The sequence below is a fragment of the Squalius cephalus genome (genome assembly GCF_949319135.1).
Source record: "Squalius cephalus genome assembly, chromosome: 18".
Taxonomy (NCBI): domain Eukaryota; kingdom Metazoa; phylum Chordata; class Actinopteri; order Cypriniformes; family Leuciscidae; genus Squalius; species Squalius cephalus.
The window spans coordinates 28,739,185-28,811,273 of NC_137139.1; the positions used below are offsets into that span (position 1 = coordinate 28,739,185).

General features: G+C 36.5%; 3 protein-coding genes across 4 annotated transcripts in view; 2 read left to right on the forward strand and 1 right to left on the reverse strand.

Annotated features, from left to right (window-relative positions):
- Positions 1–2,090: 2,090 nt before the first annotated feature.
- cd40 (CD40 molecule, TNF receptor superfamily member 5) lies at positions 2,091–6,655 on the reverse strand. The gene is made up of 9 exons (XM_079848426.1): positions 6,472–6,655; positions 5,664–5,748; positions 4,899–5,021; positions 4,480–4,632; positions 4,111–4,201; positions 3,549–3,601; positions 3,169–3,267; positions 2,558–2,577; positions 2,091–2,441 (listed from the first exon to the last, which is right to left on the reverse strand). The coding sequence occupies exons 1-9, from the start codon at positions 6,499–6,501 to the stop codon at positions 2,205–2,207; spliced, it is 891 nt and encodes a 296-aa protein (XP_079704552.1). The 5' UTR covers positions 6,502–6,655; the 3' UTR covers positions 2,091–2,204.
- A 4,425-nt stretch (positions 6,656–11,080) lies between these two features.
- Positions 11,081–49,111, forward strand: LOC307145356 (uncharacterized protein). 2 transcript variants are annotated; one of them, XM_079848427.1, is made up of 18 exons: positions 11,081–11,159; positions 12,012–12,058; positions 12,628–12,750; positions 13,826–13,900; positions 13,970–14,143; positions 14,311–14,468; positions 16,171–16,431; positions 16,546–17,098; positions 19,022–19,184; positions 29,132–29,243; positions 31,361–31,451; positions 33,537–33,623; positions 38,550–38,702; positions 42,810–42,939; positions 43,044–43,076; positions 43,394–43,491; positions 44,369–44,452; positions 47,648–49,111. In XM_079848427.1, the coding sequence occupies exons 2-18, from the start codon at positions 12,026–12,028 to the stop codon at positions 47,750–47,752; spliced, it is 2,433 nt and encodes an 810-aa protein (XP_079704553.1). In that variant the 5' UTR covers positions 11,081–11,159; positions 12,012–12,025; the 3' UTR covers positions 47,753–49,111. The 2 variants fall into 2 exon arrangements, with proteins under 2 accessions (XP_079704553.1, XP_079704554.1); XM_079848428.1 differs by lacking the exons at positions 11,081–11,159; positions 12,012–12,058; positions 12,628–12,750 and having other exon boundaries at positions 13,834–13,900; positions 13,981–14,143.
- Positions 49,112–56,793: 7,682 nt separating this feature from the next.
- cbln4 (cerebellin 4 precursor) overlaps positions 56,794–72,089 on the forward strand; it is a 17,366-nt gene continuing 2,070 nt past the window's right edge. The window contains exons 1-2 of the mRNA XM_079849934.1: positions 56,794–57,576; positions 71,615–71,731. Of these exons, the coding sequence (XP_079706060.1) occupies positions 57,283–57,576; positions 71,615–71,731 (411 nt within the window). The 5' untranslated portion in view covers positions 56,794–57,282. The remainder of the gene's footprint in view (positions 57,577–71,614; positions 71,732–72,089) is intronic.

Below are 72,089 nucleotides of genomic sequence, written 5' to 3' on the forward strand. Positions count from 1 at the left end.
CATCACTCTCTAAAACCTTTAAAAGAACGTGTATACAATCGAACTTTATATATATGATAATTGCAGTCGTTCGAGAGGAATTCTCAGATTTTCGAGGCAGATCAAGACGCGTTCAAAGCGTTTCACTTCAAGGCTGGATTTAGGCTTCATGTTATCAGTGAGGACACTACTATTAAGGGATTTGCATATCTAGCTCTGATCTGTTAAAACAATTCAAGGCATCGCGGATTAAGGACATGAATTGTTCCGTCTTAAAGGGTGATAATTAAGATTATTCTCCTGTTTAGTCACGACTTGACAGACGAAAAGTGCCAGAGGCTCTATCTGGCTTTACACCCTCATTTGGTGCTCAAAGGTAGGATCAAACCTGAACAAAGTTACTTATGAGAAAATAAATAGTATTCTGACACAAAAAGTCAAAGTGCAAAAAGTTAAAAAGTGAATTATATTATGAAAATATAATGGTGCGATAAAGGATTAAAAATAAGTCAAGCTAATAGCGATTACAATTTCCTGTGCATATTTCACCCACCTAGTTATGAACTGGCATCAGAAAATGAAAAAATAATAGAATCTCAAATAAATAACCTGATCCATCCAAAAGAAGAAAGTTGCATCCTTTTTCTTTAATAAATCTCTTGACACAAACACACCATCATGATTAGGCCGTAGGAGAATATTCTGTTTTTGCGGCCTCCCCTCTGCAGAGGGAATGATAAAAGGAAAACTCTTCCTTGCCAATCACTATGGCTTCCATGTAAATTCAAAGGCCTGTGGTCTGTTAATCCAAGGATAATGAGAAAACCCCTGGGTACAAAAAAGAGCACCTCCCAGCCACCCCCCAAGCACATATTCACAGCTAACACACACTGGGCACAACAATCTCCTCCATGCCCCCTTTTCAGTGGCCCAAATGATGTGTAATCCCAGTCTAAACATGACAGGCAAAAGGCTGTGATATTGAGATAAGGATTGAGGTGTTGAACAATGGTGTGAGATACAATGCCTAAATCGGCCATCAACGTGTCACACAAGGGCCTCCTGATCCCAGCATATGGTCTTATGCTTTGGATGCTACACACTGATTTATAGTTCAACAAGCTATGTTTGTTTAGATGTATACAAGCTTTATAAGAGTGTGTCAAGTCAGAAATATTTACATCAATACAATCCATTACAATTGTATATTTTCCAAAAAAAAAAGTTAAGTGAGTTGGATTGCTCTGTGATTTTACTGTGAGCTATTTTATCCCAAAACTCCACAGACATGGAAATGGCAACCTCTTGTGGACAGTCAGAGTATCCCACAATGCATCTCTTGTACAGTCATGACTCATGAGTGATTTAAAACTCAGTTTCACACTATAACATCTGTCAGTAGTTTTTCTGTGGACATTTCACACCTCATAAGTGGCGAGTAAATATCTCGCAGTGATAGACGGGTTATTTATGCAGAATCAGGAATGCTTTAATATGTACAAAGAGTTTATTTTACACAAACCTGAAATAAAATACAATAAAAGAACAATTCACAAACAAAAATATTTACATAAAACAATACAAAGCATCACAGAAATCCCAACATTTAACAGTCTGTCTAACAGCAAACAAATAAACACAAAGCCAAATATTAAAACATATTTTTGAGCATAATAATAATAATTATACTCACTTTTTTTTGTACAACGCTATGTTCCATCCCAGCTAACACTTCTAAGAAGTGGTAACTTCCAAACATTCTGTGAATGCTCAAAACTTCCATTTATAAAAGTTGTAGTTTATACAAGCATTCTGGAAAAAGCATCCATAGGAACTCTCATAGTGCCTCACCACTTTTCTTCCTCGCTCTTTCGAAGAAGTAGTGTGTGTGTATGCTAGCTAGCTCAACAAAAAGCCACCTACAACCACCACTACAATCCATCACTATTTTCATTTTTGTCTGCATCTAAATTTGCCTTCTATTTTGGACTTGCAATTATTATGTTAGTGGATTATATTTCATAACTACCACAGGACACGGCAAACAGCAGCACTGAATAGTACCTACAGTATGTGTTTGAAAACACAAAGCTCATGCTAAGGAGCTACTGTTTCAGTCATGAAAAAACACTTGTATGATTGTATAAGACACATGCTGGTTTGGGGACGTTTAGTAATGCTCTATACGTTGATGGTTGTAACATGATGGGAGCATAGCTTTTGCTCTATGAATATGAATATGAATTTGATTCAGTAGTTGAAATGATATGTTCCTTGCCGTGTTCTTGATCGACAACATTTCCATTTTCTGTCATGTTACTTGGCGTGGGGCTCACGGGTATGCTGCTGTCAATGTCCTCCTCAGGCTGTCGTAATGGTTGGTCTGCTCTCTCAACATCTGCTGCCTCTTGATGCACCGGTTTTATGTTTAAGAGCGTAAGATTTGGTTTAAATTTGTGTAACTAAAAACAAAAGAACCATTATAATTAATCTCCACACATGAATATAACATTTTTCGAATTTAAGGCTGTGCATGACTTTGAATGTCGCATATGATTAAGTAAACCCAGATATTTACCTCTTTAAATCCATGATTTCCTAGAAGAAAAGTAAAAACAGCAATTATTGGTAATTGTTTTTGTTTTATGAAAGATATAATGAGCACTTGATCACTTAGGAATTGTACTGAATTGTATGAAAGCCTATAGAGTGAAACAGTCTGGTTCCGGTAGTAAAAACTCCTTTTCTCTGCAGGAAAATTGATTTTTAAATGACAAATTATAAACCTTTAAAGGCAGCCTTACTGTGAGCTACGAGGTTGTTAATCGATAGTATTTTCTTCTGTTGAAGCTGTTAGCTGTTAGAAAATTCCACCAATCAGAAAGTAGAAGTAAAATGAAGACAGCAAATGACAGAGTCGGTCTAAAATATTTGCATATATGTGCATATTATGCAAAAATATTAAATGATATTGTTTATATATATGCTTGTTGGCTTGGTTCATGGCTTAGAACTCTTTAATGAAGACTTCTTATGAAATCCCTATGAGAGAAATGAATGGAAAAAATACTTCCGGAACCAACGCCGCTGAAAAAGTGGGCGGCTCTGTTGCACTCTATTGTGACAAACAGTATACTTTGTGTTATTGCAGATACATTTAGTAGATAATTTGTAGGTTGCAGTACTTACTTTTTGACTTGTAAAACAACACACCTAAAGCTAAGATGACTCCCAACACAATTACTGCAACTAGCACACCAATGAGAGCTCTGTGAACGGGTGCACCCACTGAAATGTGAAAAACAAAACATACAACAAACTGAGAAGACTTCCTCATGCCTAATATTAAGGTACCTGTAATCAAACCAATACTACTGACAGCATTGTAAAACATTTTAGTGTGCATTGCAAACGGTGCAAAGTCTTGTTTCAAATAAGCATGAGTGATCAAAAGTGATCACACAAATTTAGCCGTACAGGAACTGGACTCCACCCCACACAACTGTCAGGTTTCACTACTGTGTTTGTAGAATGAAGGCGATTAAAAAACAAGATTGCGTTTTACTCACGGCAGGTGCGGTCTGAAGTTGAACTGCCAGGAGTGTTTGTGCCATGGTCACATCTAGACACAGGAAAAAAGAGAAATTTAAAACTATTTATAAACTTTTTATGATTGTCAATAAAACTCTTGACTTAAATTCTGATATAAACCTATAAATATGATGGCCAAATGAAAATATATAATAAACAAGAAACAAAAATCAAACATTTGGGAGTCGTACATGTACATTTTAAAATGTAATTTTTTTCTGTGATCAAAGCTGAATTTTCAGCATCATTACTCCAGTCTTCGGTGTCACATGATCCTTCAGAAATCATTCTAATATGCTGATTTAATGCTCAAGAAACATTTCTGATTATTTTCAATGTTAAAAACAGTTGTGCTGCTTCATATTTATGTGAAAGGCTTGATATATTTTCCCCAGGATTCTTTGATGAATAGAAAGTGCAAAAGAGTAGCATTTATTTGAAATAAAAATCTTATGGAACATTATAAATGTTATCCTTGCTGAATGAATGTATTCATTTCTTTTTAAAATAGGGACCTAAAATCAGAAAGGTGTTTCATACTTTGTCCATTCCTTGCAAGTGTCGGCTGAATCGTGAGTGGAGAACGTTCCATTTTTACAGGCTTCACACACAGTATCACTGACACCGGAACCTGTGTAAATACAAGGAGATGAGGGGCAAAGATTAGACATTGCCAGAGGTTTGAACCTACAACCTTTCATTTAACCACCAGGCTTCAACAGATTCCTCCAATGTGTCTTTAAGGCAAATCAGATGATTACAGAATAATTATAAAATCTCTAAATCACATCTGAAGTGATAGTCTAGGAGGGATGTGGCATATTTTTATTCTGGAGGTGCAATTCAGGACAGAATCAACATAAACCAGCAAGTATGTATACTATATACATGACGCCTGACAGCACAAACCTTTTTTGGCGACTCTCTGTCCTGGCTTGCAAACACTGTGTTCAATACAAGCGCTGCAGTCATCATCTTGTGTACAGTAGTATCCATCTTCACAAACGCATTTGTTTAGATAGGTTATGATCTGTTTATCCTCTTGTGGCTTTAAATGTAAATCTGATTTAAACAGAAAAGCAAGAGAGATTACATTTACATTTATTCATTTAGCAATTAATTTTTCCACAAGTTTATCATGAATATTAATAATTAAGTTTTAAAACTATTTATTATTGATATTAATAGATAAAAAATGAAATGTGTAACTGTTAAAAAAAATCATAAATTTGTCTTAATAAATAAATAATTAAAAATCTTGAGGCCAAGACAAAACATTGTATTTATTAACATTACCCATTACCCATTCAGCAGTAATAAACACTTACTGGGGTCACAGCTGGGCTGGCGTTCGCATTTGGTATTGGATGTGTAGCCGCTCTGATACTCTCCGATTTGGCAGTCCTGACAGCGTGGGTCCTCACAGTTGTCGTCCACCATCATCCTCTTACCTGTGACACATTCACAGTAACTACCCACTCGGATTAAACTAAGAGATTCGTATATTAAAAGAGGACTAAGACTATGTGAAATATGGTAGTATTGATGGGTTTATTTCAAGACAACATGTGAAACAATATTAAGACAAAGCAAGGACTGGGCAATTAAAAAAAAGACGAGCTAACTTGAAAAAATAAGTTAACCAAACTGATTTGCTCCAGTTAATGTCAACTTATATACTTCTAGATGCTTACATTGCTAAATGCTAAACATGCTTTAGTTGCATTGACAATCATTTTTAAGTTTAAAGGACTACCTGTTACTCGTTACATTAACAGAACTTTTTAAGTTAACTTTAAGTGGAGCGAATTAGTTGAGTTAACTTAAGTTGAATGTGATAGGTTGCCTTATTTTTTCAAGTTAGCTCAACTTTTTTTAAAGTTGCCTTGACAAGAATTTTCAAGTTCAAAGACTACCAGTTACTCATTAGATGAACAAAAGTTTTTAAGTTGGCTTTAACTGGAGCGAACTAGTTGAATCTGATAGGTTGCCATTTTTCAAGTTAGCTCTAGCTCTTTTACTGTATGGTGATACTTCCTCGAGTCTAGACATATTTATTAACTGGAGTGCCACGCTGAATTATGTCCACATACCTGGTCCACACTTTTTGCAGCATTTATCATTCTTCTTATAATGTGTTTCCTCCTCACAGCATAGCACAAACTGCAACAGTGTGACCTGTCAAAGATAAAAACATAAGAGGAACATTATGAAGAATACTGTATGGCATGCCAGCGCCCATGAGGAGATGAGAGGGCCCACTTCCTGAAGAAAAAAACAGCTTTTTCAAGTAGACTATTATGTTAAGGGTCGTTTTCATTCTTTTTTTTCTGTTAACATCTTAATTAGCAAATATAAGTAAACAATCTTTTTAATAATCAGTTATCATACAACACGTTATTAATAACCAAGCCTATGCATGTTTTCGAGCTAGTTAAGTCAGTTAAGGACATGGGAACTCTCAGACCCCAACACAAACCACCGGGGCATCTTAAAACTGAAACGACGTTACAGGAAAGTCCCTGCGATCCCCACCAAGAATGACCGTTTTTGAACAGGGCAAACTGCAACCTTATACTTCCATCAAATAACTATTTAACAACATACAATGCACATGTTTGTTTTCATATGTCACTTGGATACAGAGACGCTTTAAATGCTTCTTTATGCTATTATGCGCATTCAAATAGAAAGTGAAAGTAACCTGAAACATACTAGTCATTCCTTCAGCAACCACGCCAATCTAAGAATTCTAAATGCTATACGTGAAAAATAATAACAGTACTGTTACAATGAGCATCAACAATGTAAATAACAACCGACACTAACATTCACGCGAAGGTATATTTCACGCGTAGTTATCAAGCACGCTCAAAGCGCTCAGCACATTAGCCTACTTACCAGCAAATAAATAATGAAAACTGTCCTCATGATGGCAATATAGAAACGGATCCTTTTCACCAGTTGTTAAAGCTTCACGAACACATAAGACACTAAACACTCTGCTGCAGCTCTTCAAATAATGAATCATCACAGGGCGACAGGGGGTTTCTTTCCCGCAGACAGACACGCCCACGAGACATGTGACCATTTCCCATTTCCCCATGCTATTCCAAGAAGTGAGAGTTGGCCTACAAACTCTAAAGACGTTTTAGAGCCATTGAAAGACAAAAATTCTTGAAAAAATTGATGACGCTTATTTTATTAGGAAAATGATTTCGAGTTTAAGAGGGAAAGTTGAAAGAATAAATTTCAATAATTAACAAAAAAAAAAAAAAATCAAAAAAAAAAAAAAAAAAAAAGACATTATGGGAATGGTTTATCTTTCAGAAGTCTAACTTGTAACTCAACCAGAGAACTTCCCTGCTTGACTCTCACTTCCTCCACAGACAAACACTATTATTATTGAGTCACGTCACCAGTGACAAAGCTTGCGTGGAAGTGACATTTATCCATCCATCCACCTACTTTAATTTCAATTATCTACAGATGCAAAATATAAAATCATTTAAAATATGGATTACGTTATGTGACTAGCTACAGAAAAATTCTGACCACTAAGTGTAACGTGAGCAGGGACGAGGCAGGGCATCCAAATCCTAGCACAAGTTTATTAACAAAAAACAGATAATCCAAGAACAAGAGTAATCCACAGAGAGCAGGCAGGAGAGCAATGACTGACAAACAATTAAAGCACAGAGGTTAAATAGATTAACAAGGACAGGTGCTGGTGATTTGATGTCATGGTAACTAATGAAGTAAATAGGGTGACAAGGTACAAGGCAAAACAGCAATCAAACACAGGAAGTGAACAGAAGTAATGGAAACCAAGAATACACTTTAAAAAGTCTCTACAAAACACAAGACAGCACAGGGATCGTGACAAGGCGTAGCTGAGGACCACCACAAGGGCAGATCAGACAGGTCTGAAGATCTTCATGGCGGTTCAGGCGGAACTGGAGCAAAGAAAAGGTTAGGTTTGGCCTCTGGGGTCATGTGTCAAAACAGAAAGAAAGTTCAGTAATGGCCTCCGTGGCCATAACAGGGCAGGCAGGACATTCAGGAGAAATGTCTTTGAACTCGGCCTCCTTGGCCGAGACTTGGGACCATAGAATGGACTCTCTGGTCGAGACGGGGAGTTCATAGGTGACCTTCATGGTCGTGACAGGGCAAACAGGAAGTTCTTGAACGACCTTCGTAGTCGTGTCAAGGCTAACAGGAAACTCAGGGACGACGTGTCAGGACAGGTAGGGGGTTCGAAGGCAACCAATGTGGTCGTATCAGGGCAAACAGACTCCTGGGCAGACACCACCACCTCGGGCAAAACTAGATCTGGTTCCACCACCTCGGGAGAAACTGAAGCATACGCGGCCGAGACACAAAATGGCCGCCGTCATAACGGGGAATGCCATCAACAGTTGGAAAACTTCTGAAACCCCCAGACTTGATACCACCATGGAGATGCTATAGCTGCTCATACCAATATCAGCGCTGTGCCCGCCAAACTGGAAGCCAATCTCACATGCCTAGGAACCACCTTGGTATCTTCAGGTGCAAAGTTTATGACAACTGGAAACATGGCGTGGCGGCCATGACGGCTGGAGACTCTGGAGTAGCGTGTACAGCATGAATGTCTCGTTCCTCCTCCACGACACCCACCGTAAAAGTCCAGGTAGGTTCATGCAACGGCATGGCCGAGCTAAGTGGCTCAGATAGCCCCCCTCAAAAAAAGATCATGAGGGATATTTCCTTCATTTTGGCAAAATGAGCCAGCTCAGAGTCCTGTACGTAGTCCTCAATTTTTCAATTTCCATGGCGGAGACGCATAATCCTCCCTGCTGGGTCCATTTGTAGTCGAGTCTTCTGTAATGTATGGTGAACTCAAAAAAAAAAGGAGAGCTAGATCTAAATGCAGTGATTTTAATAAAAAAATAACCCCAACACAGAACCAAATGAGTGCACCAAACATACATCCATGTAGGACAAGACTCGTCAAGAAACACTAGGGTTTAAGTACAGAAGGGGTAATTGGCAAACAAGACACACCTGGGAAAAATCTAAGAACTAATCAACAAGAAAAACTACAAAGGACTACAAAACATGGTTCAAAACACAGGCTGGGATCATATACTTATATTTATACTTATATTAAGATTTAAATGTTACATTTTATTTTTGTGTATACAGTATACTGTAAGTAATATTCAAATAATATACAAAGTATGATTATAGTGCAGTGTTGTTATTCTTAACTATAAAAATATTAAAATAATTTTTCATTATTTTAAATGAATCTGGAATAACATGAAATTTAAATATGAGAATATTAGACTTTAACTTAAAAAAACAACAGAACATTGAAAGTGTTGGCAAATAACTAAAACTGAAATAAAAATTAATTAAATCTAAACAGAAATATAAAAAAACTAATAAAAATGATAAAAGCGCATAACAAAATTACTAAAACTTAAACTAAAATATACGAAAAATTAAAATATAAAAAGCTACTTTACAAATATTAATAAATACTAAAATAATATCAAATAATAAGTATGAATATATAATAATAGCCCATAAGCCAAGAAAGCAAGTGATATTTAAACAGTTAATAAGACAAAAATGTTGAGATAATGCCAGCATGCTTTGAAAGAGCACATTCGACACAGTTTGCCACTGTGAGAAAAGAGGAGATTTAGTCTGTAGCGTGAGTTTAACAGCCAGAGGTGAATCCCGCCCCTGCTAGAGGACTCTCCCTTAGAAAAAAAAAAAGAAAAAAGCCCAGGTTTGGATTCAAGAGACAGCACGAGGAAATCCCCGTGTAACAAGGAAGTTGTTTTGGAATATACACATGAGTAGTTTTAGGGACATACCATGGAAGAGAAGAAATACTCTCTGATCATCAATGATTCAACAAGGCGGATCCCAGCACAATGATGTCTGACTTCAGACACGCTTGGAAGATTTTCATGCTTATTGTATCACTTCCTCACCAGGTATACATTCTGAGAATGATTTGAGGCATGGCATACTGTAATTAAACGTTCTAGTGAAAAACCCTTGAGTCCCATGAGGAACAGTTCAGAGAATATGTGCGTCACATGTTACATGTTATCAGAGGAAGACACTGCACAGTCTAGCGGGCTTGCTGTATAAAACGCATCTACAAATTACAGTTACTATAGACAATAAAAGTAGGGTATCAGACAATAACGGGAGCACACAGTCTGTATGTTAAACAATTGACAAATATGCAAAAGGTAGAAACACTAGTACAAAATACATTTGCATGTAAACTTGACTACAGTGGTAAATGAAATAGGATGTAAACACTTCCTTTTCTCAGTCAGTCTGTCAGTTTTTGACACACAAGTTATTTTAAGCCGTAGTTAGTAGTCAGCTACAGATGAAATTATGTTTTGGGAGGATTGATACTGTACATAATAACACAAGTTTAAACTTTGTTTAAAACTCAATGTGGTTATTAAATGCTTGAAAGTGTATTCAAAGAGTTCTAACAGAACTGATTAAAATGCTAATTTCCATCCAAGTCATGGTGTCCATTTCATTGTTTACCAAAATACAGAAGTTATCAGTTATCTGTATTGACAATGCTCAAAGTATAGGCTACAGCAAGATCCTATCTATTTGAATGTGGAAAGATTGAAATCACAGAAGTTATTGTTATGCTTAAATAACTTATTTCAAATAACAACCTAACAACAATTGCTATCATAAATGGTATCATAAACTGCTGCTTTTGCTCACATCCCTCAAATCACATGACTAGTAAGTCTGGTGACTTATGTTTTTACATTAGGCTACTTTAACTCATCAAAATAATTTTATCAATTTCAACTTTTTTTTTTTTTAAAATACGTTATATGATATTCCAGACAGCGACATAGCGTCGGCCCAGATCCGGGCCACATCTGGCAAAGCGTAGCCTACAAGATGTGGGCCGGATCTGTAGCCCCGCCCCTTTTCAGCGCTGCGCTCGTTAGCTATTTTGTCTTCACTATTTTCTTGCGTATTTATGATTGAACGGCACATTTTAAAATCTTCCCGGTCGACTGACATTTGTCAAGACACCTGCTTTAAAGATTACGATCCTCATGATAACTTACGTTAACTTTTCATTAAGTAAATCCACTTCAAAAGCTAATTACTCCTGGACAGCAGTGCCATAGAAATATACAGAGCGACCGCAAAAACGGAAGTTAAATATTCTAAAGATGGATGCGCCCAGAAAAAAACACTGTAAAAAAACAAAACAAAAAACAAAAAAAAATTTAATCCACCTATCTACTTAAAAACTTAAGTTCTGGCTGCCTTACATTTTTTTTTTATTATAATTACCTTGGTTGTAGACCGATCGGTTTATTACATCAAAGTACCACGAGAGCGACTGAAAAGCATACAGAGCTGTCTGCGCTCTAATCGTTCTCGCGGTATGTTGTTGATGTCATTCACCGATCGGTCTGTCTCTGTGCAGCGATGGTTCAAGTCGAAGAAGCCTTATATGTTGCTGTTCTGGATTCAGTTCAACCTCAGACAGTTCAATATAAGTTGAAATGACTTGTACAACCAAGGTAATTATAATAAAAAAAATGTAAGGCAGCCACTGAACTTAAGTTTTTAAGTAGGCTAGATAGGTGGATTTACTTTTTTTTTTTTTTTTTTTTACAGTGTTCTTTTCTGGTCCTGCCGATGTGCAATGAGCATGCGCAATTCTGTAGTAAAAAACAAAACTCTCGGCCGTCTACTGCCAAGCGGTAGGACTTACCTAATCGGTTACCTGATGATTATGGATTTAAAGCTGTAGTATAATATTTTGTCTGAATCTACATGTTTAACTTGGTGAATTGTCATCATCACAGTAGCATTTAAGCTAAAATACTATTTTACAACTGCAATAATTGCTTTAAAGTTTGTTGTGGGTAAGTAACAAGCCACTTTCATGACTATTATATAACTAGTTTGTACTTTATTTAAAGTTTAGTTGTCTTTTACAGCGTAGTGATTTTGTGTTGGATGTACGCCATCTAACGGTTGAACAATTGCGTTACAACTTGCAAACAAACGTGGACATTTTTTTTTTACTCATCAAATTTGACAGTAGAAGTACAACTAACCACATTTACAACAGCAGAGACAAAGACATGATGCACAAGCCATAGATTTAGATTTTTAAATGACAGACGATTTTCAAAGGCAGACGCATTTTGGTGAGTCCCACAGAAAGATGAGAAGTCAGATAAAGGGTATGACTTCACCTTTTTCTTTTTTTATCCTCAGGTAAGCCGCTTTTCAGGAAGTTGCCTAGTAATAAATACACATTCCATACAAGCATACCAAGTTCCCTCTTACACAAACACATACCTTTACAGTCCTCAGTCTAAGTTTGACTGATGGTTGATCTGACATGTTTTGGTCTCTTGAAGCCCAATGAAGAAACATGAATCATAGAAAGACAGTGCATTTTCCTCAGGTAAGAGACATTTCTTAAAGCTATTATTCAAATATTCAGTGTAAAAGTATGTTTAACTGCAACTGTACTGTGTTGAAAAACAATGGGTAATCATTAAACTGTTTAATTTGTTTATATTTAATGAACAAAAATGATATCAAACCTCAAAAACACATGGCTGTAAATGAATGTTGTGTTGTGAATTCATAAAAAAAAAGCTGTGTTCTCCATTTCATTTACAGATTAATGTAATGCATTTGATGTCCCACATTGATTGCGTTAACCAAAATAAGAATCATATATAGTGCCTCTATATAGTGTAATAAAAAGTTACAATTTTACAAGAAGACCAAACATGTGTCATAGGGAATCAGGTGTCCGCAAATCAAGTGCACTAGCATGAAATACAAGATTACAATGACGGTAAATCGTGTGCCAAAAATAAAAATCATCAAAACTTCCTCATTTCAACAGTCTTTTGTCAGCTAGTTCATTGTTGCCAAACAATGTTCCATGGAGACAGCATGTGCTTGTCTTAAGAATAATCACTTAACTTAAACTCTTGACTTAAACTCTCATTGTTTCTGCAGCTCAGTAACGAAATGCAGCTGAATCTCATGGACATGGTGAAATCGGGGAAAATGAGTATCGACGAAGCTGTAAATCAGGCTAGAAGTGGCTCAGTACGGAAGCAAAGTGACTTAGACCTGGAGGTGATCTACAGTGATCTACAGTGGGCCAGAAAATTCACAATGCAATAGAATGACAATGCAAACAGTCTTATTGCCAAAATAGAACTTATCAACATTTGAAATATTCAGTCGTGCTCAAAAGTTTGCGTACACCTTGCAGAATCTGCAAAATAAGAGGGATCATACAAAATGCATGCTATTTTTTTATTTAGTACTGTTCTGAATAAGATATTTGACATAAAATATGTTTACATATAGTCGACAAGACAAAAAATAGCTGAATTCTGAATTTATAAAAATGACCGCATTCAAAAGTTGACATACCCTTGATTCATAATACTGTGCGTCATTACCTGGATGATCCACAACATTTTCCGAATCCTTCAGTTTTCCAGCTTCTTTTGCGTATTTGAACCCTTTCCAGCAGTGACTGGATGATTTTAAGATCCATCTTTTCACACTGAGGACAATTGAGGGACTCAAACACAACTATTAAAAGAGGTTCATACAGTCACTGCTGGAAAGTGTTCAAATATGCAAAAGATGCTGGAAAACTGAAGGATTCGGAAAATGTTGTGGATCATCCAGGTAATGACACAGTATTAAGAATCAAGGGTGTGTAAACTTTTGAACGGGGTCATTTTTATAAATTCAGCTATTTTTTTTGTCTTGTGGACTATATGTAAACATCTTTTATGTCAAATATCTTATTCAGACAAATAAAAAATAACATGCATTTTGTATGATCCCTCTTATTTTGTTAAAATAATTAACATTTTGCAGATTCCTTAAAGGGTTGAGTAACCTTTTGAGCATGACTGTTTCTTTTATTTTGCTTTATTTAAAATATATATAAAATAACTTAGCAAAATGGGCGTGTAATTCAGTCAGACTGATTTCGTTGAGCATTTGTCATAAGAAAGTGGCTGGTTAGTTTAGGCACAGTCCTTGTTAAGGAAATGATTTGTTGTTTAACCAGTCGTCGTGTCCCTAATATTAAGAGCAGATCTCTATGGTTATTTTAATCATCTCTATTGTAAAGTGACCTTTTAGGAAGTATTCTTGAATTCTTTGTTTACATATGTTTCTGTTGAAGGAAGAACAGCCATCACAGTATAACTTCAGTGTTCGCAAGTTCAACCGCTACATATGGCAGAAACGAGTGCTGCAGGTGTGTATCAAGTAGATACATATTACGTTTTAATGCACGATATAACAAATGCACGCTTCTATGCATCAGATTGATTTCAGCACAAGCCTAATGTGCAGCATCGAGAAAGGCATCGTGAAACGCCAGCTCCTCTTTTCTGATGTGAAAAACTGCCATGAAGCGACAGGTACCAGGTTCTCCATTTCGTTTAGAGGTCGGACTGACTATGAGCTGGAAGCTGCATCTTTAGAGGACAAGCAGAAGGTGAGAACATCACGTGCAACGTGGATTGAATTCATAGTCTTTGGCAGATCATTAAACACACATCAAATCTGCTGTCTTTTTAAAACCATTATTATTGATATGAGTCTGCACGGCCATGATAAAGCATCTTTATTGATGTATTTAAAACCATGTAATCTCACCTTCAGATCATGCTGCTGATAAATCAGATCATCTACAGTAACATATACAGCCCTCCTGTGAATGGGTCTGTTGAAAGGAAAAGCTCACACTTACCTCCGGACAACGTCAAAGAGGGACAGCTTTTACTCCAGAGAGGAGGACTGGCATCATTCAAATGGAAAAAGTATAATTTCTGTGACATTTATGTTTTGTCTGTTTCTTGCAAAACAGCCCGTAGCAGTTGTTATACCAGTTAGACTGGAACAAACGTCACAAGCCTCTTCTCACTAGAATGATCAGCTTAGGTCATGTTTGTTAACATTTTAGTGGTGCTCAGTCAGGCAGCCGTCCTGCAGGCTCATACTTTTTGAACAAACCCCTAACCATAGATACTAAATTATAGTATATATGTCACTTTTTAAAGTTATATTTTTTTTTTTTGCCTATAAAACCAGCTAAATAAAACCCCATAGGCTTCCACTGGATCATAAATAGCATCCAGAATATCAGCAACACCTTTGCAACCACCTAGCAATAAACTAAAACTGTAAACCTTAGCAACTGCAAATTTCTGCCAAGTATCCAGCATTGTTGCATCATGTTTTGCACAGCAAATACCACAGCAGTTTTTCTATGCAAATATATTACAAGTTCGTATAGAAAATATGTTGGCATCAGAAATATAGATTTATACAATGTCTTTCTGGGGAATTACAGTTTTTTCATTTTTTTGCCACCCCTTGCTACTATCTTAAAGGCTTATTAAATATATTTGTGATCTACACTGAACAAAATTATAAACGCAACACTTTTGTTTTTGCCCCCATTTTTCATGAGCTGAACTCAAAGATCTAAGAATTTTTCTATGTACACAAAAGGCCAATTTCTCTCAAATATTGTTCACAAATCTGTCTAAATCTGTGTTAGTGAGTACTTCTCCTTTGCCAAGATAATCCATTCTTCTCACAGGTGTGGCATATCAAGATGCTGATTAGACAGCATGATTATTGCACAGGTGTGCCTTAGGCTGGCCACAATAAAAGGCCACTCTAAAATGTGCAGTTTTACTGTATTGGGGGGGGTCCGGGGGGGACCACCCCGAAAGAAAATGGAAAATGAAAAATGGGGGCAAAAACAAAAGTCTTGCGTTTATAATTTTGTTCAGTGTAGTTAATTAATAATTAAAGACCGTATTTATGTTTTGTCAGTGTGCCTCATAAAATGCTGTTATTTTGAACTTTCTATTCCTAAAAAAGAAAAAAGAAAAATAAACATGGAAAAATAAATAATAAGAAATGTTTCTTAAGCAAATCATATTAAAATGATTTCTGAAGGATCATGTGACACTGAAGACTGGAGCAATGATGCTGAAAATTCAGCTTTGATCACAGGAATACATTCAATTTTTAAGTGTATCAAAATAGAAAACATTTATTTTAAATTCTAATAATTTCACATTATTACTGCTTTTACTTTTTTTCTTTTTGAATAAATAAATGCAGCCTTGGTTAGCAGAGGAGGCTTATTTCAAAATCATTAAAAAAATGCTAGAGACCCCAAACTTTTTTTAAAAATATTTTTTTTAAACTCTATTTAAGCGTAAGAAACAACATTTTTGGGACAGTTCATGTCAGATTTTGTAGCTAATTTGAAATATGTTATTTAATTGTGAGTACGGGAAGCAGTTTTTGAGATTTCAGGATTCCCCCGTTCAAATAGATAGGAGTTGGTCTTGGATGCCCGAAATAACTGGACAAAGGCGTTGCAAATATGGCCGCCATGAAGAACAGACTTTCCTTGAAAGGGACTTTGAATGGGGGGCTATATACATATATATTTATTTATTTAAAGATTACTAACAGTCATGCTATGTTCTGCACTCTTAGATATGAAGCTCATCTTCAGACTGGTCAGCTGACCTTGTGGACTGTTCCTCAGCAATCTGCCAGCAGTAATCCAGACGAGTTCGTTTCCTCCAGCGGGACCGTCTGGACGCTCTCAGACATTTACGACAGTGTGGATGACATCAGGTGTGCAGGGGTTGATGGGACAGCTGTTATCATCCATCTCTCAGACGGTAATGTCAGGGTGGAGACCTCCTGCACCACCGACACCTTCACTCTGATCAACGACAAGAATGACTTCCTGTGAGTCAAGTGCTCTTTCTTAATCCTTGATCTTTACCTCAATAGATAATAGTCAAGAGGAAATTAATGTGTGACCAAAAGTTAACTCAACAACACTCTTTTTATCTTTGTCAGGTTCCGAATACCAAAAAGCGAATATATGACCTCAGAGGCAATACAATATGAGCGAGACGCCTGGGTGAAAGCGATCAAACAATTATGTGTGGACTGGAAACGAAAGTCACTACATGAACACTTCTATGAAGCTCCTGAAAGAGCTCTCATTGACAGTACAAAGTCAGAAAGTAAGACACAGAACGACCTCATGCAGTTCACACCTCCACCAGTGCCACCTACTCCGAGACCACGGTTACCCAAAACATTCCCAGCTGAGCTTATAGATAATCCAACAACACTAGAGCCAGAAATCGGCTCCATGAAAGGATCAGAACCGAAGCCAGCCCGGACAGCAGAGTTCAGATCTGTGCTCAAGCCAACCTCACCAGTGGCCACATGCTCATCACCGTCTCTGACTTTGCCGTTTGTATTGCCCCCACCTTTGCCTGTGCCGTCAGCAGTTCCAGGTCCTATACCGCCCGCTCCTTTGCCCCCTCCGCTGCCCATGAAATCCAAGCAGCTTTCAGAGAGGACAAAAGCTTTTCACTGGGACCTGGTGGCTCAGGATAAGGTATCTGCTCTTGTGTTCGGTTTTATCTGTGGCCCTGATTACACCTGGTGTTAAGATGCGGATCACAAGTAGACGAGGTAGACACATTCCCGTTTACACCTGGTGTTTTAATCCGTCTCTTTTGTCCACTTTCAACCACTTCTGTCCTGATTTCTTCGAAGTGTGTTAGAAATCAGGAATGGTGAGAGAACATTGTGCTTGGTACATTTTTAGTCTTCAAACCGAACTTGGGTCTCTAGCCGACAAAGTTTAAACCCCATCTGGCTAGCGCACTTCACATAATGTTTGCACATTAGGTCAGCAGGCGGAGAGTAGACAGTCTTTTGTGGCTGTTTGAACACATGAGCGTTTACACTACGAAAGCAATTCAATCGAATGCGTTTTCATCTACCTCTGGAAGTGGTTGAAAGTGGACAAGCTCAAAACGGTTTAGACCCCATTTACACCTGTATTTAGCATCGTCCACTTGTGATCCGATCAACCAAAACGCTTCTTAATACCAGGTGTAAGCAGGGCCTATAGGAGGGGGTCCAGATGTTTGGTTGGACCAGTGTTATTTTAGTGTAATTTAGATACTTATATTCATTTTTATTTTAGTTTTAGTTATTTTTAAGAAAAGTTAAACTAAAAAAAGAGAAATGTTGCCTTGGCAACTATCTGAAATAAAATGCATCCGTTTAATTTTTAAAATAATTTATTTCACTCAATGCCTATTTTATTGCAAGTATCGAAAATACGTATTTTATGGTGTTAGCTTAAGTTTTAGGTAACTATAATAACCCTGGGTCAGACAAACTACTGTTTAAGCCGTTAAGTACGTTTTTTTTAATGTTTTTGACTCTTCTGCTCACTAAGGCTGCATTTATTTGATAAAAATACAGTAAAACAGTAATATTGTGAAATATTATTGCACTATAAAATAACTGTTTTCTACATTTTAAAATGTAATTTATTCATATGATGCAAAGCTGAATTTTCAGCATCATTACTCCAGTCTTCAGTGTCACATGATCCTTCAGAAATCATTCTAAAAGGCTGATTTGCTGCTCAAGAAACATTATTATCAATGTTGAAAACAGTTGTGCTGCCTCATATTCTTGTGGAAAACATGATAATTCTTTTCAGGATTCTTTGATAAATAGAAAGAAATTTGTAACATTATAAATGTCTTTACTTTTACTTACGATCAATTTATCGTGTCCTTGCTGAATTAAAGTATCAATTTCTTTAACAAAAAATCATACTGAGCACAACTTTTGAACAGTAGAGTACGTATACTGTACATGTACTGCACAGTTCTGTATGCAAGCATACGCCAATGACCTACTACATTTGGTAAATGTGCAGTATACAAACAATGATTCCCAGAATGCAATGCACTTGACTTGACCTTCCATTTGTAGCGTTAACAAATTAAACTTTCTCAGTCAGACTTGATTATTATTTTATTGGCCCATTAATAGTATTTGAATGCAAAAATTGGATTCAAAATGCAGAATGACCTTTTTTATTCAGCGGTACGTCTGAACATGACAGCAATTAACATTTTAAACATGTAATCTTATTTTTCACATACTATTTTTAAAAAGTATGCTAGTGTTCCGTTCCGAACAACCATAGTTTTACATACAGGAGACACTTGTTTTTCGTGAGACTTTGGTGAAAGAAAACCCCATACAGGGGCTAATTTTTGTTAAATGTGCGTGTGATGATGTTGTTTGCTTGTAAATTCAGACTAAAGGAGTCATTCAACATTCATATTCCAAACGCAGCATTGCTGTTTCAGCATTGAAATAGTTGTTATGCTAAATCTGTTTCTTAATATGTAATCATTTGCTAAAGATCACTTGCATTCAAAGCAATGCCTTGATATGAAATAATATCATATGAAGTAATGGTATTGACTGTTCCCTGCCTTTGCAGATCGAGAAGTCAATATGGTCTTGCAGGAACCCCAGGAAGACTGAAATTGACACCTCACGCTTGCTTGAGCTGTTTGGAGTGAGAGAGTTAGGCGGCCCAGGCCGATCAGAGTCCACCACTACTATGGAAATCATGTTGAATTCAAGGATCGCTCACAATTTCAGTAAGTATTGCAGGATCTCTCAGGCTATCAGCCAACATCTTTAAATTAAAAGTACCTTTTCATTTTCATAATAGAAATTAGCAGCCAGGATATTCTTGCAGGTTTGGAACGGCATGAGGGCGAGTAAATGATGACAGGTTTTCATTTGTAGGTGAACTTCCCTTAAAGTAAGAGGATCATGGCCTTATGTTGTTGCTTGAGGAGAAATGCCAGGCCGTGTCTCGTTATAAATGGTGTATTTGTTGTAGAACTTGTGGAATCAGTCATGGTGAGGGTTATTGATCTCTGTGGGAGGATTAGAGCAGCAACAGAGAGGACCATTAAAAACCTCTCCTGGATTGGCTTTGAATAACAATAGATCTGACAAAACAATTTGCACATAGTTTAGTTCTCACGTACTTAAGTCCTCAATAGATTTTGTAGTTTGACAAAACACTATGAATTGAAAAACAAGCTGTTTAGCAGACTGCTACGCTGATTACTTTAGAAAAGAGAATTGTGTCTTGATCTTTCTTATGCTTATTTGTTTATTAGAGGTGTTTGCAAAGGACTTATTGAGGAGTGGTGTGCCATATTACCTTTCTAAGCCATTTTTTTGGCTTGGACTTCTGGAAGATTATAATTCGACTTACATTCATTAATGTATTTTTAGGTTTGTCATGTACTGTTCAACACATTGTGCCCAAAAGGCTGAGATCACATTGAAATTCTGACTATCAAATGCTAATTTCTGCTGCATATATTGTAGAACACTATCATTCAAAAGTTTGAGGTTGGTAATTTTTATTAATGTTTTTTTTTTTTTAATGAATTTAATGATGCTGAATTTTCAGCATCATTACTCCAGTCTTCAGTGTCACATGATCCTTCAGAAATCATTCTAATATGATGATTTGATGCTCACAGAGTCGCATGATTATTCATATCCGAATCATAAATTGGGTTGTGAAAAAGTATGAACAATACAATACAAAACAGTGAGGTTTGCCATTGCAAACACCTTGAATAAACACATGAGCATAAGAAATATCAAAAATCAATTCTCTTTTCTAAAATAATCACATAGCAGTCTGCTAAAAAGCTTGCTTTTCAATTCATTGTCTTTTGTCAAACTATAAAATCTCTTCTAATTTAAACCTGGAATCAAACTTTAGCACTAGCATTTAAAAAAAAGTTAAACAAATAAACGTTATGATGTAAAATGAAGAAGAAATATGTACGATTTTACTAAACTATTAAGAATGGTTTATATTAATTGAAATTAAGCTGAAAAGTAAAAAAAATATATAAAAAAACATGTAAAAACAACATTTACAAATGAAAAAGTACTACAATAACTAATACTTAAATAATAATACATTTAAATATAAATATAAAATAGTGTTGTCAACTTTTATGTTAGATGTGATAAATCATGATTAATCGATTTGACAGCACTTATAAAAAAACAAAATTAATAAAAATGACAAAAGCACAAAATGACTAAAACTTGAACTAAAATAAAAACTGAAAATATATAAAAAAGCCAATTCAAAATATTAATAAATACTATAATAAAGTATAAATAATACTAAATTAACAATGGTGTGGTTGATTGAAATTCAGAGCTTCACGTAAATTGTTATGCTGACACTATAATTTGTAATGGAATAAATATTTGTAATTAGAAAAATGGAAAATGTTCGGTAGTGCATTTTCTCAGACATTTGGACCCTACTTTATGAAGCATTAAGCTTTCTACGAAAAGAAAATTAAGCATAGACAGAAAAAATGTTCAGGAACAATTTACATATTGACCACAAAAAAAGATCTCAACCTGATAAATCTGGTCTGTTGACCATCTAAACAGCTCTAAAAGTTACAACTAGGTGGCAGTGTTGCATCAAACTGACAGACAAAAAAAAAAGTATAAATAAAAAAGTTACTGCAATGTTCCAGTGTCCTCCAACTGATACTCAAGCATGGAATATGTTGATTCATCACACTGCGTTTCAAGTGTTCTGTTGAAAAGACCTCTTTGTGATACACGTTTCCCAGAAGCAAAGATCTATCTTGAACAATAAGGATGCTGATGTTCTCTTAAGCACGTCAGAGGTAGCACAAAACATCTGTTATTTTTGACCACCCTGTTTATTTGGATCTATTTTTTTTATTTGCCTGATTCTTGCTAGTGTATGAGACTTGAATAGCTTCAGAATCTTTGTAATGCTTTTTTTACTTAAGTGTTCACTGACTCAAAAAAGCATTAAAGATAAAAAAATGATTTGCAAATGAAAGTAGGTCCTTGTGATCTCTGCTATTAATATTCAATACATCCCTAGAAAATGTTATAAAAAATGTTGAGGCCACATTTTGTGCTTGACTTTTGGATTCTAATAGACAAGCACCATTTTATGTCTCTTTGAATGGCCTAAAGTGCACTTAAAACTAAAAATGCGAGTTTAAAAGTGCTTTTGTGCAAAGTTCTGCACCAAAAACAAGACATTTCCACAACTTTTACATTTTATTTTCACCTTAGCTCTTCACAAATAGGTAAAGCATGGCCTCGTCTACTCAGGAAGAAATGAGATTGGATTTCAGAAGCGAGTAAATCAGATCGAAAACAATAACACCAGCAGCAACCAAACGGCTGTGAGTTTCTCACACAGGTGCCTCAATTAGGGGAGCGCTATGAAAAATGCATGGCACCCTTACTAGCCTACGTGTCAGCTATCTCTTCCCTTCCAAGTGTCCTCTTCCTCTTCCCCTGTCTCCGACAAGTTGCGGCGGTAGGCAATCAGGGCCCAGAGGAACCCCCAGGCAATTTATCTCTCAGCCAGTCTAACACGAAGGGGCAAAGGGCTACGGAGCTCGGCAAAATGATAATGCCTTCTCAGATGAATATTGCATGTTGATCAGTAATAACTCAGCCTGAAAACTCCCCCGACTGCATGAAAAAGGAAAGAGATTCGCGAGGTGATTGAGTTTGTAGGAGTTCTTGGATGATGGCATCTGTGGTAGCGTGGAAGGAAATGCTCCATCACGTTCGTCCGATAGTTTTTCACGTCTGTGACCAAATCAGTATTATGACATTTATTGTTTATGTATATTTAAGTATCTCAGAGTTTTGCTGAAGCATTACAGAAAATACAGACGGTTATAAATGCGAAGCCTCTTAGTCAATTACCGTGTAGCTTTATTCCACAGAGACACATTGTAAGCAGATGTAAGCTTAAAGTTGCTCTGCACATGGATGGCTATGCGGTGAAAATACAGATGGAGGAATTATGGGATTGTGCATTTCACTCGTGTCTGGGTATTATCATGAATCTGCTTTATATCCGTAAGTAGTAGTTTCGGCTAAACTTTACCACCCCCTCGTGCCAATAAATAAACAAAACGACATAGCTCAGTGAGATTTATTTCAATAAAGTGTCCAGAATGGCTATGTTATACATATTATTTAAAGTCCCCCTGTAGTCAATAACTTTATCCCTTAAAACTCATCTTTGATCACCAAAATGTCATATTTAAATGTTTTTTTCTTTGAAAAAAAAAATTCTTCATACCTTAAAATAGCTTGAATGTTACTCTATACCCTTGCTTCATTTAGTGTACGCAGTTCAATGAGTATGCAAATGAGCCCCGCCTCCACTCACTCCAGCTCAGAGATCCACTCGTTGACGATCACACGTTGACCTGATTGGTTACAAGGTAGTTTGTGATGTCAGAAACACTAAGCGATTTCAAACCGCATTTTTGAGACTGTCTTTGGTTCACTGCAGTTTTAAGGAGAAAATACTGCAATGGTGTTGACTTATGAATTTACACATGGTTTGTCTTAAAGCGTATTAAAAACACCACATAGACATATAAACAACATTAAAAGCTTGATTTTCGCCACAGGGGGACTTTAAAAAAAAAATGTGTGAGTTGCCTACAGAAGCAGTATTTTAAGAACATTGTACACTACCGTTCCAAAGTTTGGGGTCGGTAAGATATTTTATTGTTTTTAAAGTCTTATGCTCATTAAGGCTGCATTTATTTATTTGATCAAATTTACAGTAAAACAGTAATATTGTGGAAAAATTGCTACATTATAAAATCTAATACGCTGATTTGGTGCTCAAGATATGTTATGGTATGCAGTTGTGCTGCTTAATATTTTTTACGGAAATCGTGATTAATGTTTTTCAGGATTATTTGAAAAGAACAGCATTTATTTGAAATACAAAGTTCTGTCATGAAACTCTAGATAGTGCAGGCTGATTGGTCCTTAACTCTATTTGTTAGCGATCACATCGTTGCCAATGAGCTTGCCTCTCATCATTCAAATACTTGGCATCGTTTGCTTGGCATCGCTTTCAGAAACCCTCCACCTTCCCCAGCTCCACCTGTATTGATCTGCTCCACCTGTATTAACATTGCCAATCTCTCAGAGGGTTGTCAAGACAGAATGCAGTTAATGCATCCTGAATAAGTAGTACGGCACTTTTTTCCACCACTTTTGTACGGCAGTGTAGGCATATATGTATCAATGCATGTGTAGGCATAATGCATTCAATAATAGATCTGTTATAACAGTTTGTGGAATTTTATGCTTATTTGGGCTAGTGCCCCGCTTTGCACCAGACAGTTTGATCATTAGCAACATGCTGATGTTAAACTGTATTGGAATAAATAGTTAACCGAGACTTATTTGTATGGTTGCTGCTTTGTTACAATGCTGCCTTAGAAGAAAGCTGCATATTTAGGTAGGTGACAGTAAGGCAGCTCATTAGGTTTTGGAACAGACTCATTATGTCCTGTAATATGACTGCTTATTTGGCTCTTGATATAATTTATAGCACGCGTAGGTCCTAATAATGTGAACTCAAAGACTAATCTGATGCCAGACACTTTTGAGGACTCTTTTGAGACTTTTAACACAACCTTAGAGTCATCATTAGTAGCAGCGATTTTATCCAGAGGACAGTTTTATTGCTTCGAGGTTGCTCTTTCATGTCTCTGGAGATTTAAGATGAGATCTCTGACTTATAATTGCAGACTTTGGTATCTTTGGTAGCACAGTTTGAGATCTCTTAAACTCAAGAGGTGACACACATGAAATACTAGATTACTAGGAGAAAAAGGTTACTGTCATTGATGTCTTAAAGGGATGGTTCAGAGTAACTTCAACCTAGTGACCTTTGCACCACTAGCCAAACACCCCCCAGAAGCTTTTTTTCCCTTGGTCGAACATTATTAAAGTTAGAGCTCATTTAGAGATATCAGCCGAATGGCTTAGTGCAGGCGCTAATGGATCCAAGGTTGTATCTCGTAAATTACCCCACTAATAAAGCCTGGAATGGTACCAAAATTCTACAGTAGTACAAATAGGTTCTGCATTTATTTGAAATACAAAGTTCTGTCATGAAACTCTAGATAGCGCAGGCTGATTGGTCCTTAACTCTATTTGTTAGCGATCACATCGTTGCCAATGAGCTTGCTGCTCATCATTCAAATACTTGCCATTGTTTGCTGTTTGCAATCTGCAGTGTGCTTTCAGAAACCCTCCACCTTCCCCAGCTCCACCTGTATTAACATTGCCAATCTCTCAGAGGGCTGTCATGACAGAATGCAGTTAATGCATCCTGAATAAGAAGTAATAAATAATAAAAAATATTAAAATATTACGGCCTTTTCCCAAATCACGGAAGTGACCTCGACGTCCGGGTTAGCAGTAGCATAAGCCATCTGGCAAGTGTTATTTAAATAAACTCCTGATGTACTTACAAACTTTCCAATGCCTCGTTTTATGAGAACCTATTTGTACTAGGCCTACTATAAGTTTGGTACCATTCTGGGCATTATTAGTGGGGTAATTTACGAGATACAACCTTGGATCCATTAGTGCCTGCACTAAGCCATTTGGCTGATATCTCTAAATAAGCTCTAACTTTAATAATGTTCGACCAAGGGAAAAAAAGCTTCTGGGGGGCGTTTGGCTCGAGGTCATGGTGCAAAGGACCCTAGGTTGAAATTACTCCGAACCATCCCTTTAAATGCTATCTGACAGTAAACTTTTTCTCCCCACAGATATAGTTTTGTATATACAGTGGGGTCCAAAAGTCTGAGACTACATAGAATTTCACTTAAACAAGAAAATAGTCAGAAAGTTTTCTCAGGAAGATTCTCAGTAAAGAAAATATATGGCATAAAATAAATAAGAAATATTTCAGATTCTACAGATTTCTAAATCACTACTTAAATCAGCAATTTTGTGACTTTGAGCATGTAAACTTTGTACAAAAGGTCAGATTTTCATTATTCCATTGAAGCACATGATGCTCTTTGAAACATCTCAGATTTTCTGGATGATGAGTGTTGCTGCCATTAAAGCTGAAGTACCAAATATTAAGACATTCAGCAATCATGTACAGTTTTCATTCGACCTTTTCACACATTGTTGTACTAAAATATGCTATATTATATACTATATGCCCACTATATGGACAAAAGGGACACACCTCTTAATTATTGTATTTAGGTGTTTCAAGCAGACTCATTGCCAAAGGTGTAAAATCATGCATCTAGCAATGCTGACTGCATTTACAAACATTTGTGAAAAAATGGGTCATTCTGAGGTCAGTGAATTCAAGCGTTGTACTGTAATAGGATGCCACCTTCGCAATAAGTCAATTCGTGAAATTTCATCCCTGCTAGATATTCTACGGTCAACTGTAAGTGTTAGTACTGGAAAGTGGAAGAGTTTAGGAATAGCAGCAACTCAGCCACAAAGCGGTAGACCATGTAAAGTCACATAGCGGGGTCACCGAGTGCTGAGGCACATGGTGCGTTAAAGTCACCAATGCTCTGCTGGTTCCATAGCTGAAGAGTTCCACTGGCATTAATATCATTTCACTGGCAACTATTCAAAATGAGATACCAGAGATACCATTCAACCAGAGATACTAAATGTCTTTTCTGTTTCTCAGCCTCTGGCTTTGGCCTTAGGCCCAGTGCTACTTCAAATGAGCAATAGTGGACAGTAAATATATTTATTGACCACACTGGGTACCATATTAATGGTATGGGGGCTGTTTTTCAGACTTAGTGAAGTTTTACTTTTAGTGAAGGGAAATCTTAATGCATCAGCATATCAAGACATTTTGGAAAATGCCATGCTTCCAACTTTGTGGGCACATTTTAGGGAAGGCCATTTTCTATTCCAGCATGACTGTGCACAAAGTAAGGTTCATTAAGACATGGTTGGATGTGTTTGGTGTGGAAGAACTTGACTGGCCCTCACAGAGCCCTGACCTCATCCCCATCCCCATGAACTGGAACGGATATTGCGAGCCAGACCTTCCTGTCCAACATCAATGCTTGACCTCACAAATGCTAGATGAATGGGAAACTCCAAAATCTTGTGGAAATCCTTTCCAGAAGAGAGTGGAAGTTGTTATAGCTGCAAAGGGGGGACCAATGTGATGTCATTACAGTCCCCGTTGGTGTAATGGTCATGTGTCCCAATGCTTTTGTCCAGATAGTGTTTATTTTTTTGTGTTTTAAACTAGAAAGCTGCTAAAGAGAAGCATTTTCACTAATGGTCTCAGACTCTTGGACCCACTATACAGTCATGTGAAAAACAAAGTACACCCTTTTGAATTCTATGGTTTTACATGTCAGGACTCCTGATACATCAAACCATAAATTCAAAAGGGTGTACTTTCTTTTTCACACGACTGTATATATGTTCTCATATGTTCTCTTTCAATCTTTATTAGAGCTACAGTATAGCTAATGGCTTTAAAGTGAACATCACTCCTTGAGTCCAGTCCTTGAACAATGTTGGAACCACACAGTCTTCATAAATAAAACAAAAAGTCCTGCCTGTTTCTGAATTGAAGGGCTGTAACATATTATTCCATTTGAATGTATCTGAACTTTTTTGTTCCAACTGTACCACCCGTAAAGAAAATAAATTGCTAATCGAAAACCCATGATTAGAGCCGCAATTACAGCTTGAAGACTTTTCAAAGGGGTTTGGCTGTTCAGCTGGTGGTGAGCTACTGGAATCATGAGTGAGGAACGTAGTCTGAAGTCCTTGTTAGCCTCTACAGCTCTGGCTGTTTTCAGTTTAATCACTGAAATAAGGAAATAAGATGAACAGCATATAATTGGAACATAAAAGTACAAAATTATATGTTAATGCAAGTGAAGATGTTATTCTCACTCATTTAATATTTTTTTTTTCAGTGTAGTATTGGTGTTTTTTTTAAACAGTTGTTTCCAAAAAATAAATCATTGCCTTTGAAATGTTCTAAAGAAAAATATTAAAATATTATATTTATATTCATTAAGTAAAATATTAAGATGACAGCATATCTGAGATAAACACAAAGATAAATCAAGTCAGAACTTTTTCATTGTTTTATGTAAAAATGGCAACCTTTGCAATGCCACTGAAAACCCAAAGTGACACATTTCAGAGAGAAACAACTTGGAATAACTAACTGCTTATTATTATTATAATTGGGTATGTGGCAGTGTTCAGAATAAACAAATCATCAAGCTCATGTGAAGTGGTAGTCACTTTTTTTTCTTTTTACAAAGAAATTTACTGCGAATTCTGATATTAAAACACAATTTTCTCAGTCCAATTAATTCCACGTGGATACTACATTCTAGACTCACCCTTAAGTTTTTTGCCGTATCAAATCAATCAAAGTGGTTGTGAACGCTAAATAGGCTACTTAATGTTAATCTGTTTTGTGTTTGTGAGGCTGTTGGTTTTTATGAATGTGACATGGCCTCCCATGTTTAAAAGAATGGATGAAATCAGATTTTCTTGCTTGGCTCATTGTTGCCGAGATGAAATCATGTTAACCATGAAATAACCTTCCTTTCACACAGATATAATGGTTTCTCTGTAGTAAAACTTGGTGCTAACAGGAAAAAGAGGCTTTACACCGTGTCCTAACCAGACACGATGCAGTAAGATTCCAGTGACAAATAATTTGTCTGTCTGTCCATACTAGACGCGACGCGACTGCGAGATGCGTCAAAATCAATCAAACCCCACAGCCAATCAGAACAGTGTGTGGGCGGAGTCTCGCGGCAAGTGCACTGTTATAACAAAGAAAAAGGATAGGCTAAGTAGGCTACATAATCAAATTCACAAATATTACACCATTTAAACATTATTAAAAATAAATAGGCTACTGAGTCACTAAAACTATCTTTGTCAAAGAATACACTTGTTTGTTCACAGTTTGAACGTTCTTGTTTCCATTTGTTTAATTTCAAGGTCAGATGTTGCATTGTTGCTTTCACGGATACAAAGCTGGGAGCACTAAATGATATTCAAAGTCACATTACACGCTTTTAACATTAAATAAAGCACATGTGCAGTACCTGAGATTAACATTGCCACACTTTGTGTTTGTTGTTCCAGCGCGACGTCGCAGAAAAATAGAAACCGTTTCGAAAATAGAATCGTCGCGTGTCGCCGTCGCGGCTGGTTAGGACAAAAACTCTATGGAAAAGATACCTTTATCGCGCGTTGGCGCGGCGCGGCGCGGCGCGTCTAGTTAGGACACGGTGTTAACATTGTAATTGCACCCTTGAACCTGCCACTCAATCAAAGTGTGAATATGTGGCTGTAATGAGCGTCATCCCAGCTGCCACGGCTCCCATTATTCATACCTTTTTTTCTGTTTGCAGTTTCAGCACAGCTAGGTTTATTAGGTAAAATGAAAATCCCATCAATTCAGGTTTTGTACAATGCAAATCAGCATGCATCTGGCCCTCCCTGGATCATGTATAGAGAGGTAATTAAGCACACAACCCTTTTGTTTCCTAAAAATCCGCTTGGAGTTTTTCATCACAGGTGGGGAGCTGCTGTCAGGAGAGGTTGTTTCAAGAGTTGCTCAAGACTGAATGTGTGTGTACCTGTGTAAATGCATTGTGTATTGTCCCCACAGATATTTTCCTCAAAAGTTTCCCTGTGCATCCAAAAGAGCTGAAGGACAAATTGTTGATTATAAATGAAGAGGAAGGGGGTCTCTCAGACGAGCATATTGCCTCTCTCAGGAGGTAAGAGATACATGGAGACAAAGCAGCCTGCCAAACTCCACACCTGACACAATAGTTCATTTCTTAAATGTGTATTGATTAATTGTTGGTCTATGAACACATGCAGACTGATGACTTTGGCTGTGGTGTTGTTTTGCTGCTTTTTCAGCATCTTTTTAAGAGTGCCATGTTTTTAAGATGCTGTATCACGTTAAGTCAAGTTTAAAAAGTGTGTACAGGAGGTTTATGAATTCCATTTTGATCCAAACTAGGTTATGCTGGTCTCTTTAATTGAAAAATTTGACACACAAGGCTTTATGGAACTTCTTCAATATGTCTGATAGCAAAACACAGAATTTTCAACATCATTACTCCAGTCCTCAGTGTCACATGATCCTTCAGAACTCATTCTAATATGCTGAACTGGTGCTCAAGAAACGTTTCTTTTTATTATCAATGCTGAGAGTTTTGCTGTTTAATATTATTTTGTAAAGCATGATAATTTTTTCTGTTTTTTTAGTTGAATTATAAAGAACCATTTATTTGAAATATAATTTTTAATTATTAATGTCATTATTAATGTCTTTACTGCCAACTTTTGAACAGTAGTGTTAGTGTAGCAGCGTGAGATGCTAAATTATACCATTTTACATAAATTGTAAACACATTTTATACTGATTTGATAGTTTGTATGCACTTTTATGACCAGAATAGTTAAAAAAATCTGTTTATGAAATATACTGTATATTTTTAAGACCGTTAAAGGTATAGTTCACCCAAAAAACGAACATTCTGTCATCATTTACTCAGTGTCAAATTGTTCCAAACCTGTATGAATTGACTTCCATAGTATTACTATGGAATCAACAGGCCCCATCAACCGTTTGGTTACTGACATTCTTCAAAATATCTTCTTTTCTGCTCAGCAGAAGAAAGAAATTCATACAGGTTTGGAACAACTTGACGATGAGTAAATGATGACAGAATTTAAATTTTTGGGTGAACTATACCTTTAAGAGTAAGAACCCTAAAAGAAATGGTGATAAAAATATACACATCCTACTATACATGCATGCATATTTAACCTCAAATGTTAATGCTTGAAAAAAGATTCTTGTCCATGTTATTAGTTAATGACCCTTTTATAAAATATAAATGAAAATATAGCGGTTGAGATCAGCAGACCACCGTTAAATGTAAAAGAACAGAGTGAGGTCTGTGTTTTGTAAGATACTCCAGTGGTAGATGTAATGAAGACCACAGAGACCACGAGAAGTCACGGGCAGTTCATGTTGAGGAAGACACCATAGCATTTCTTTAATGCTAATATAAAAGAACATATGCCAGGCTCTCTTAACAGAACAGCCTGCTTATAAAACTTTTATCTGATGTATTTGAGGAAAAGGAAACTATTGAGTTGCCCTGAGGGAAGCTGGAGAAATGCTTTCTCCTCTGCATTTGACTGCAAGAAACATCCTTAAATGACTGCTGGAGGCCGACCTGCATGCGGGAGGCATAATCTAATGTACCTGCTGAGATTTATATTTATTTAGCCAAATACGATGGAAATCTTAAGTGCGGCCACATGGGCTTCTGAATACAATCTTATTCGAGATGGTCCCAGCAGAAACTGCAATATTAATGGTAGGTGGCTTTAGTTTGCTTGTTTCTCCATCGGAACATCCTTGGGCTCATGAAATAGTCAGTGTGAAACGTACTAAAACGACCTGAACACAGGTCCATTTTGGAGGTGAGCTGGGTTCAAACAGGATGCAAGTCAGGAACAGCCAAACATCAACTACCTGAGCACTTTATACAAGCTGACTGCAACTTGGCTTTTAATCAACCTCTGTTCCTCGGGCCACTGCAAATCAGAGTAGCATGCGTTCTTTTCAGAGGACTAGATGGAGAGATGCAAAGAGAAAAGGAGGCAATCTTGGAGGAGAAAATAGGCTCGCTAGGCAGTCAACCTGTAAAAAAGGAACAAGGGTTGTGTGACATCCTTTTAGAATCGTGCACGCTTAAAATGGTCATCTATGAAGTATTTATGAAGCAGAGAGGTTGGACTGATGTAAAACTAAATTAGGGCAGACGTTTCAGTGCTTTGCCATGTTTTCATTTGTTGCGTTCTTCATCAGATACGTGCCCACCGCAGATGACATTGAGATGTATAAATCGCATAAAGGAGACTTGACTGAACTGCATGTGGTGGACCAGTACATGATGGAGGTAAAGACATCACGTTCTGGTTAATCGCTGAAATAATGGATGTAATATGCAATATCTATGTATGTGTGTGTATATTTCAAATCAACATAAATTGAAGAAATGTATACTATTATATACTACCATCTTTGTAAATATATGGGTCCCTATTTTAACAATCTAAGCGTATGGTCTAAAGCACACTTAGGTCGTGTCCAAATCCACTTTTGCTAGCTTAACGACGGGAAAAATGGTCGACTGCCCAAGTGAGTCTAATCTCCCATTCCCTTTAAAAGCCAGTTGTGCTCATACCATGGCGGATTTGCTATTTACACGCCAACAATGCGCTTGAACACACATAGCTTTCAGGCCAGCACGCCTATGGGCGCACAAATGAGCGCAAATGCATTTGCTATTTAAACAATGTGGCGCAGGATGTGAAAATGATAACTGCGTTGGACTGAAACTTGCAAAAAACACTTGCAATCGCGCCTCCGGATGTATGATAGGGCCCATGATATGTAAGTACTTTATAAATACTAAGACTTTTGTCATCACAATTTTTTTTGCATTACTGTTTGAGAAAATTTGCTTCATATCACAGTTCGAAATTAATAATGGTGCAAAACAAGTTTCAATTGCATGTCTGATATGTTCTTAATAGGCTTCATGAGATTCATCCAGACATTGTTGTTGACATTAATGAGTATTACTCTGCATTTTCTAAAAGCGTCCAATTATATGTAGATTCTTATGTATTGGTTCCAAATCTCTCATGTATTTTAGTCCGCATTATACATTACCTACAGATTCTGGGCCATGTGCACAGGGCCATGTTTTCATGTGTCTAAGTGCATCGAATTCTTCTGATCCTCATTATGTGAAAAATCCATGAGGGGATTTAATTTGACAGCTGTTGGTTTGAATTCTTAACCTTCATTTTCACACTGCAAATGAACCACACATCTTGAAAAAGGGATTTTTAAAGAGAAACAGCAGTTGCTGTCTTCTGTTTCAGATTAATCTTTAGTAATTTTAACAACCATGGACATGCCATTTGTGATGCATCAATCACAGTGCTAGTCCGTTCCAAAGGTTTGAGACTGGAATTTATAGAGGTGATTTTTAGTGTTTTCACGATTTTCGGCAAACATCGTTCCTGCTTAATGATATCTTACTCGAACACCTTCCAGCAGTGGTGGTCACTTTGCATCAGATATGCGAGATACATAATACATAAAACATGTCAAATATAAATGTCTTTACCTTGAAATATATATATGTGTGTATAACCTGAGTGCAATACATGATGTGTTGTATTTCAGCTGATATCTGGGAACTTGTTGAATGTGTATGACTGAATCTCAGGCAACATGTCAAAAACATGTCATATTTGAATCAAAATTATGTTCTGTTTAATAAAAACCAGGATCATTGTTTTGTTTTTTTTTTGTTTTTTTTGCATTGTGACATTATTTTCATGAAAATTAAGCTAATTTCCTGCCAAATTCCCAAGAGCATTTAATGCACAACAATCTTTCTCATTACCTTAACGTGAGAAAATATATATGTTTTTAAAATAGAAAAGTACTTAAACATCCATAGGTATGTGTCGTACCACATATAACTAATTACTGATTTTAATAAAAATAGAACTGATACAGTATTTTTGCATGCAATACTGAATTACAATAATGAGAATCACCATTAAAAATAATGTGAATGAAAAAATAAACAGTAATAGAAAATTTCACTTAATTATCATGCATCAAAGTGCAAAAAAAAAAGATCTCTACATATACTAATATATTTTAATATTTAGTTTATTAATTAATAAATGCTATAAAAATGTCTTGTTCAATGATTCCTATGCATGCATCAACTAATCTTAACATGTAGAATCCTATAGTAAAGTGTTTAAAGGAGTCCTAAAATATACTATTTGGTTTTTGTTCGCTTTTGATTTTGGTGTGAAATATGACCTGGGTTTTTTCATTTTCAATTTGTGAGATTCACCCCAATGAACCAAGCAGAGCATGTGTGAAGGTGTCGCTGCATATCTTTGTGACATTGTCCAGGCTGTCTTCTGATATATCACCTCTTCCTCAGATGTGTAACATCCCGGACCTGAGCGCCCGCCTGGACCTGCTGCTCACGCTGCGAGAGCTGCCCATCTGTATGGAGGACCTCACGCCGGTCAGACTCGCATTACAAACACCTCATATGCACCTGTCAGTCATGTTTGTGTCAGCCTGTCTCAGCTTCCTCTTGCCTTTTGCCTCTCTTTTTCTCTGAACTCTACTGAATTACTTACCGGTAGGGCTCATTCAGAATACGCTGCCAATATAGAATGCATTTTCTTTTTCAGATGATACAAGAAAAGAGAGGCACTTTTGGATGCATTCACTATTACCTTTAAGATATGATAAACAGCATGTGGTGTGTGCATATATTCATTTGCATGTTTGTGGTTGTGCCGGCATTTGTTTTGCAGTTAGCACTGTACTGCACTGATGATTATGAGTGACAGATGAAGAAAATGAAAAGTTTGTTTGTGGAAAAACAATCTCATGTGAACTCGAGTCTCACAGTTCGTCTGGAGGACATCAGTGTTAAAGCTGCGCAATAGTGGCTCCTGAGGCACACAGCTGAACGAAGGGGGATATTAAAAAAAAAGCAAAGAGAAAGAATAAAAAGCTCATTTACTAATGCAAAAGATAATCTTGGCAGACAGCAGGTGCTTGGAAAAAAATAAATGAAATGGACTTAAGGTGAAAAAAAGAATCATGCATTAATACACAGGGGTTCTGTTCCCAACGAATCAGCACTTAGAGTGGGCTGAAGGAGTTTCTAATGGCATATTTCCTTCAAGTCATTTATTAGTTAGAGAGAGGTAGTGCCGGGGAGAAGGAGATGTAGCCCAAAGAGCACTCTGAAGGCTTTTTCTACCTGTGAGTAAAAAAAAAAGTTGAAATCCCTCTTGTACTTTCAATGCATCTCAAAAGTTGGTTTTTATTTGAGTCCCTTATACCCACCTGGCTCCTCTATTCTGCGCCAATACATTTCACTCTCACGTTAAGTGCTCCGAAATCCCTCTAATGAACAAATGTAGTGTTTTAAAGGTATGCGAGATGTGACATTCATCTTCAGAAGCTTTTTCTGTGTGAACAGATGATTATGTATTGGAGAGGGGCTGGAAGTTTAAGCCCAGTAACTTTGGAGAGGTCAGGATCATGGACGTGTCGGGGATTTTTCCAGAGGTTATGCGTGTTATATGGCATCGAAATAGGCTTGACTCAGCATTTGGGTGTCAGTAAGGGCTTACGTTTTTTTTCGCCTCAGGGAATTGACAGCTATTTTAGCTGATGTTGCTGTTCTGTCTACCTTGCTCTGCTCGGTGGTGTCACTGACTTTCGTCAAAGATGCCGGAAGCAGTAGACATTTGAATCGGTCACACTTTGACGAATATGTGTCGATACTGAGAATTTGAAATGTGAAAATGTGAAAAATGAAATAACATTAACAAATATGAATAAATACTGTGACAAATACATTTGCTCATTGTTAGTTATTTTTTATTTAATGCATTAGCCAACATTAACTAATGGGACCTTATTGTGAAGTGTTACCCATATTTCAAGGTTCAATTCTCTAACCAATGCCTTAAGTGTCATGAACGAACAATGAACAAACTTCTTTTTACAGCATTTATTAATCTAGGTTCATTTTAATCTATAAATATACTATTATTCATTGTTAATGTGTGGTTATCCTTAGCAAGTTAATGTTAATGTATTTATAATTTAGAAATTGAAATGTTAAAAATGTAGAAATTTACATTCTAATGTCATGCTGACACTTTTAGATCTGACAATGCTTCTTTTCCTAATCGTCCACTATTTGCTGTTTTTCTGGTAACCTTTATTAGATTCATGTTAACAAGCATTAAATTGCTAAGTATTTCTAAAAGATTTTAGAAATGCTGCATTAATTACAACAGAAATCTAAAATTCCTAAATAGCTATTTGGTTAGCGCTTAACATTATATATGATCTTGTCAGCTTTAAAAGGTGAGTTATTATCGTTAGTTTTTTTTTTTAATAATTGCTCCGATTTATTGCTTTCATGTTCACTTTAAAGGAACATAAGATTAAATAAATGGATAATTCACCCAAATTTGAAAATTCTTTCATCTTTTACTCACTCTCATATCGTTTCAAACCGATATGACTTTCTTCTGTGGAACATTCATTTTTTGTCTATACAGTGGAAGTCAATGGGGTCCAATGTTGTCAGTGTTTGTTTTGACCCCAACTTTCTTCAAAACATCTTCTTTTGTGTTGTGAAAGTCATACAGGTTTCGAACGACATGAGTCATCATGTTTGGGTGATCTATCCCTTTAAGATCCATGCTATATTTGTGTCTGAAAATGTTATAGTGTAACTTTGGACCCTACGAAAAGGTCTTCCATTGTTAAGAGTTCCCAAAACATAACCTGCTATTAAATCCATGGGATTGTCTGACATGGTTGACTTTTTAAACCTGTAACATTAAGGCGGATTTAGCCACCATCTGACAGGCTGGGTGCTAGGGTGGAAAATTGGTCTGGCTTAGAGTGGGGAATACTGAAGAGCTCTCTAGATGTGCTGTGCTTTGTCTAAAAGCTGTCTGAGGAATGCTAACTCCTTGTGGCATTGTGAGCTTTTAGTAAACAGAGAGCGTGCAATGCTCAAAGAGCTCATGAGGTTAGAGAAACACAGGAGTTTGAGAGAACTAGAGTATAAAAGTGCAAGAAGATCACTCATTTTGAGTGTTGGAAAGAAGCTTAGCTGGAGTTTCCACCCACTGGGACTTGATTAGCATTTGGTTATATTAGTGTTTAAGGGTGTGAATCACCAGGTAGAAATGAAGGAGAGGGCTCGAAGGTAATGGATTGGGGCTGAGGTTACGATGGAAGCAGATGAGCATATGGTCTAATGGTTTGTCTCGTATATCGTAGACGTCAAATCAAGTTGTGTGTCTGAAAGAATTTTTCCTTCAGATGCTGTCTCTGCTGTTTCCCTTTGCTCAGGGGTTCAGTACACCAGCTTGTTAGACGGGTTGAAAAATAACAAACTAATACCACAAACAGTGATGGAAATTAAAGCTAGCAGCTCACAATGCGTTCGCAAACTACTTTCAGTCAAACCTGTTTATCTTGGCTAAATCGCAAGGGCTTTTGCCCCAAGAGAACCATAAACTTGTTACTTCTGGTATTAATAGGAATGTTAATGTTGTTAAGCCTAAATTAATATGGTATATATTAATAAGTTAATTGGAAGTAATCCAGTGTGGTTCTGGGAATATTACTGATTCAGTCTGTATCCTGATCCACTGTGAGTTTAGTTTTCCCAAATGCAATTTATTTCTAAGTGCATTGGTGTGAACATTTATGCATTTTGGTATCTGTACATCCAGGACTTGACATTAACACCCGCCTACCAGCCAAATGCGGGTGTATTTCAGCAGTGGCATGTAACGCAGTCACTCCTACTAGCCACTTTGGCGGCTTGAATTTTATATATAATATAGACATTTTCCAGTTGTAGTCTTTTAAAAGGGCACCTGAAATAATAAACTAAGTGCAATGTAGTGTTGTCAAAAATATAGATTTTTCGATACATATCAATACTGAAATATCTGAAACGCTACCAATACTCATTTTCCGCAGATTAGACACACTACACCAGCTGCGCTTTCTCTCTCTCATCTCTCCGACAGCGAGTTACACACAAACCCGCCTCTCCTCACTCACTCGATTCATTTCTCCGGATGAATATTGTTGGTGTTACAAGGCTTGGATTTCAGCATGGAATTGCTTGTTTTGATCATACTCATTCCTACAAATTTTGAGCTCACACCCAAAATGCGTGCATATAAAACTGCCTCTCAGTACTAAATAGAGTTCTTTTTCGCTGCTTATTGCACTTAAACAGTCAAAGACACACAAAATAATGTCAAAATGCCGGTCTTACCGTGTATTCACGTAAACACAGTCAGTTATGTTTTAAGTGAACGTAAACAGCTGAGAAAGTAAACGCATGTGTAACAGTATAATGGATCTGTGCGTCATATCTAAAAGTGACAGCAGCCTAATATTCCTGCTGCCAAATTATGAGATAATATAAAAAATATATACATTGCAGTTTTTCGCCTTGGTATATCGATGTCAAAATTGGAAAAGCGCTAGCCACAGTGGCTGGTGAGCAAAAAAGTTAGTGTCAAGCCCTGTGTACATCACTGTGAAAACCTGTGACCATTTTCCAGCATGAAACGTCATTTGCAGGCCATTTTTATTGTATCAAATCTCTTTTTTTTTTTACAGATATTGTTTATTGATTTTATATTCTGACCTGTGAATCACTTCATTCATTCATTCATTCATTCATTCATTCATTCATTCATTCATTCATTCATTCATTCATGCTTTCTTTTCTTCTCTAAAATGTTTTATATTATTATTATTCATTATTTTATCATTATTGTTATTATTATTTTCACCTTTTTTATGGCATTACCCAGCATTTCTTTACTGCATTAACTAGCTTTTAGAAAGGAAACATTACTTACAACAGTAGCCTAAAACAATGATGAAATAGCTGTTTTTTTTTTAACAGGAACTTGCAAAATAAACAGGGTCAATTTTGATTTCATGTTGACTTTAAATAGATTATCCACTGGCACCATTTTCTGTAATATTAACCTTAGTCATACACCATTCTGTTCCAGAGTTTTGATTTAGCACATATACTTGTCAAGCACTCTTTATAATAGCCCTGATTTAAGTGTCTTGTTGACGAATGATAGTCGTTGATTGTACCTTATACTTGTTACTTCAGTAAGAACCCCTTAACCTAACGGCTATCAATCCTCAGGTTTAACTTTCTTTCCTGCTTCAAATAATATATTACAGCACTTCCTGTGTAGGCTCTGATATACACTCGACAAGAACGGTTTGTGTCAACAAGACCGCTGAGAAATCCGGCTGTGCTTAAGTGTCTGTGGCTGTTAAGTGAGAGGCAGGGAAAAGTTTGCAGTTGGATTAGTTGGAGATGACATGTTCTGGCCTCTCTGTCTTGCAGCTGATTATCCAGAAGATCCGCATGTGCCAGCAGCTGTGGGCTTGTGAGCCATTTGTCAGTGTGCTGGAGTACCTTCTGGCTGTGGGCAATTACCTCAACCAGAACGCAGGCAAGGACAGGGCCAAGGGATTTCGCCTCTCATCCTTAACTAAGGTAGGACCCGCACCGCCAGCAAATGACCTTTGGGCGATAGCGAGGAGAGCCAGGGCAAATAAAACATCTTATTGGCATTCAGGTTTTATTTCTCTCTCTTTTTCTTTCTTTCTTTTTTTACCAGTTTTCATTTCTCTTCCAATTGTTTTGTCTGTTCAGCCTTGGTAACAGCATTAAGTGTAACTAATAATATGAGTTAGGGTTTTCCTGTTTTCAGCAAGTAGCAGTCTCTGTTTTTGGTCACACGGTGTTGTGCGCACAGCTTTGCACACAAATGAACCGAAAAAATTTCCTGAAATACACACTCCTCACATATTCTACCATTCAAAACCGGTGGTGTTTTTTGAAAAGAATGAACACTTTTATTTAGCAAAGCTGAAGTGACATTAAAGACTGTTATAATGTTACGAAATATTTCTATTTCAAATAAATGCTGTTATTTTGAACTTTCTATTCAGTCAAAGAATCCTTAAAAAATGCAATGTGGTGTCCACAACATTGATAATAATAATACATGTTTCTTGAGCAGCAAATCAGCATATTAAAACGATTTCTGAAGGATCACGTGACACTGAAGACTGGAGTAATGATGCTGAAAATTCAGCTTTGATCACAGGAATACATTATTTATTTTTTTAAATAATGTTATAAAATAATGTTTTTTTTTTTTTTGTAGTTCCAAAAGCTTCAAAAGCACAAATCATCACTTAACAACCGCATTGATTATGGTCAGTCTGTCTTAAAACATTCATGTTAAAAATCAGTTTTAAGTTCTACCAGAAAGACTCAAAAACAAGCTGTTTAAGAAATACAAAATTAATGAATGAAGTAATTACTGTTAATTATGGATACCTAATTTATGTACCTGAACAAGTCATCCTGACAGAACTAATGCAAAGCTAGTATTTCCAGAACCCTGTTGTCGCACTCTGTTATGATGCATTGCATGTCAAATGTATTGCGACGTGTATCATATTTTGACATAATTCCCAATACCCTATGGGTTTGTCATGTTTTTATGACTCCATCCACTACACAAATCAGACATGCAGTACCTATGAGTTTCTCTTTGTTGTTCATTTCTACAACCTCTTGCCGCAGCGGCCCAATTCATTAGCCACGCGGCATGGCTTTTTTTCCGAGCTCGCTGAGTCATTAGCGACACATGGTGGTAATTTGTATCGATTTTTTCGGCCAGGATGCTGAAAACCCAGTTCCTCAGTGGCAAGATTTAAGGGCACTTCCACAATAAGCTGAATGACTTCCTCCTTTGCTAATGAGGAATCTGAGTGCACCGTCTCTGTGCTTCCTCCATGGAAACACGACATAGAAGGACGAGAACAGCATTCTTACTCGATGATGCAGTAGAACTTTACAGGGCAGTTACAATTTTCAAAAATATCATTTAATATATCATATTTTTGTTACCAGTGTGTGAAATTTGAAGATATCACAACACTTAAGACCAATATGTATTTTAAACGTATATTTGACAGGCTTAAATGTAAATTTGATTCTGATATAAATGTAGAATTTTACAGTCAGATATTTTTGTATAATCACAGCTAAATTTTAGAAATAACTGTTATTTTATGTTTCTTTTAAATCCCATTTCTCCTTTTCCCATCACATAAAATAACTTGAAATCAACACTCAAGGTTTGGGGTTTGATAGATTTTTAATGTTTTTGAAAGTCTTTTATGCTCACCAATGCTGCATTAATCTGACCAAAAATGCAGCAAAAACAGTAATATTGTAAAAAATTATTACAATATAAAATGTTTTCACATATTTTATAATGGAATTTATTCCTGTGATGCAAAATTGAATTTTTAGCATCATTACTCCGGTCTTCAGTGTCACATGATCCTTCAGAAATCATTCTAATATGCTGATTTGCTGCTCAAGAAACATTTATGATTATTATCGATGTTGAAAACCGTTGTGCAGCTTCATATTTTTGTGGAAACCATGATCATTTTTCCTTCCTTCCTTGATTTTCATCAATATCAATGCATCCTTGCTGAATAAAAGTCAAGAATCTCACTGACCCAAAACTTTTGGACTTTTTGAAACTGCAAAATGTGAGTGATCCTTTGTGAACTAAGCCTAAACTTTGAACATACAGTGTATTTGATGTCTCCAGGTCATCTTTTAGTTTTGTAGAATGGTCTGGGGATTGAAATGGTAAACAACACAGACTAGAAACAGAGTATAGCCCAATTTTCCACCCATCTGAAGATTAGCATTTAGCCCCCTGTGAGTTTAAATTAGCGGCTGTTGAAATTGTTGCAGTGGTTTCATGTCTACATGCATTACCATAAAGAATGGGTCTAGAGAGCTTGATATATCGCCACTCTTGTTCTCTACAGGCCTCTTCATATGAAGATCAGTTGAAACAATCACTCTTGAACATGCTTGCTGGTTTTTGTGGCATGCACACTCGCTTTACATATTCTTTCTTTAAGAGGATGTAATTTAGATAGGATTGTTTTGTTTAGCACTATTTGATTCATTTTCAGTGCTTAAAGGGATAGTTCACCCAAAATGTTTTATTCTGTTATCATTTACTCACCCTCAAGTTGTTCCAAACCTGTACGAGATCTTCTGCTGAACCAAACAGTTGATGGGCTCCATTGACTTCCATAGTGTTTTTCCCCCATACTGTGGAAGTTAATGGCTGTTTGGTTACCCATATTCTTCAAAATATCTTCTTTTGTGAAAAGAAAGAAATTCATACAGTTTTGGAACAATGGTGAGTAAATGATGACAGATTTCTTTTTTTCATTTTTAGGTGAACTGTCCCTTTAAATTATTCACATTACCAGTACCATTTGATAAGTGTTAAACCTTTGTGAATTAGCAACTGTATTTATTCTGCATGATGACTCACGACATGCATTCCTTTTTATCACCCTTTAGCCTGCTGTACAAATTCCCAATCTTTAAAAACACTTGTGCGAGGCTGCGGTACTCCAACAGCATTTGCATTGTGTCTGTATGGTTAATCAGAGAGCAGAGCATTCAGATGTCAAGGAGATCCTTTTGGAAAAAGGTTAACCATTTTTCACATGTGCACAATAGAGGTGCTCTTCGGCACAAGGACATTATCTTCTTCCATTTTTAGTTGATGGTAATATGCACGTGGGTGTTGAATTGTCAAACCTCTCTCTTTCTCTGGCCTTGGGCAAGGTATTGGTATTCAGAAATGCGTGCATGTGCATGCATAAACGCTCACAAATGCACACTCACACCCAAGATAAATATTTGTTTACCTGATCCTCTAAATATAGGGGATGGGATAGATCTCTGGTCAGATGGGATATTTGACTGGGGATATATGACCAACCGTTCCTAAACCTCTGCCCTACTGCCAACATAGACAGCTACCTTCTAAGAAAGCATCCCGATTGTTATGGAACCTTATAAGTGACCAATTTGGAACACATTGGCAACTCTCTATGTCAGACAGACAATTGATTCCAATAGAATTTGTTGTTAATATGTTGCTAATGGCATTAAAACACATCACACACATTTTTAATATATAAAACAATACATATTTATATATTTTATATTTATTTTATATAATAAATAAATGAAAAATTTGTATTAAATGGAATTCAAGTTTATTTATAGTTATTGCTCTTCTGCCATCTTGAATATATTTGATTTATTTTTCACTGAGTTTGTGACACTGCAATTCTGGAATTGCCTTCACTGCATTTTGGCTAAATCAAAATAAATGTCTATTATGCTTTAAAATGCTGCCTACATAGGGAGCTTACCAGGTTTTGGACACAAAGTAAATCTATCATAAAATAATAAATGTTTTATCATATTTTACATACATATTTTAATTATATATTATGTTTTATATTTGTTTATTGTTATATATATATATGAATTATATTAAATAATATTTTGATTAACTCTTTTTTCTGTATTTAATGGAATACAAAGTGTCAAAAAAAGTGTCTATGATGCATTAAAATGCTCCCTACATAGGCAGCTCAATAAGTTTCGGAACACAGCAAATGTACCACCGTCTTTTCAAGTGCAGGTGCGTGGATAAACGCATTCATTATTTTTCCCTCCTTTTTCCAGCTTTCTCAGCTGCGCGGGAACAATCGGAAGTTCACCTTGCTGCATGCCCTTGTGGAGCAGATCGTGTTGCGAGAACCACGTTTGGCCACCTTTTTCCTGGAGCTTGCAGAATTCGAGACTGTTCCTGGCGGTACTCTAATCAAAATTTTATTGGAAGGGAATATGTGATAGATGTTTTTTGGGCTGGTTTGATTGAATGCCTTCTGATTGTGTGTATCTGTGGTTTTCCTGCAGCTTCGGTTAAAGGTCTAACAGCAGAGGTGGATGGTACGTGGTCTTATCTGATGTGTTCTGTGATGCTGCTGCACCAAACTTGTTTTGTAGATGCTTTTGATGCTTGATTGAGCACTTTTGCTTTCAGAATATCAACAAACCCTTTCACTGTTATATTCAAGTGTGGTCAGGCATTTCATACAATTTATAACTTTTTAATCAACTGAGCGTTAGATTTAAACCTGTTGCTGCTTGGCTTGCTTGTGCATTAATGCATGAAAGCATTGCAGTTTTATTCATAGAGTTTAGCTAGTCCATTACAAATATCCTAAAACAGAGATCCCCCCCCCCCCCTCCCTGTCACTATTTAGTCGTGAAGAACGAGTTTCAGAAGGTCATCCAGTACAGGAAAGCACAAAAACGGAAAAACACAGCCAATCAGCACCCCAAATTCATCAAAGACTTAAAGGTAAATTTACAGGTTTACCCAATTATATTTGCTTTGTGTTATTGTACATCACATACTTGGTCTGAATATGAATTTGAAAGAAAATACATATATATAAAGGTCATGTTTTCTGATTAATATGATTTATTCAAGTGGTTTCCTCTGTGGAACACGAACATAATATTTTGAATTATGTACTTGTCTCTATTTTTCATGCAATAACCATGAATGGGGATTTAAGTTTTTTTCTTTCTACAAAAGAATGCAGGAATCCAGTATATACTATTTGTGTGATATATTCTAAGTCTTTGCAATTTAAGTTGTCACTCAGTTTCAGTGAGCTGATAATGACTGTGATCGGATCACGGAGTCAGTGAGTTGAATTTAATCATTTAAATTCAGTGAACTGGATCAAAAGATCTGATTCAAAAGAATAACTCAAATTGGACAAAGCTACTTTACTCACTGAATAATGACTCAAATTTCAATCTCTTCCTCACACAAAGCTATCATATTACTTCAAAAGAATATATAAAACATTATAATGCTTTTATGCTCATTATTAGTCCGCTTGGAGCTTGACAGCCCCTGTCCTGACTGGCCAGGATATTCTTTAAAAAAAAAAATCCAATGTACTGTATCATTCTTGCACAACTCCATTGAGAAAGGAAGTTAATTTAGATCGTATGAAGCGCAGACCTTTGTGAGCTTGTGGTTTGTTACACCTTTTGACTGTATAAAAGCTTTTTCTGATGTGGTCTGTTTGGAGAGAAATATCAGTGATGAAAAGCCTCTGAGGAAGAGAGCGCTAAGAATGCCAGCGCTACCTCTCCAAAAAAACGGAAAGAAGGAAAATGCACACCCGAAACACCTGCTATTCCTTTATCTCCGGCTTTAGATGGCCATAGAGAAGCAAGAGGCCGATTTCAGACAGCTGATGAAGAGGTGTGAGGAGATGAGGAAGCTCTACACTGACATATTGGTAATCCCTGAGTTATTATTTCAATATCTTCTGTTGTGTTGCCTTGAGAGATGGATGGGCCGGAGTCACCGGCTATCTGGAGATTGGCTTTTTCTGCTTATCTGTGCCAGGTGGACTTTGGGAAAGGGGAATATATTTCAGCCCACCCATTCACCAAGGTTACAGTGGGTTTTTTTTTCCCCTCACTGTGAGGGACATGATGCTGGATTGAAAATGACTTATGATGACGGTTCTCTATGATGTTCATGGGTTGTTTATAGCACTAAATATGTTATGAGCACAGAAGATAGTCTTGGGTATACCAGAGGGGTATTTGCTACAAATATTTGCAAAGCAACTGCAGCATTTCAACAAATAAATGTATAAAAAGTAATATAAAAAAACTTTAAATATAAAATATACTCTATATGAAGAAATTTTGCTTAATTTAAAAAAAATTTTTTACTCCGTTACAAGTAAAAGTTGTAAATACCTATTTTTACTTAAGTTAAAGTACAGAAGTACTCGTTTTAAAAAGTACTTAAGTATCAAAAGTAAATGTCAATGCATTGTTTTATTATTGTTGTATGTAATACTTACAGTACCTTATGTCTCTGAATCTATTCCTGCCTACCTATCCTCATATCAATATCAAAATTATTTCTAGAACACAGTTCCAGTAGTGGGATTGAATGTGAGATTGAATAAGTGCACTCAATAACGTCCACAATGGTTTCGGACACCCAAATGTCTGTTCCCTCAAATAGTGCCCCATTTAAAGTTTTTTGGCTTTTAGTATGAATATGTTAACCTTACTGATATCTATAAGGTAGTGTGCTCCACAACAATGACAAAATTCGCATTTAGAAGACCAAACCCAACTTTGAAAATGAAAATCAGGTTGATGTCAGAATCCAACATCAGATTGACGTTAATATCCAACGTTGGACAGACGTTGTATTGTGGTTGAAAATTAAAATCAGGTTCTGACGTCAACCCGACTTTCATTTCCAACCAAAATGCAACCAAAATCATGACGTTACTACTTTCTACTCAAGGACCTTGACAGAAATGTAGCGGAGTAAAAGGTACGATATTTGTCTTTCAAATGTAGTGAAGTTAAAGTAAAAAGTTTCCAGAAAAAATAATACTCAAGTAAAGTACAGATACTCAAGTAAATGTACTTTGTTACTGTCCACCTCTGTTTCTACTCTTTCTGAGTAAAGCCCAGTTGGGCCACATCAGGGGCCAAAAAATACACAGCTTTCTTAATAATAAAGGAAAGTAACAAATTCTTAAGCAGAATCCTTTTCCTCTGTTTGTAACTTGTATTGCATTTCCCAACTGTTCCAATTTTCTTCAAGACTGTGAGTGTTTCATTGTGAACGTTCAGCCCATTGTGTGTTTGACAGGATGAGGTGGAGGCTCCTGCCAGCGATGAGAATTGGTTTAGTTTTACAATTACAGCCCAAACTTTTAGCCTTGGGCAAAAATACAGCAAACAGCAACTTGGGGCTGTGGAGCCAGGAATAATGGAAAGAATAGAGCCAGGATGAAGAGAGAAACTGAGAGGGATGGGAAAATGAGCAGTTTTTATTTTGTTGGCTATTAAATAGTTTATATCTCTTAGTTTATCAGCATTAAGGTTTGTCTCTCCAGGTATGAAGGTGATTGGACAGTGGTTCACAGTAGTAGTTGGTCTAAAAGTTTAAATTCTGTCGTCATTTACTCACCCTCATGCCGTTTTAAAGAATAGGTAGTAGAATAGGTAAGAATAGGTAGATTAGGTATAATTATAAATAGGTATAATTACTAGAATAGGTTTTCATGCCTGAATGTTCAAAAAACAGCTTATTTTCCCCATATTTGACATTGTGGCAGCTCCTCTCTTCCCAGTCAGTCAGTAACGCTCTGTTTAGTCTCTTTGAAGCCCCTCCTTCTGAAAAGCGCTGTGCTCTGATTGGTCGGCTGGATCAGTGTGTTGTGATTGGTCAACCGCTTCAAGCGTGTTTGGGAAATGTCCCTCCCCTTACCATAACCACGAGTTTCAACACACTACTATCTAATCAACCAGGCCTCGTCCCTTTATTTTGCGTATGCCTTGGGCAGCAATTATTTAAATTAGGAATATTGTGACGTGTCAGGATTACAAAGACTAAACTCAAGATTACAATGAAGGCGTTTCAAGGAGTTCAGAAACAGTTACTGATGTACAGAATAACTCCCTTTAAAGGGATTTTGTGCTTTGTAACTTTGCAGACCTTTTTCATGCTCAAACAGCAACATTACACACTAAAGAAAGCTGAAAATGTAAAAGAAAAAAGAAAAAAAAAGGACCCCTTTAACTACTTATGGATATTAGTGAAAAATGTCAAGGGAACATTGACTAGGGCCCTGTTTATATCTGGTATTAAGATGCGTTTTGTTCGATTGGATCACAAGTGGATGATGCTAAATACAGGGTCTAAACCGTTTTGAGCTTGTCCACTTTCAACCTCTTCCAGAGGAAGATGAAAACTCATTTGACCAGGTTACTTTCTTAGTGCAAACGCTCATGTGTTCGAATGCGTTCAAACAGCCACAAAAGACCGCCTTCTCTCCACCTAATGCGTATACATTATGTGAAGCGCGTTAGCCAGACGGTATTTAGACTTTGTTGGCTGAAGACCCAAGTTTGGTTTGAAGATGAAAAACATACCAAGCACAATGTTCTCTCACCATTCCTGATTTCCAACACACACTAACAGCATTCGGCGTGATCTTGTGGCTGTCAGAGCAGAAATGAAAGCTGATGGTCTACGTGTTTTTCCGTCGTCTCCGGGCACGTTCATATGTAAATTGTGTGAGCTTATTTTGTCCATTAGATTGAAAGATCTGAAAAAACAAATTTTCCCGCCCAAAGACCCTTCCCTCGAAGAAATCAGGACAGAAGTGGTTGAAAGTGGACAAAAGAGACTGGGAATGTGTCTCCCTCGTCTACTTGTGATTCGATCGACCAAAAAACATCTTAATACCAGGTGTAAACAGGGCCAAGGTGGTATTTGGATGTTTTTATTTGATCAGAGGAACTATATTAGAACTTTTACATTTTGTATTTTGACTTTGAAATAGACGGGAACAGTCACAATATGAAGCAGTTTTGATTGTATTAAGTGTTATATAAATAAACTCGACTTGACAATATCACTGTTCATTTGTTTTCTTTTTCATCCACAGGTAAAATTCGGAGAGCCTTTGGATCAAGACTCCCAAGAACTTTTCGGATGGATTTGCCAATTTATTAATGACTTCAAGAAAGTATACTCTGAATACGCTCAATGATCCTGACTTTCCAGTCAGATAGTCACATCTAATGCAGTAGGTGTTTGTACAGTCTGTGTGAATTGGCACCTGCTTTCTCAAACATTTCAAAGGCGATATGAATGTCTGTGGAAAGAGACTTACCTACAGACTATGACCAATGTTTTCTGGATCTTTCCCAGTGCTGGTGTTTGGCTTGATTTGATTAAAAGGATTCTTTGACCCAGTGCTACAGCAAACAGTTTGGATTGATTTTCCAAGCAGGAGCAAATATTTACTAGAGCCACATATCATTTTTGTTCTTTTAGAGTGGATGTATAATGAATGTTAGTGATACATTCACAGATGGCTGGTGTGAAAGAGGCATTCTGGTTCAGACAGCCAGTTGAATGGTTTCCACGTGTGTCTCCTGAATCTCAGACTCAATGTGGCCTTGAGTGTGTGTGTAGTTTCTCGATTATACAGAATCGAGTCCTCTGTGGCGGTTCAGCACATGACATCTGCATTTCACACTATTCAGAACAGACCCCTCTTCATTTTTCTTTTCTGAATTATAGAAGAAACTAATCTTTTTGAAGTCTGATTTCGTGCGCATAACACTAGGATTTACATGCTCGTGACTTGTAATCCTTTTGTAATGAACTTCCATTGCAGTTTTTCTGCCACTGCAGGAATAGTTCAGCCAGAAATATAAAGCCTGTCATCATTTACACATCTTCACGCCGTTCCAAACCCATATGACTTTCTTTCTTCTTCGGAGCACAAAATAAGATGCTCGGCAGAATGTTGAAGCCGCTCTTTTCCGTTTAATGACGAATGATGCTAAACAAAGCATTTTTAAAAGTAGTCTATAGCATTTGTGTACTATATTAAAATGCTTCTATTCTATAGCTCTATTTGAAGTTTTTATGGCCTTATTTCAGTTAATATGTGACCTATTGTTTTAAACCACATAGCAGAGTAGCAACATAACTGTGTAAACATGACCTTGTGACTAATTTGTTGTGGGCTACGGAAACGGATTCATTGTACAGTATAACAAGCAAATAAAGTGAGTATTGCGCCCTGCAAAAGGGTACATAAAGTATTCTGTGTGGCATTTCATGACCTGCAGGAGTTTGTCAGCTCAAATTCTCTGCTTAGTCAGACATAAAATGCTTTCCTTCTACCATGAGGCAAAAATTGAGTTTTTTTTCCACTAAAATGAACTTGACTGCACAGGGAATGAGTATTTTATTCATTAAAGAAATGTATTAGAACACTGAAAGATTTAAACCAAACAAGCTTAATTTGTCTTCTGAAACACTGATTTGCATTAATAGTCATCTTAATTTACACTTTTATAAAATAAATCATTAAAACGACTTTTCTGGTATCACTAAAATCATGTCCTGCCCTCATTCCCTTTGTGTGCTTTTTTTTTGTATTCATACTCTGTGATTATGTTTGGTTTAGAATAAAAGTGGGGATTACATCTCCACCTGCAGCACACACAGGGCTTTTACGATGACATTAGTTTAAATCGCTACATCTTACATCTGTTCATCTTCTTAGGTACCCAGCTGTTGCTTTGTTACCTTATATTTGACCTTAACTGGCTTGTGAATGGCCATACATCACACACACACACACACACACACACACATTTACTAACTTTTATGTTAGATGCGATTTGATAGCACTACTTTCAATTCAGCAAAGAATCCTGACAAAAATGTTTCATGATTTCAACATAAATATGAAGCAGCACAACTGTTTTCAACATTGATAATAACCAGAAATGTTTCTTGATCATCAAATTATCATATTAGAATGATTTCTGAAGGATCATGTGACACTGAAGACTGGAGTAATGATGCTGAAAATTCAGCTTTACCAACACAGGAATAAATTACTTAAAAAAAAAAAAATTCACATAGAAAAGTGTTGTTTTTAATTGTAATAATATTTCACAATAATACAGGCTTGGTGAGCATAGACAAAATCTTAAAGACTCCAACCGTTTGAACGGTATATTATTTAATTAATATTAATCTAGTTCAAGTTGCCTGCATTAATTAAAGGACTTACATGTGAAATATCAGTTATTATTTTTATACTTATAACTCCTTCTTCATAACATTTTAGAATTAATTTGTTTGTTTAATTTCAAAATGTCTATGGCACAATTTGTTTTCTGATTGGTCCGAGCTTCATGGAACATAAAAACTGAAAATGCATGGGCCGCCCTCTTGACCAGCGCTACACAAAAGCATTTAGGCTGTTGAAGAAAATCACTCCAGCCAAAGTGCTCGGCCGTGACCCCATTGTATAGAGCACAGATTAAACAATTTCTCTTGGCCTGCCTTGTGGAGCGCCTGCCAGGGGTGAAAGCAGCAAGCTGCCAATCTTTTGTCAGCCTGCACAGTCAGGCAAGATTGGGACCAAAAAGTCGCTTTTACCATCAGATGCTTTTCAGTCACCCCATCAGAGCCGGGTTAGCAGGTGCTTCACAGTGTGCTGGACAACAGTGTGAAAATGATGATTATTAGCAGCTGTCAAAGAGCTCACGCTACCTCAAATCTATAGTGTAAATCTCCCAGCCTCCCCTTCACGGACATTTTTAGGGAACTACAGGTAGGCCTTTGTGTTTAAATTTTTCAGCCTACTAATGGTGGTCTTAAAGGAAAAGTTCACTCAAAAACTGAAATTTAGGTTGTTTCAAATATGGGTTACACTTTATTTGGTAACTCTTTATTTTGCTGTGTCCTTGTTACATAATGTTACATGTACTTTACCATAGTAATAACAGTAAATTATGCATAATTACAAGTAACTAACCTTAAACCAAACCCTAATCCTAGTCGTAACTTTATAGCAAGTAAATATAGTTAATTAATATTACTCAGTAATATTAAGTTAACTCGTTATTTTAAGGTGACGTAGTTACATTTACTCAAATAAGTATTAATTTACTTGCTATAAAGTTACGACTAGGGTTATGGTTTAGAGTTAGTTACTTGTAATTATGCATAATTTAATGTTATTTCTATAGTAAGTACATGTAATAATGTGTAACTACGTCATCTTAAAATAAAGTGTTACCAATATATGGACTATTTTTATGGTTATTTTTAAAAATAATTTTAAGTTCTGTATTTTTTGGTGATCTATTCCTTTCAGAGGCGCATTCTCGAATGGGCTATGTTTGAAATAAATAAATTAGATACATTTTGATTGTCATTTCTACATTTCTTAATGATGTTCTCTTCACGCTTCACAGATGTGGTCACCAATTCTCCTTTTGTGTCCCACCATAAAAAAATAGCAACCTTGTTCAGTTTTGGAGCAAAATGAAGGTGAGGAAATGACAGATTTAAAAAAAAAAATGTTTTATCTATTCCTTAAAAAAATACATTCTAGAATGGATTCTGTTTGCTATGACTGAATGAATGAATATTCTGAACAGACTGCAATTAAGGTAGTTTAAACTCAGAGTATGATGTAAAATAAGGACTCTTTTATGGTTCCTTTAAATAATTCAATTTCTGAATTTTTCTGGATTTCATTAATTTTCATAATGTGCATTTTAAAGCTTGACAGACGTGTTCACTTCTCGAAAGAGCTGCATGAAGTTTCCTCAAGATTTGTCATTTTGTCTCACAGAAAACAGTGTTTGAGTTTGGAACAACATAAAGGTGAGTAAATAATGACAGAATTGACTTTTTTTTTTTGTTGATGATCTGTTTCTTTAAGACATGCATTCTAGAATTGATTATGTTGGTTATAAATAAAGAATAATTAATAATAATAAACTTAAAAAGTGTTATACCTGTTAAACTCAATTCTGGGGAGCAAGGGAGAGTCCCCCCCCCCCCCCCCCCCCCTCTCTTCATTTTAATTCTGTGGGTTTTTTAACCTTCTCTCTAGACTGGCAGATTTGTTTGGATACCCCTAGAGAAGCCGGTTTGTTTGAACTCCAGGAAAAGTGCAGGGCTTTGTTTGATGGATTTTAATGTCATTTGCTTTCTAAGTCAATGTCAGCTTTGGGGAGGTGTTCACCCAGAGGCCTTTACACCCAAACGCTGCAGGCCCAGAATTACTTTGTGCTTTGTGCAAGGACTCACATAGAGTTACACTCACACATAAACACAGACAACTTCACAGCACTCCAAAGTCCTCCGCTCACTCCACAACCCAGTGAATCATAACGTTGCTCTGAAATGGTCCAATGAGGCAGTCCGTCTCTCTCTCTCCACAGTGTCAATGGGGTCGTGTGAACTAGCCTTTTCTTCTCGCTCCCAGCAGTGCTTACCTGGCTGAGAAGACAGCTAGCCTGTAGGTCACAGGGGTTTGATTCGTTTGCAGTGCTTCAAGTCCAGCTCATTTATCTTACTCTCATCCAGGAATAGATTCACGGCTTTCTCTCCCCAGCTGCTATCCAGGTGACTGGTCCAGCAAAAATCCAATACTCTTAATCAAAAATTAACTCCTTATGTCATCATTTGTGTTAAGAGTCTTACAGGCTGGTATAAAAGTAATAATTCAGGAAACTTTCAGAGTTTTGTTTTTTTCCCCCGCCGTTGACGGAAATGTCTGTCTTTTCTGAGACGATGCTTCCCCGCCATTGGCGGAAATGTCCAGCTTTTCACTGTTATACGGTAGGGGGCTAGCCTGGCAAGCCAGACCTACATCAAGATGTTAGGTCTGGCAACTCACCATAGACACGGCTCAATCCGAGGGGCGGGATAAACGGCTGTCTTTCAAATTCCCTCTGTACGCAATAGGACAGCGCTTCAACCAACCAGAGCGTTTTTCCAACAGCGGAGCTAAACGTTAGTTGATAGATTCAACTTTTGAATCTGGCCGGCAAAACTACGAACACATCTTCCTTTTTTAAGAATGACTTAAGTGCCATTCTTTGCTCTTTTCTCAAAAAACTTAACTCCAAGTCCTCCAGAGTCGCGGCCAAAGCCGATTTGAAAGACTGTTCGCCAGCAGCAGCAGCTCTTCTTTGTTTTCAAGTAGCAGGGAACCGTCGCAACTCTGTCGTCATTATGTTAAGCCCGCCCCGCCTACTCTATATACGATGTGATTGACCTGACCCAATTTAGGTTTTTACAGCTCCGAAAGTCAACGGAGAGTTGCTAGACTACCCTGGCTGCAAAGGGTGCATCTAGATTTCTAGGCTAGTAGGGGGCGCTATTACCAACCCGACCTCACGGCAATTCGTATGAATTTTACGAGGTGGCTAATTCATACGAAATCATACGACCTCACTCAAATGATTTTTGCCCAATTCGTGTGAATTCATACAAATTTACTGACCCCGCCCCTAAACCTACCCATTATATTTAGCCACCTTTTACTCACTCGTACGAATTCATACGAATTGGTCGTGAGATTGCGTTGGACATCTCCTGAAAGAGTACTGAATCTCCTGATTAAGAGTCTGATTAAGAAGACCAAGCGACCAAGACCAACATTAAACAGCATATAAAACAAAACTGCCTAATGTTATCCAATGAAATGTCGACCCAGGATGTAATATAGGACTGTGAAGCTTTGTGGGTCTATGATTGGATCATTATTGCAGTGATTGTTATGTTTCTAGCATGTTATATGTTAGGCAACAGTTCTTCTAACCCTAATTGATGGAGTGTGTAGCTTTTCATTTCTTAAACAACCATGTAGGAAGAAACATCATGGCCATATTCCAGGATGACAATGTCAAGATTCATCAGGCTCAAACTGTGAGAGAATGGTTTGGAGGGAGCGTGAAGAATCATTTTCACACATGAATTATCACCTTTGAGTTCAGATCTTAAATTCATTGAAAGTCTTTGGGATGTGCTGGAGGAGACTTTACAGAGTGCTGGACTCTTGCATTGGCAATACAAGGCCTTTACCAAAAATGCATGCACCTCTTGATGGAAATAACATCACAACATTTATTGAAAAGTTACACACTACTGTACATCAATCAGGGTTAGAAGAACTGTTGCCAAACATATAACATGCTAGACACATAATAATCACTGCGATAATGATCCAATCATAGACTCTTAAAGTCCCCCTGGTGAAAACCAAGCATTTAATGTTGTTTATATGTCTGTGATGTGTTTTTAATATGCTTTAAGTCAACACCATTGTTGAGTATTTTCTCCTTAAAAAAACGGCAGTGAACCAAAGACAGTCTCAAAAACTCGGTTTGAAATCGCTGGTGTCTCTGATGTCACAAACTACCGTGAAACCAATCAGGTCAACGTGTGATCGTCAACAAGTGGATCTCTGAGCTGGTGTGAGTGAGTGGAGGCGGGGCTCATATTCATAGAACATAGAGAACCGTGTATACTAAATAAGGCAAGGGTGTAGAGTTACATTCAAGCTATTTTAAGGCATGAAGAATGTTTTTTCAAGGAAAAAAAAAACCTTTGAATATGTCATTTCGGTCATCAAAGATGAATTTTAAGGGATAAAATGATTGACTACAGGGGGACTTTAAGCATTTGACTATTTGCATCCAAACAACGACTTTTTTTTCTTTTCGCTGGCAGTATTAAAAGCATTATGATTTTTTTTGTTTTTTTCATTTTGCATTCACTACTTTTGTGCACATTTCCCACCAAAATGTTCTTACACCCTATTGCCGGTTTCTGGTTTGTCCCTCTTTGAACCCACGAGCCTTGTCGTTTCAGAGATACTCTGACCCAGTCGCCATGCCATAACATCCAACACGTTGATTACGAAAACTGAATATTTGCTTACCATCTAATGATATTTATATTTGTGCCCTATTTTTGAAAACAGTCAAACGACGTCCTCATCATTAGTGAAATTACCAGCAAGATGTAGGTTACAATCTCATTAAGATTTACATAAGAGATGAATATTACCAAATGCCCAAGCATTTTCTTTTTTGGTGAATGACTTTGATCCAGAACTGTGAGGTTTAAACATGTGAAACATTTATGAATTTTGAAATATGCATGACCACATCGGATGCTGTTTTTCTAAGCAAGAGACGCTCCATTCACACTTGGGCACTGTATACTAAATGTGCATCACGACAATGCTGTACTGTTGTTCACACAGTGTAATCAAGAGTTTACAGTATTCCTTTATCTTATAGAAGACTAACATTGGGAAAGAGGTGAGAGGCGCTGAGAGGAAAATGAAGAACATCATGAAGATAAACAGCCATAACAGCTCTCATTTATTCAATAAATTCCCAAGCATCTCAATAGGTCCCCAGGTGAGTTAACTGTTAATTTGTGTTTGCAAATATTCCATCCTTAATTTGTTCCATAAATGAAAAGCCTTGCATTTCTCAAGTTCACTCTCTGCATCCTCCAGAGAGATTGAAATCAGTGAGTTGAGCCGAGTACAAAGTGTATTATTCATTTTCCATTGACTTCTGAATCTGAACTTCATTATAGATCTTATGGAAAAAGGTGTTTTTTTTGCAGTCTGCAATGACTTTATTTAAGTGTTGAGTCCTGATGAAAGCAATTAATTTATAATCTTATATAATCACTATACACACACACACATAACTACAGAATTACATTGCTTAATAGTCCAACATTAGAGCAAATAACATTCACGGCTCCAATTTGAGATGCATAAAGTAGCGCCAAACGCATAAAGCCAAATATTGAAATGCTTCTCTGCTCCATTATAGATTGCACATGAATTGCTTGTCCTTCTTATACTTCACTCAGTATTTTCTTTAATTTTGAGGCATGTGTATGAAATGCAGTATTCTCCTGAGACCCATTTGTCCAATGCAGTGGCTGTATATTTTTTGTTTCTAGATATTAGACCAGACATGCCACTAGCTGCTTTTAAGTCCATTTGTATTAACTGGACATACATATTTATATATACATATATACATTTTTTTATTAAAGTATTATGTATTTTTCTGGTGTGGGCAATGATATGAATAAAGTTGTGCTCAAAAGTTTTCATACCCCTTGGAGAATCTGTAAAATGTTAATTATTTTGGCAAAATAAGATCAATCATAGAAAATTCATGTTATGTTTTATTTAGTACTGTCCTGAATAAGATGTCTTACATAAAATATTACATATAGTCCTCAAGACAATAAAATAGCAGAATTTATAAAAAAAAAACAATAGCTACATTTACAAAAAAGTTAACATATATTCTTACTGTGTGTCATTACCTGGATCCACGTGCATGCATCGTGTTTCCTTCTGGAGCATCAGTGAATGTTTTAACCTTTTATTTTACTAGTTGTGTTTGAGTCCCTCAATTGTCCTCCGTGTGAAAAGAAGGATCTCAAATTCCTATAGTCGCTGCTGGAAAGGGTTCAAATATGCAAAAGAAGCTGGAAAACTGAAGAATGTTTCTGAAGAACATTGGGCAGTTTAACTGCTCAGGACAAACACAGGACTCAAGAACAACCATCAAAAAAAAAAAAAAAAAAAAAAAAAAAAAAAAAACAGTTGTGGATCATCCAGGTAACGACACACAGTATTAAGAATCAAGGGTAAGTCAACTTTTGAACGGGGCCATTTTATAAATTCAGCTATCTTTTAGATCTTTTATGTAAAATATCTTATTCAGAACAGTACTAAATAAAACATAAAATGCATTTTGTATAATCCCTCTTATTTTGTTAAAATAATTAACATTTTGCAGATTCAAGGGGTAAGCTAACTTTTGAGTACGACTTATATAAATATTAATTTAATACAAATTGGAAAAATAAATAAATATATATATATATTGTTATTAATATATTCTTTAATAATATTAATATTATAATTAATAGTTTAGTATAAAATATGCATTAATTGTATTCATAATAATAATAATTGGTATATTAAATATATCATTAAATATGTTGAATTACATAAATATTATTTGTATTAATCGTAATCATAATAATAATTATTGTACATAAATATAAATAATAATAAAAACTTTACTTAATTACCTATGTAACACTATTTGCTGGGTGTCAGGTGGATATTGAAAAATCATCTGACGTTACGCACCAGTCGTCACAGTGAGTGAATGGTCGGGCGTCATTAAGGGTGTGCGCGCGCTCATAGAAGTGTCTTGTGGTTGAGAGAGAGAGAGGAACATCCACAGATGTGTTTAGGGGGTCATTGAGGGTTTGCTTTAGTAGGCTATCCTTCTCTATTTTCATGGCGCAAAACTAATATGGACACGAAGTGGCGATTGCCCATGCACTGCGGATAATATATAATAGCATTGCTGTGCGCACTGAGTGGATTTTTACGCGGAGTCGCCAGGAACCCACGGAGAAACTGCAACTGTCCAAAACTCGCCTGACAGATCTTCTGAAGTTGAAAACTATCAGAATCAATAACACACAGGGAAATAAGTATAACAATAAAAAAATGACTATAGACATAAGGTTGTTGCAGCCACCTACGCGCATTTGGTGATTTGTAAATCAGCAGCTGGTGTCCGGACGGATGTTTGGCGTAAACGAGCACGGACACGGAGCAGAAGCGAAGTGACGGGTTCGGGAGAGCCGTTTGGATTTAGACTTCATTGGAGATCGTTCATCATGGTGTCCATAAAGCCCTTAAATAAGGCGTTTGTCGACTGCGTGGCTCTTTTGTTCTGCCTGGCCGTCATGTTTGAGTTGGCTTTTTCTCAAAATGACACGGAACCCATCGTCCTGGAGGGCAAATGTCTGGTGGTTTGTGACTCGAACCCCGCCGACTGGAAGAGCTCGTCCTCGCCGCTCGGCATCTCCGTGCGCGCCGCCAACTCCAAAGTGGCTTTCTCTGCGGTGAGAAGCAACAACCACGAGCCCTCTGAGATGAGCAATAAAACGAGAATCATATATTTTGACCAGGTAAGGCTGATCTTCATGTTTTTACGCATGTTATGTTGAGACGAATAGTATTTCTTTTTGACTTTGACTTTTCAGACCATCCAGGTAAAGCTCGTGGGCTGGACTAACAGTTTTGGGTTACTCGTAATAAATGTTTTACTCCCTATTTCTCAGGGTAGGTTTATTTTAAGTCACTTTATGTATACAGTAGTTTCATACATTAAACTACAAATAAAAAACATAGTTTAACACACATTGACCTTTTCACAGGCCACCTTCGAGGTATGTTGAATTAAATGGGGTAAGTTGTCACAACCGAACCTGTCATGTTGGCTAAATAAACAGTCAGTAAAAAAAAAAATCATGAAAGAGAAATCATGTAAAAGGTAACCTAATGGATACTGTATATCATATCATTGTTTTGGCCAACAAATATGGTAATGAATTAAAATTACACATGTGACAACTTGCCCGGGTCTCCTCTATATAAAGCTTTTTGTGACTACACATTGTTTCTGCTTTTGTAATTAATTAAATTGATGTCATATTTATAATATAGTCAATACAGGCAGTGTATTTAAAGTGTTGCTTATTTTTAACGTAACAGTAATTTTGGATTTTCTTTAGAGGGTCTAAGTGAATCTAATGTTATGGAATATTCAAATTACAAGAGGCATAAAGCAAATTCAGTTAATTTGTCATCATTAGTTAATATTCTAAATCAGATTACTGTGATAATTGGAATGAGTGCAGAGGTTAATTATTATTTTGCATTTAAAATGGACATTTATTTTACAGAGTAAAGAAAAAGAAAAATAATACATTCAAAATTCAAAGTCATTTGGATGAGAGGATATCTGGATATAAGATTTTCTGTACAAAGTTGTACATGAAAGAGTTTGTTTCGTAACCTCAGATATGATAAGATATTCACAGCTACCCTACTGTAAGAACTGTGTCAAATATTGTTCATTATACATTGCATCTGTGTGTTTGATACTGACAGCACATAAACGCATGTTTTCAGGGTTTCCATTATCGCAGCAGATACACAGGTATGAAATATCACAGTGATGATAGGTCATTACTGATAAGTCAAACTGTCAGGACGGTAAAGGGCAGATATTTATTCTTATTGTATTTCTTATTTTTTAGCTGTGTTTGTGTTGAAAGAGGTGCATCTAGGGGTCATGTTATGCTTACCTTTAGTCTTTAGCTTTATGACTCTGAAAATAAATAAATTGGCAACATTCATGCATGTGCTGAATTCAAAGCATACTGTATTTTAAATCACTTCCATTCCGTTTAAATGAACTTTAACATGAAAATAAGCTTGGCTTTGAGTGAATATATCCATATTCACTGTGTGTTTTGATGCACACAGATCTGGCATAGCATGACCCTGCCTGATTTTATTCAGTTCTCTTTCTTGGTCAAAGACGTAGTAGAATTAATGAGCGAACGTCATTATGCAGAGTCAGATCAAACAGAGCCTGCATGATGTGCATGCCTGAAGAAAAAAAAAACTCTTTTATTACCAATATCCTTGGAATAAATGAAAAATTATGCTGGAGACGAGGTCAACGTGTGTTTGTATTTCACGATTAAATCGATTCCCAAAGGAAAAAGGCGGGACATTTGGAGACGTGTCTCTCTGAAGGCTTCCTTACAAACATTTTCTTTTCATTTACTAACCCCCCTGTTGTTCAAAACCTTGACACAAAAGTGAAACAGAAGACGACATTTTTAAGATGTTTTCCAATTATAATGAATTGTGGCTGAAGATACAAATCCTTCAAAAGGATACATAAGCACCATAAAAGTTGTCTAAAATAACATTTATGTTACAAGGCTTCCGAAGTCATACAATTAATGTAAACCCTAATGCTCAAAATAATGAATTGGTTTGAGTGGGGGAGAACTTAAATGAAACAAATTAGTTCAATCAAATTAACTTTTATAAGTATTTAAAACTTTTTTTCTTTTGAGTTCACAAAATTGACACATTTTAAGTAATCTGAATTGTTTCATTGTTTTGAATTTTATTAACTTAGTAACTTCATTTATTTAAGGCAACCTTAAATTTAACTGAAACTGGGCTGGGATTTCCCAGCATGCTTACCATGATACTCGAAAGGGAGAGTAAATGCTAAAATTAAGTGTTATATAATGTTTTTTTGAGCAAGATTAATGTTAAGTGGGAGATTTAGTAGGGGGAACTAAATTCCACAACCCGTCATGGAAACCCATTGCCTTAAAATTAAGAAATAAAATTTTATGCATAATTGAAAAAAAAAAAGTTATTTGAACTTGACAATACCACATAACGTAATTTTTTCAATTATGCATGAAGTTTATTTACTTAATACTTTTTAAGTTTATTTACTTTTACGGTTAAATCTCGCCAAGTTTCCACTACTAAAATATTTAAGTTGAGATTACATAAATGATAAATGAATGACTGAATCAGTTTACTCAGATATTTTAAGTTAAGATCAATTAAAATGGATGAGTACAAAGAACTGATTACCTCAATTTTATTTAGATTTTTAAAAAATGAATCCATTAATCCAGTTCAGAAAACCAATCTGAATGATTTGTTCATGGATCAGACTGATTGATCTGACTGAACTGATTCTCAAATTCAATGATCATTCAATGATCTGTCTGATTGGTCATGGAAAATATCATTGATTAAGATCTGAAGCCATATGATTTCTTTGCGTGTGGAGCAGATTGAATTTTACTTCAGTATTCACTGAAAGTATGAAAAGTTCATTAATCACACTGTCCACCTGTGACCTTTCAATGAATCAATTGATCCAGTTCAGAAAACCAATCTGAATGATTTGTTCATGGATCCGACTGATTGATCTGACTGAACCGATTCCCAAATTCAACTCACTGACTCAATGATCCGTTCACATTGGTCATGGAAAAAATGACTGAATAAGATCTGAAGCTATTGAATGCCTTCAAAAGACTTTAATATAGTGCAAGACGACTTTTATGGTGCTTCTGCATCCTTTTTGATGCTTGAAAGCCTCAGTCCCCATTTGTAATAGAAAAAGAGACCAACTACATTATTCAAACACTTTCTGTTCCACACAAGAAGGAAAGTCACATGGGTTTGGAAAAACATGAGGGAGAGCAAATAAATTAGCATTTTAGGATGATCAATTCCTTTAATTCCTTTAATTCCTAAAGATTTCACCTGGTAAATTGTCTCTTTTTGCTGAAATACACAGGAAGCTGATTACATTTTGCCCTTGAGGAGCCATTATTCCACTCCCATTGCTTTGGCTGCAGGAAACTCAAAAAAAAAAAGAATGTAAAAAAGTGCAGGACTGACCAGCTGCCCTCAGCCACTGCGCTCCAGACCTTGACACACATAACACATCCAATCCTCTGGCCCGGCACGTGTCTCGCTCGGGGTACGCCACAGGGAAAGGTTGTGTGGAGCTCACAGACTGCAAGAGAGAGATTCTGCCCTTGTCAATGTACCAAGAGCTTTGTGAACCAACAAAAGAGCTGGCTGTTTGGGATGCTGAGTAATCCTAGCGCATATCACAGCTAGTTTATGTGGAAAGCCTTTGTTTGCCTTTATATAGGAAAAGATTTTAGTGTCACTGCTGCGCTGCTCTATAAAAATTCATGGATCTGAGACCGTGAGTGAAAATGTTTCTAGCATTTTTTTTTTTAGTATGTTTAATGCATAACAATTAAAGTGTAAACACTTTTAAAAATAAAGGTTCTTTATTGGCATTGATGGTTCCAGGAACTTTTTCAATGTACAAAATTAGAAAAAGTTTTTTAGATTATTAAAATTGATACTTTAAGAACTGATCACTGAAAGGTTCTTTGCAGAAACAAAATGGTTCTTTTGTTTAGCATCACTACAAAACCCCCGTTGGAACCTTTATTTTTAAGATATTGTCTTAGTATTTGCTTTGCCTGACATGAATCAGATCTGATGACCGTGTTCTCCAGCATGACTTGAGATTATCCAGAGAGCATCTTGTTCTTCAGAGGAAGAACAAAGTTCTGTACAAAGGGGCACATTATCAGTGTCTCATTATGACTTATTCATTTTACATCAGAACTTTTATTTGTATTTCCAGGTTTAAATGGAGAAACAAAAACTGTTGGACCCCAGTATTGTAGCTTATATATTTGTGGTCAATCATAAAAAAAAAAGCTGAAACTCTCCCTTTTGCTTGAGTTTTTCTTCGACTGTAATAAAGCCAAGATCAAAAGAGAGAGAGTGCAATGTACAAATTTACCTTTGAGCGGGCTGGGGTCAATGCCCAGACTCCATCCACTCATCTTTGTGTCTACAAAGTGAAGGGAACACAATAAATACACTTTCTTTTTGATGTTCACTTCAATCAGTGTTACCGAACATGACCTGAAATTTCATCAGTGTTGAGAACACTGCAGGTTTTAATCCTAGGAAACCTGTTGTAGGATGTTTGGCCCTGATAGCATTTGATTCAGGTTTAGTTGTCTTATATTTTTACCACTGTAGATTTGGACTTTTTTTTCCAGAAAGATTACAGGCAGTGCTGGAGGAACACAATCAGAGTTACGTAATAAGATATATATATATATATATTTTTTTTTTCAAGTAACTAGTAAAGTAGCGCATTACTTTTGTTAAAGCCATAACTAGCCTACTATTAATAATTTTGTAATATTTTTCCTTATATTAAGAGTGATTATGTTTTTTGATGAATGCATATTTTGTATTATTTGTATTATATCGCGAGATTTTGACTATTTTTACGTGCTAAGTAGCCTACGTGTAATAATTTGAAGAAAAATAAGGAAGAAGAAAGGGTTGGTGCTAGACAGTCTTTTGACCGTGAAAAGGATCGAATTCATGTTATTGGAACGTGAATAAGTGTATAATCTTTTTTTGTGTTTGATTTCTCTTAAAATGTAACCTGACAACGAAAAAGTAAAGTTTACAAGACAAATTATGGATTCACGCATTCTTGTGGCAGCCTACACCCTTGTGGAAATGGCGAAGAACGAAAAACGGCTCAGATCGCCATTACATTTTAGTCAAAAGACTTCTTCACATTGGAATTGAGTGAAGTGTGCCAGGATTGATGCCGCAGTGGAAAAGGATTTTCAAGGATTATGAACATTCCATGATGTATGAGCGGAACAAACTGCGAGTTTGAGATTATTGCGATGGACGAAACCGAAAGTAGCTAAACCAGGAGATGCGCGGGTTTCCCGGTCTGGAGTACTTGGATGTATAGAGACATTTAAACTTGTTTCTTCAAGTTGAAACTGGACTCTTAATACAATTTAATAGGTAATTTTGCTGTTACTTTTTTCAATTCATTGATTTTTGACTTGCTATTGAATTACGGATGACGCAGAAGAAATTGCCGACTCAGATAAAGATGGCCACAAGTACACGCATAAAGCGCAGGAGGAGCGTTTGAGCTGACTCATTCATTTGAGAAAGTCAAAAATGGCTCAAATTACCATTCAAATGAAAGAAATCTACAAATTAAAAGAAAATGATGCAAATGTGGAAATAATAGAACAAGAAGTTCTTACAACACTCAGCAAATTGTATCAGGAGTTCATTGAGTTAAATGAAAACGTTCAAGAGCTTTTGCTGGATGATGAAAAGGAGTATAATCAGCATGGTTTGATATGACAAAAATCAGGGATTTTGTTCTTGCTACTGCAGTGGATTAAACATGTAAAGGATGAAAGTGCTGCAAAAAATGATGACATTGAACCAGGTGACAGTATCTCTGAAGGTGATTCAGCAGTAAGAAAAAAAAAAAAAAAAAAAAAAAAAAAGAGTAGAGCAGGTTCGTTAGTTCTTTAAAAAAGAAACAAGCTCTATAGGTAGAAGAGATAAACCTGAAAGATAAACTGGAGCAATTAGAACTGTAGACAACCATTGCTGTGTCTAACGCAAAACTGAAAGTTTATGATGAACATGAAAATTCTGGTGAATCAGTGCAAAAATATGTTCAACCAGAGCACACATTGGATGAAAGGAGGTCAGGACTTGAGAAAGATCCTGATAATGAAAGTTCTGATGTTCAAGCTGCAACCAGAAGAAAACAAAAGCCTGTTGCTGAACAAACTCGACTTCATAATGCCAGTCAAAATTTTCCAAAATCCGAAAGCTCAGAAGACAATTTATTTCAAATAATGCAAAGACAAAATGAGATCATTCAAATGCTAGTAAAGCAACAAAATCTGTGCCAACTACCGCAAAGAGATGTCCCAATCTTCCTTGGTGATCCCCTTAACTTCAGATTGTTTATGCGAGCCTTTGACAATAGCATAGACAGTAAAACTGAGAACACCAAGCTGTTCTATTTGGAGCAATATACCAGTGGTGAACCACAAGACCCCTCGTAAGGATTTGTAGACATATGAGTGCAGAAAATGGATATAAAGAGGCAAGAAGATTATTGCAACATCATTACGGTGACAAACTCAAAATTGCTTCAGTGTACAATGAGAAGGCACTAAAATGGCCTCAGATCAAAACGGAAGACAGGAAGATGCTAAATGCATATGCTTTTTTCTTGATTGGATGCCGCAACACTATGAAAGATGTAAATTACATGGCTGAAATGAACAACCCCACAAACCTGAGGGTTATCGTCTCCAAGCTTCCATACAAAATGAGATAGAACTGGAGAAACGTGGCATATGATATTCATGAAAGAATGGGCTCAAGAGCTAGGTTTTCAGACTAAGTGGAATATATCGACCGTCAAGCCAAAGTAAAAAACTCTTTGTTTGGAGACAATCAGGAGATAGTAAGTGCTGATGCTGGGAAGAAAAGCAAAGCTTCTGACTTTAAGAACAAAGAGGTTACTACTAAGGGAAGTAGTTTCGTTACAAGTGTCTACTGATCAGAAAAAAGAAAGTGAGACAAAATCTCAACTTGACAAAACCGTTCATGTCACATGTGTGTTCTGTCAAAAGAATCATGCCTTGAATTCCTGTTTCAAGTTTAAGGAGCAAAGCACACAAAGATAAAATTGAGTTTTTGAAAACAAAAGGACTGTGCTTTGGATGTCTCACAAGGACTTAAGAAGGAAAAGACGTATTTGTCAAGAATTTTCCAAGAGTCACCCAAGTATTTTGCACATTAAAAAGGAGAACAGTCCCACATCCAGCAGTTGTGATGAGAACAAAACTAGCATGAGAGCAACTTTCATAGACCATGAAACTTGTGGATACACTGGGGCCGTAAACAGTGAATGCATTCTTGCTATAGTTCCAGTCAAGATGAAGTCAAAGAAAAGCAGACATATGCTTTCATCGATCAAGGAAGTTCTGCAACATTTTGCACCGAGTCTTTAATGAGAGAGTTAAACTTGAGAGGCAGAAAGACGGAGATTCTTCTTCATACTATGGGACAAGAAAAACCTGTTCATGGTCACATTCTGTCAGACCTGGAAAAAGTGGTTTAGAAAGCGAAGACTACAACTTCTGAAAATGTTCACTCAGAAAGAGATTCCGGTAAAACAGGAAAACATCCCTCAACAGCAGGACCTGGAAAGATGGCCTTATTTGAGACAAGTTATCCTTCCTCATCTCAATGCAGAGGTAGGTCTACTGATTGGCGCTAATGTGCACAAGGCAATAGAACCATGGCAAATAATAAACAGTGAGGGAAATGGACCTTATGCTCTTAGGACGGCATTAGGATGGATAGTGAATGGGCCTTTACGAACAGATGTGAGCACCGAATCGGACCAGGTCAGAACTTCAAGTTTTACAGTGAACAGGATTGCAATGGTGGACATTGAAACGCTGTTAGTAGAGCAATTCAATGCAGACTCCCCTGAACGTAATTATAGTGACAAAGCTGAAATGTCACAAGAAGACCGTTGAGTAGTGTGTTGAGCAGTCAAGACAGTATAAAGATGGACATTTCTGTATTGAATTACCTTTTAAGAACAATCCTGATAAGCTGCCCAACAACAGATGCATAGCAGAACAAAGAGCCATCAGTCTCAAAAGGAAGTTCAGCAGGAACCCAGAGTTTCACAAAGACTATAAAGCTTTCATGTCAGACATAACTGACAAAGGCTATGCTAAAAAAGTGCCTTTAGAACAACTGGAACGCACAGACAAATTGTGGTATATTCCACACCATGGGATATATCACCTGAAAAAGAACAAAATCAGAGTTGTTTTTTTGACTGCACTACGACCTACCAGGGCTTCTCACTGAATAATCAACTGTTGCAGGAACCTGACCTGACCAATACTCTCATTGGTGTGCTAAATCGATTCAAGAGCCAATTGCTATCATGGCAGATATGGAATCAATGTTTTACCAAGTTAGAGTCCCAGATTATGATTCAGATCTTTTGCGATTTTTGTGGTGGCCTGAAGGAGATCTAGGTAAGCCTACAGAGGAATACAGGATGACAGTACACCTGTTCGGGGCAACCTCGTCTCCCAGTTGTGCATGCTTCACTTTGCGAAAGGCTGCAATGGAAAAACAGAGGAAACAGCTGAAGTGGCCAATACTATTCTCCAAAACGTTTACATGGACGATTGCTTAAAATCTGTCGCCTCTGAGGAGGCAGCAATCAAACTATCACAAAGTCTGATATCTATGTGGTCTAAAGGGGGATTCAATTTGACTAAGTGGGTGAGCAATAATAGAGAAGTCCCGTTATCATTTCCAGAAAAGGAAAGATCCAAAGAGGTAGGGGACTGAGATTTCAATAAAAGCAATCTAACAATTGAAAGAGCTCTTGGAGTACGGTGGTGCACAGAATCAGATACATTCAGATTCTCAATCAACATACAGGAGAAACCTGCTACGAGAAGAGGAATGCTTTCAGTAGTGAATTTCATATATTATCCTTTTGGTCTTGTAGCACCCTGAATCCTTACAGCGAAACTCATTTTGAGACAACTATGCAAAAGACAAATTAGGCTGGGATCAGAACATTACGGAAAAGCAAGCACAAAAATGGTTCACGTGCGGCAAAAGGACATACAACAATTGTCAAACAATTGTAGGCAGATGCTTCAAGCCAGACAATTTTGCAACTACTAAGTCTGCTCAATTACATCATTTCGCAGATGCAAGTGAAAATGGATATGGAACTGTTTCCTATCTAGTACTCACAAATGAGCAAGGAGAAAAACACTGTTCATTCGTAATGGGTGAATCCAGAGTTGCACCTTTGAAGTAGATAATAATGCCTAGAATGGAGTTGACTGCAGCAGTTATTGCAGCGAAAATGGACAGAATGTTAAAACAAGAGCTTCAGTTACAACCAAGGGGCAACATTCTAATCTGAAATATGAAGCCTACCCGGAAGTGCGAAAAACTGCAATACATTGAAAATCCGCTAGGGGAAGGTCCCAAAAGGGAGCAAATGTCCATAGCCCCCATGTTAAAATGTCCATTTTCACAGCATAAATTCATGTTTTTACAGGTTGGTCCCATGGACTTTTATTGTATTTTTCGATAGGTTCCGAGTGCCTGACAACTGTGAGGGGGGTGAATTTTTTTCTAACTCGTTAGTTTGGATCGTATTTAGATATAAAATGTATGACAAATAAGGGCGTGGTTAACTTTGATTGACAGCTTGATTGACAGCTTAGGCTGCGCCAAGGAGAATGACAACATAAGAAGCGCCATTTTTTACCACAGTTGAAATATAATACTACTGTTTCTGTATCATGAAATGTAGTTTTAAGAGTTTTTCAGGCGAGAATGTAGTTGTTTAAAGCTCAAATCTGTGGTTTATTTAAAGATTTATGAACATTTTATCCAGTTGTGAGATCCGGCGCTCATGTACCCCGCCTGGAACAGCCTTTCCTCGGCTTGTCGTTCTGACGTTCGCCGCTTTCTCTGGCGTCTCTGTAGTAGTTAAACATGAGATATAATTCGTCTTGTGTATATCTAACGGGCGATTTTTGGTCTCCTGAATCTATCATTTGTTCCCTGGCCAATCGTTTTGGCTGAGGGGAAGTTTCATAACTTTATAAGCTATTTAACTTTATCGTTGTATGGTTAGACTAGAGCGCTGACTTTGTATGTTTGACTGAATTGTTTGCTTTATTTGTATAGCTTCTTATACCTTTTACTTATACTTTTATAATGGCTAATATTGATAAAACTGAAATTTAACAAAAAGAGACTGGGTTGAGTTTTGTCATTTTAAATTTTAAAAATTGTATTTAAAAATTTTAAAAACTCTAATGTTGTTTACTGCAAAATCTGTTGTTTAGTACAAATGCACATATTGCCTGGACCATATTAAAATGTTTAATATTTTTATATTATATTTAAAACGAAAAGAGGCAGTTTTGTGTTTTATATTTTGTTTTTTTATAAATAGGCAAACGTTATGTGCAGTGAATATAATCAATACGCGTTGCCTGAACCACATTTGTGTGGCTATCATGTTTAAGATTTCTTTAAATGAAAACGAAAAGAGTTAGTATGGTGTTTTATAACATATTTCGTTGCCTAAAATATACACAGATAACCGGAGTAGCACAGCGAGCTGAGTGACGCGCGCTGCGTCAGAAGGTGGGCGGGGTTAGGATTTCCCAAGATTTTCCAAGATGGCGGCGCCCATACCCCCCATAAACGGCTTCAAAACCGTTCTTCAGAAAGTCTATGGGTGACGTCACAGACGCTTTGTCCATATTTTTTACAGTCTATGGTTACAACTCAAAGACTCTGCGTTCTGGACTGATAGCCTCACAGTACTGCAATGCATTGAGAATGAAGCCTCACGATTAAAAACATTTGTTGCCAATAGGGTTTCCTTCATCAGAGAAGCTTCTGAGCCCTCACAGTGGAGGTATGTCAACACCTTGCTAAACCCAGCAGACATGGCCTTCAAAGTGGAAAACTTCATGAAAAAGGAAAATTGGGTCAAAGGACCAGAATTCATTGTGAGAGTGAATGGCCTTGGCGACCAGATAATGCAGGTGCAATGGAAGTGGAATTGAAACAGTCAGCTGTAAATTGTGTCAGTGCTACAGGAAAAGCGAAACCTCTGGATAAAATGATTGAGTATTATTCAGAATGGTACAGATTGAAGAGAGCAATCACTTGGATGTTGAGGCTGAAGGAAATACTCCAACACCTATCAAACAAGAGACGTGAAATTCAAGCTACCATAAGTCAAGCTGAAAATAATCCAAACAGACAACAAGCACATTTGCAAACTCAAATGTTCAAGTTGAAACAGACACTGACCAAAAAACCTCTTTCAGTAGAAGATGTGGAAAATGCAGAACTGAGTCTGATTCGTTACAGTCAAAGACAGACATTCATTGACGAATTCAAGTCTTTGCAAAGCAGTAACTATGCCACCGGGAGTTTTTGTGAAAGAGGACTGTTATTCACGTAGAAGATGGAGGCAAATTCAATACATGGCGGACCTCTTTTGGTTCAGATGGACTAAGGAATATCTGCCGTTACTTCAAGAACGACAGAAGTGGCAGAAATTGAAAAGAAACATGGTACCGGGAGACATTGTTCTCATTGTGGATAATTCTGCTCCTCCAAGAAATTCTAGGATTATGGGAAGAATCCTCAGGACCACACCAGATGCTTCTGCTTGTGTTCAGACAAAAACTTGTCTGTTGGAAAGGCCGATAACAAAACTCTGCTTATTGCAAGAAGCAGAAGCAGAAGAAGAACTTCATAAAGGCTGTGAATAGAAATTTAGAATTTTCTAAAAAACTGTTTAAAAGAAAAGGAAGTATTGTTATGACTCTATTCAAATATTGAACAAGATAATTGTTATGCTTTCGGCATAGACAATTAGGGGCTGGAGTGTTAGAGCCATAACTACATTAATAATTTTTAAATATTTTTCCTTATATTAAGAGTGATTATGTTTTTTGATAAATGCATATTTTGTGTTATTTGTATTAGATTTTGACTAGTTTTACGTGCTACGTACGTGTAATAATTTGAAGAAGAATAAGGAAGAAGAAAGGGTTGGTGCTAGACAGTCTTTTGACCTTGAAAAGGATCAAATACATGTTATTGGAACGTGAATAAGTGTATAATCTTTTTTTTGTGTTTGATTTCTCTTAAAATGTAACCTGACAACAAAAAAGGAAGGTTTACAAGACAAATTATGGATTTATTATTATTTATTTATTATTAGCAAATTATTTGTGCTACACCCTTGTGGAAATGGTGAAGAACGAAAAACGGCTCAGATCGCCATTACAACTTTTAAATTTGCAGCAAAATATCTGAGTTATCTGAGTAAATAAGCAACGCAAGTTACTTTGTTTTCCCATTTATTGACTGACAGCTCTCCTGTCACCTTGTTGGGAGAAATCGGGAGTGTGTGCGCTGTGTAAACATGATAGTTATTGTTTCCACTATTCCTCAAAATTAGTAAAAACAGTGAAATGCAAACTCCGATATTATGCAGACCTGTAATAATAAAATGTGATAAATAAATAAAGCATATAGGCTACTTTATGTATTTATTCTCACTTTATTAACAGTACAGGTGTGAATTTACATTTCCTTCAGCCTGAGGCTTATTCATTTCACTTCTGGTGTGAAAGGGCCTTTACATTTGCCACAAACAAACAAACAAGTCCAGCCCAGGTGAAAAAATTAACGCAAAAGTAACACAACATTACTTTCCAAAAAGAGTAACTAAGTAATCCGTTTAGTTACTTTTTTTAGGGAGTAATGCAATATTGTAACGCATTACTTTTAATAGTAACTTCCACAACACTAATTACAGGTGGAGGAGGTGTTTTATTGTTTGACCATGTAAAAATAAAAAAATATATTTTTGTAGATAATGGTGTAGTTATTTAAACAATTTCCCAGCCCTAAGTATTAAACTTCAGCACTAATTCCCACAACATTTGTACATGAATTATACCTCAAATTCTGCAGCTTTTTGAGGAGACTTCACAACAACAACAACAACAACAACTATATTAGTGTCCACACTAGTGGACGAAATCATTCTGTTTGAATCAGTGAACACGTACTGCAGCTTCGTCATCTGTCACTTTAAATGCTTATACTTTTTAAAGCAGAATGGATTCTGATTGGCTGTCAATATTTGTATTATTCATCAGCTGGAGAAATCATTCAAGAAGTGATTCCACTATATAGTTTCTCTGTGCCGTTATCGTTATAGTTGTGGTGTGGAATCTGCTGTGCTTTTATATTTAGAATGATTAATATCTTTATTGTTATTGTTGTAGTTATCGTCCTTGTTGTGAATGGGCTTTTACACTATAGTTAAAAAACGGTTATATTGTAAAATATTATTACAAAAATAATAAATAACTGTTCTATTTGAATATATTTAAAAATGTAATTTATTGTGACCAAAGCTGATTTTTCAGCATCATAAATCTTCAGTGTCACATGATCCTTCAGAAATCCTTCTTATATGTTATGTTATAGTATATAGTATATAATATGTATGTATATATATAGTTAGCAGCTCTAAAAAAAGATGCATAAAACAAGAAGTAATAATAAATAACAGCATGGACAGCTCAAATGAACAATTATTTGAAATAGAAATCATTTGTAACATTACTTATGTCACAATAGGAACAGTATAGCAGGCTGCCACTGTGCATTAAAAAGTCTGTGAAAACACATCTTTCCATGGTGTCTGTCACTTCAGATGCAGTTTCTGTCTCTTGCGCGAGTGAAAATCCACCTATGATTGATTGCCCTGCATTTGCTATAGTTCATGGTGCCTCATCACAGCATTAGAATGGAATCACGGTCAGCATGACCGTAAGAATGAGAATTTGGTGTGATGGCAGGATTGTAGTATTGTTTCATTGCTGCAGAGGATTATTATTGAAAAGTCCAATTGTAAGCATGAGTGCATTCATATTTGATTCCAGCTGCCTTTTCTAATCTGACACTAACGTTTTTTCAAGGTCTTTTGAGGTTTTAGAAATCGCAAGTATACATATTTCACAGAACAAATAATTGTAGTGTGGATAGGATATTTCATTATAATGGCATCAGGTCTGATACCTCTGTAATACTCTTTTACAGGTTCTTGTCAACATAGGAAACTATTTCACGTTGGAATCCGTCTTTCTTTGTCCCCGGAAAGGAGTCTACAGCTTTAACTTCCACGTTATTAAAGTGTACCAGAGCCAGACTATACAAGTGAGCACAGAAAGAATATATTTAATCACTTTTATTTTTATATCATATTTTATTTTGTAATGAACAGAGTTCGAGAATATAGAAATTGGGTAACATTTGAAGCCTGTATTTTCAATTTATTATACAATGCCTTACAATACACCTTGGATAGTCAGTATGTTTAAAGTTAAACATAAACTTAACCATTTAAAACATAATCAGATGTTATTTGTCATACAGGAATTATAATAGTACTTTTTCAGTGCTTTTCCATATATTATAAGGAGACTTATAATACTTTTATTTACAAAAACATCATTTAATAAAAATACATACATGTCAACATACATGTATTATTGTGTTCAGTTACTCTAGTTAA

Bases quoted from the DNA above. Each gene is read 5' to 3' on its own strand.
- cd40 (XM_079848426.1), bottom strand. From the start codon at position 6,501: ATGAGGACAGTTTTCATTATTTATTTGCTG. The intron at 5,022-5,663 runs GTATGTGGACAT...AATGTGTCACAG, and splicing joins CTGCAAAAAGTGTGGACCAG to GTAAGAGGATGATGGTGGAC. The intron at 3,268-3,548 runs GTGAGTAAAACG...TTCACATTTCAG, and splicing joins AACTTCAGACCGCACCTGCC to TGGGTGCACCCGTTCACAGA.
- LOC307145356 (XM_079848427.1), top strand. From the start codon at position 12,026: ATGAATCATAGAAAGACAGTGCATTTTCCTCAG. The intron at 29,244-31,360 runs GTAAGAGATACA...GTTCTTCATCAG, and splicing joins CATATTGCCTCTCTCAGGAG to ATACGTGCCCACCGCAGATG. The intron at 43,492-44,368 runs GTAAATTTACAG...CTCCGGCTTTAG, and splicing joins AATTCATCAAAGACTTAAAG to ATGGCCATAGAGAAGCAAGA.